Consider the following 72,089-nt stretch of genomic DNA (forward strand, 5'->3'; position numbering starts at 1 on the left):
AATAATAGGGCATGTAATCCACCTGGTGGTAAGTTACAACTGCCGACAGCAATCGTAGACATCTATTATGAATATATTATAATACTAGCAGAACCCGCGGCTTCGCCCGCGTAAAAAAATATGATATGACATACAAATTTGTAAATCGTAAATTTGTACCTTTAACAATTTTAACGATAAAGTAGCATTAATATTTAATTAATAAAAGCTTTCTTTTCGTTATTGTGTACCTAAATTGGTCAAGCTTTCTTCAGAAACATACACTAAAACTCTAATTAGTGGACTGTAATGAAACTTTCTTTAAAATATAAGTATCATGTAGGATACAATAATTATTATTTACACTATTCCATAGGAACCGTTCAAGTTATATGGGGCCTTACATACAGTGGTTCTTTCCAGGGTCTCTGGCTGGGCGGTTAGAGCTCCCATTCTTGCCGCCCGCAATTCCAGAAGTCCCCCTTTAGTCTCGTACGATAGGCAGGGGATACTGTAGCCCTGTTCTAGCCCAAAAATTAAATCTAAGGTCTATGTGTCTACCACATCACCATCACTAATCCACGCATAACCACAACCATACTCCACGGCAGGACAAAATGTTGGCACGCAGTGTGTCCAAAGTAGTTGCGATGTATACCAAAATGTAGGCCAATTTAAATAAACTTACGCATTATCATATATGAAATTTGCACCCGTCCACGTTGTCGTGTATTTGTCGTGTGTTTGAATAGACGTTATCTGAAATTTCACGTTTCTAACTTCGAACCTAAAATATTCCCGTATACATACATATAACACTTCTTTTACCTCCTTAGTAGAATTTCAAAAATATTCCTATGTACATATGCATCAATAAATACTTTATCAGCAAATTTCTGAAAGCTAATATTCAACACCAGCGGTCGGCAACCCGACACCCACGGGTGATGTGTGGCCCGCGACTTTCCCTTGTGGCCCGCGGGTCTGCGCGTTACTAATAATTGGCCAAGTGCAAGTCAAACCCGCACCTGGAGGGTTTCCGTACAACCAAAATTCTCATTTTTTTTTAATTTCTAGTATTTAATATTGCAGCAGCCATTAAAGTACACGCATTGTGAAAATTTGAACTGTCTACCTCTAACGGTTTAAAAGTTAGTTGGAAAAATATCGAATAGCAGTTTGTTGTATGGGGACCCCTTTTTGTTTTCAACTTTTTTTTTATTTTTAGTATTTGTTGTTATAGCGGCCATTGTTATGCATCATCTGTAAGAATTTCAAAAGTCTATCTATTACGGTTCCAGAGGTAGAGCCCTGTGACACACGGACATACGGACAGACAGCGAAGTCTTAGTAATAGGGTTCCATTTTTAACCGACTTCAAAAAGGAGGTGATTATCAATTCGGCCGGTATCTTTTTTTTTTTATTTTTGTATGTACAAGAATTACTCCGCCGTTAGTGGACCGATTTTATTAATTCTTTTTTTATTGTATAGAGACGAGCTGGAAGTTGGTCCCATTTAAATATGGTTAGGATCCATCGATGGGTTCTGGAGAAAATGAGGGGAACTCCTCCAGCCATGTAAATATAACAGCCATAACTTCGCCGTTTATGAACCTATTTTTATGCCTTTAATTTCGTGTGTGTACAATTGCTACAAGTTGGTCCCATTTAAATATGATGATGATCAGAGCGGGTTCTGGAGACAAAATATGTAACTCCTCAACCGATGGGAATAATTGAGTTGTGTTTGAAGATATTTGGTGTAGGTTCTAATGAAATTGCAAAGCTAATTCATCATTGACTATATAAGGGTTTGATAATGTGGCTCGGAGACAAAATATGTAACTCCTCAACCGATGGGAATAATTGAGTTGTGTTTGAAGATATTTGGTGTAGGTTCTAATGTAATTGACTTCAGAAATATGTACTAAACCAACATTTATTTCAATTATTTTTTACTTTGTAGTGACATAGAAGTCGGTTGTATTTTTTGTTAAAAAAAAATTTATCTTTTAGGTACGGAACCCTAAAAAACCCAGCGGTTTTTTAGGGTTTCTGCACTTCAGCACGCGCAATGCATTCCCATGTTAAAAATATATGTTACGACGGCCCGTGGATTTTCGCCCTACACTAAAGTTCTCTGCACTCTGTTATTTTTCCAGATACGCCAAAGGAAGTAACTTCAATAACGGTTTTTAAAGAAACTTTCTTGTCTTATAGTACCCTAATGGGGTTGATTGTTGAGTTGCTAAAAATGCTGAAACAGATGTGTAAACAGAAAGGCATAATGCATACACCCTTTTATAGCCGTCTTAAGGGTTGATCTAAAAAAAAACAGTGACTCAGATGCTTCATTGAGTCCAATGATAATTTTTCATAGTGATTGCTTCCAAATTAACGGTTTTTAAAATAAAGTTCCATCCCCTATTAAACGTCTTTAAGGATTAATTTTTCAAAAACGGTGAAATAGGTGTTCTAATATTTTCAATCAGAAAGCAGAATACTAAATTACATAGACTTTGCTCTAAAATCTGCGATATTCTAAACGAAGTTTCTACCTCTAATTTATCCTCTTAAGGGTAGATTTTCCATAAACGTAGTTAAAGAAGTTCTATTTTTTTGTACCAGAAAGCTAAATCCTATTTTTACAGTCCTTGTTTCCAAATAAACGGATTTTAAAATAAAATTCCATCCCCTATTAAACAACCTCAAGGGTTGATTTTCCAAAAACTGTGGAATAGGTGTCCTATTATTTTCAATCAGGAAGCCAAATAACAGTTTTCATATACTTTGCTTAAAAAGCTGCTGACTTCTAAACGAAGTTTCCACCCCTATTTTACCTTCTTAAGGGTAGATTTTCCATTAACGGTGTTAAAGAAGCTCTATTATTTCGAACCAGCTAAATGCTATTTTTACAATCCTTGTTTCCAAATTAACGGATTTTAAAATAAAGTTCTATTCCCTATTAATCGAACTTAAGGGTTGATTTTCCAAAAACGGTAAAATAGGTGTTCAATCAGAAAGCTCAATACCAATTTTCATAGACTTTGTTTCAAAATCTGAGGACTTCCCAATGAACTTTCAACCCCTATTTTACCCTCTTAACGGGAGATTTTCCATAAATGGTGTTAAAAAAGTTCTATTATTTCCAACAGGAAAGCCAAATGCAAATTTTTATAGTCCTTGCTTCCGAATTAACGGAGTTTGAAATAAAATTCCAACCCCCATTTAACGACCTTAAGGGATGATTTTCCAAAAACAATGAAATACATGATTAATTATTTTCTATCGAAAACCCAAAATACCGATTTTCATACTGTTTACATCAAAACTGGAGGACTTTCATACAAACTTACAACCCTTATTTAACCCACATAAGGGTTGATTTTCCATAAATAGTAGAATTAAAGTTCCACTATATCTAACCAGTAGAGCAATGGCTAACTTTCATAGTGCTGACTTTCAAATTGGCAAATTTTAAAATAAGCTCTCAACCCTTATTTTACCAACTTAAGGGTTGATTTTCCAAACATGGTGAAATAAGTATTTAATTATTTTTAATCGAAAACCCAAATACCGATTTTCATAGAGTTTACATCAAAACTCGGGGAATTCCATACAAACTTACAACCCTTATTTAACCCACATAGGGGTTGATTTTACAAAAACGGTAGAACTAAAGTTCTATTATATCTAACCAGTAAAGTAATGGCTAACTTTCATAGTGCTGGCTTTCAAAATGGCAAAATTTAAAATAAGCTTTCAACCCCTATTTAACCACCTTTAGGGTTGATTTTGGAAAAACCCTTAGATTTGATTTTTATTACTTTAAATCAGAAAGCTAAGTACCAATTTTAATCCAGTTTGCTTTAAAACTAACGGACTTTCATACTTACTTTTAACCCCCTTAACGGTGGAATATCAAAAAATCCGTTCTTAGTGCGCATCTGCATTATAAAATGAAGCTATATTTCAAATTTCATGATTGTAGCTTCAGTAGTTTAGTCAAAACCTTGATTAATACGTTTCGAACGCGAGTATCTTTTCGCTTTTATATATATAGATTAGCCTATTATCTCGGAATTGAGACATTTTAATATGTATCCGTGACCACGATCTTTGAAATTAGGTCGAAATATCGGCAATAAATAAATTAAAACACACATACACCTTACATAATAAAATATCTGTAATCAACTACAGTCACAGGTCTATGGCATCGCCTTCCTGTCGCAAGAGGCGACTAATGGGGGCTTCCGGGGTTGCGGGCGGCAAGAATGGGAGTTGGAGCCCCCCGGGCAGCGACCCCGGGAGGACGGCGGTTGAGTGGTCGTATACCGTCATACAAACGTCATGCACACCTGGGCGGATCCAAAAGGAACGACGCGCTAAGACGACTCCAGTTGCATTCCTTTAGACTAAGGATGCATCACTAAGGACGGTCACCAGGGTGGTTTGAATGCGGTTAAAATCCCACATATACCATGTGTCGCTCCCATGGTTATAATGTAATTAAAATTGTATACTAACATGTGGTACAGTGATTATAGAACCCTTTGTGGTTCGTCCACACCTATTTCTACCTAGAAACAGCAGTGTTTTATAGCGCTGCTGTTTTTTTAATTTGAATGATGTAGTTAACGGGACTTTCTTTTTACAGGCGTTCCAACTTATTACTAGGTAGCAACGCATCTGTGTTAGATCTCAGGTAGTATAGATCGAATTAAATCTTATCAAGTGTTAATATAGATATCAATGTGCAGCAGTAGTCCCTAACTCTCAGGTAGACTACACGCTCGTTGCCTATATCTTCATATTATAAATAATGTATAAGTTAATACGGTGTAATAATAGGTGAACTTACAGCTAGGCGCCCTACGTCTTGGCGCCTGCCTCCTTTGTAAACCGCCATGTATCAGGAATCCTATTAGGGGTGCCACAAGATATTCTGATCCACCTTAAATTTCTAGTTTTTTTATAGCGAAGTATAAGTGTGAAATGGTAGATCTTAAATGCCCTACGTTTTTAGGGTTCCGTACCCAAAGGGAAATACGGCACCCTATTACTAAGCTTTTGCTGTCTCCATCCAGAGCTTTATGAGCTTTTTAACCGTTATAAATAGACACTTAAAATTTTTACAGAGTGTGTATAACGGTTTTTGCTATAACAACAAGTGCATGAAATAAATTTCAAAATAATTGGGGGTCACCATCCCCATACATGAAACCGCCATTTATCTTTCATATATTGAACTGATCACCTACTAAGATAGACAATTCAAATTTTCACAATGCATTTACTTACGTGCCTGCTTCGAGACAATCACTAAAATTAAAAAATAAATCAAAACTTTGTGGTACTGAAACTCGGTGCGCGTTTTCGATTCATACTTGGCCCATTTTTTATACAACTCTCAGGCATGTACCTTTTCTCGCGAATGTTTTCCTTCGACGTTATTGTGAGGGATGATAAATTTCTAATAGTCTCGTAACTTCGAAAAAATATCAATAATCGTGGGTAGACAACCACGGGCGTGGGTTTCTCAACTCGTATTCGCGAATGAGTAGCAAAATTTTAAAGTAGGTACTAAACTATGACTGATTTATGCCCAGCAGTGGGACATAAAGCGGATCACAGCCACGTAAACCTCGTTTTTTATATAGGACTAGCAGACGAGCATGCAGTCCACCTGAAGGTAAATGGCTAATGCCGCCCATGAACATCAGTAATCAACCCCGGATAGGATTAGATATTCCTACCTGAGGTCGGCCACAGATGCGCCGCTGCCCCTGAGGACTAAGCTGGAACGCCTGGGAAAAGTATGTCTCCCATACCACACCCTTCAATCCAGAACACACCAGCGTTAACACTGCTGTTATTAGGCAGAAAATGGTGTGGCGGTGGTGCCGCCGGAGTCGAACCACAAAGGGTTCTTCCCAGTGGCGTAGCTACCTAGGGGCTAGGCGGGGCAGTGCCCCGGGGCCCTCAAACTCAGGGGGCCCTCGAACCCTTACCAGAAATCTCGATCGAACGGAACTTTTGGAAATTTCTCCCATTTTCAAAATAAATATGAAATGTTGCAACCCCAATTTAAACATGACAACTCAGTTGAAAGTAATTTAAAAGTTATGCCTAGGGAATTCCCCTTTCTTTCTGTACTAGTACTTAGTTTTACCTCAACCATGGACTGTTCACCAATCATGCAAGGAAATAATGAGCAAATATGGAGTGCTAGAATGCGACCTAACGGAAGTATTCCGCCGTGGGGCCCCGGCTTTGTAAAATAGGGCCTCCCCCTCTCTTTCCGTAGGTGCCGTAAGAACCGGCTAAGGGATACGGTGCAAACCACCTTTGCACAAATGTGAATAGTTTGCAGACATATGTTTTTTTGTGTTTATTTGTTAGTATATTGCGGTTTGGTAGACATATACGAGTATACAGGGTGAATTTTTCAAACGGGCCTTCAGGGCCAAATCCGAAACTATAAGGATTAGCGAAAAAATGCTGAAAGGAGTTACGAGGCCGATTTTGATAAAAACTAAAACTGCATCATTCGTTTTTAAAAATATCTTATTCCCTAGCCGGGAATCGAACGAGTTCATTTTGAAAAAATACATCCTCTATTTTATTCCATTATCTGAAAGTGTTGCTTATAAGGATCAAATTCTGGGAAGTAATGTTATGTGACAAATTAAAGGAAAACGAAAATTTTGAAGAAAATACATTTTTTTCATACATTGGCATACTAATCCTTAGGGGTTAAACATAACAAATGACTTATGTATAATTCTTTAGAAACATACATAAGTCATACCATTGAAGAACTCGTTGGTTAATCAACTAATTATTCGATGTTATGACCATGACATACGGCTTAGTATGAGAAAGTAATAGTTTGGCAAATAAGTTACCGCCGTTTTTAGGATTTATTTTTTAATAAAAATAGATAACTGATTAAATAGTAAATTCTTATTGTTTGTTGTTTACAACTTCGTTTCAACGTTGAATAATATTTTCTATATCTCTTTGTTTAGTAATCACTCGGATTTGACTCGAAAAAGTCATTTTCGCAAATTGTCAACTTTACATCTGTATTAAACAAATCTCCGCCCATAGCAAGTTAAATCTATTATAATGGTCCTAAAAATAACCTTAAAACTGAGTCGGACATAAAAATATAAATTCTTGGAGATGAAAACATCTGTTTCGAATGATTTGAAACATTGAGCAAAAAAAATTGTTAATACGCGAAATGTTTAAATTGATGAATGGCGGGAACTTAACTGCCAAATTAATACGAAAAAATATGTATTTTTTTTAAATTGAGGCTTTTCCTTTAGTTTGTCATCTATCATTACTTCCCAGATTTTGATCCTTATAAGCAACACTATCAGATAGTGGAATAATATAGAGGGTGTATTTTTTTTCAAAATGAACTCGTTCGATTCCCGGCTAGGAAAAAAGTTATTTTAAAAAAGTAATGATGCAGTTTTAGTTTTTACCAAAATCGGCCTCGTAACTCCTTTCAGCATTTTTCGCTAATCCTTATAGTTTCGGATTTGGCCCTGAAGGCCCGTTTGAAAAATTCACCCTGTATATATAATTCAATAAATGTATTGATCGGCATGTTAATGCGCATGGTCCGGTGCGCCGACACATGGACCCTTAATTTATTTAAGTAAGTAATGTTATGTGACAAATTAAAGGAAAAGGAAAATTTTAAAGAAAATACGTATTTTTTCATACATTTGCATACTAATCCTTAAGGATTATACATAAATACATATGTCATAACATGGAAGAATTTGTTGGTTAATCAACTAATTCTTCGATGTTATGACATATTTGTTTGTAACTTGCGAAAACGCGGACACATTAGCGTCATAGGATCGTATCCAATCGTGGTCCTATGACGCTTTGATCTGCCTATTTTAAGAACAAATGTCCCTACAGTGAAACATTTTTGATTTATGTGGAAACGTTATACTTTTGCGGAAACTAAAGCCAGGAATAATTGTAAATAAAATAGTTATTTAGTCAGTTAGGCCCGACCTTTATATGATAAATCCTTGACGATCCTATTTCGTTTTATTAGCCAAACCTACATCCAATATTAATTGTAATTTATGCTGTTACTGTTTAATATTTTTATTACCTGCCCTGCACTGCACAAAAAAGGGCTTAAATAGCTTAGCATTTATAAAGTATTTGTATATTTCATATTTTTGTTTGATAAAACCTAATCAGTTTCCATAGCAGTGGGGCCCCATTTTTTTATTTGCCCCAGGGCCCTTGGTTACCTAGCTACGCCACTGGTTCTTCCACCTCCAAACAGATTCAAACACCTTCGTTAACAGTTGTGGTAGCCCTATAGATCACGCGTGGTAATTCTATATCTGCTGCTAATAAAAGGGATGTAGCGGTAATATGATACGATAAAAGCAACCTTTGTGATATCACTCAGGTTTTCAATATATTGTTATTGTGGCTGACCTGTAAACATCGTACCACCTTGTATGTCTATAAAATTATGTGTGTACCTAACTATGTATATATGTACCGAACTATGTATGTACCTAACTTGTATGAAATATTATTTTTTAATGATCGATAAGCTGAAATATTTACTAAGCTTTTATTAGCTTGTATTTATTCGTATCGCTTTTATTAGCTTTGCAACACAATGTTTATCCATGACGTGACTTTTAAGTTTAGGTTTTAATTAAACTTACGGCTAGATTTAGATTTTTATAAGGTTAGTACTTGTTACTTTAATGCATTGGCTACAGTTTAGGTTAACGTATATGTTGTAGTTTTTTTTAACTCGTGAATTTACGTGAGTAGGACCCACGCGATTACAGAATCGCGCCACCACCACACCCTGTTCACTTGGTATGTTTTATTTTCTGTTCCCATATTACGAGTACCTAAAAGCAGTCCGAGGTTCAAATCCCAGGCATTTTTTTTCCACCTCTGATTTTAAAAGTTATGTGCGTATTACAAATTAATTATCACTTGCTTAAACGATGATGGAAAACATCGTGAGGAAACCTGCATACCTGAGGAATCTTTTAATAAAAAATGATTTTCAAAGGTATGTGAAAGCTACCAATTCGCACTTGGCCAGCGCGGTGGACTATGACCTAATCCTTCTTATTCTGAGAGGAGACTTGTGCCCAGCAGTGGGACTTTAATGAGTTGTTGATGATGTTGATGTTACCTAGCCGATGTAATAGTTTTTCGTACGTAATTGGTTAAAGCGCAGAAGCGTCCTGCGAGCGAGTGGACCCTATTGGTACAAATTCAGACCTTACCTTTATTCATGATGACTTTAATACAATCTTATATTGTATTGATACAAACATTAGTAAGTCATTACTAAAAAGGGGAAATTCTACAATTGACTCCAAAGTTAAAAATTTTGGTTATAAAGTTGGCGCTCATATTTCATACACTGTTTACGTCAATTTTTTTTTACTTTGTAGTGACATATAAATCAGTTGTATTTTTTGTTAAAAATGTTTTTGGATATCGATCTTATTTTTAAGGTAGATTAAGGTAATTTTTTCTTTCAAAACTATATGATGTGTTTATACATAATTATGTTCTACTTCAATTTACATACATGAAATTATATAGAATCTGTAATATATATTTTAGGATTTCAACCGCGAAACCTTAATAACTTGGTCATAATTGCCCTTAGATGAATAAGCTAGTATTCATCAGGCTGTTGAGATTTTATTCTCAATTAGAACATTTAAGGATACAACACAGGAGTATTACAATACAGGAGTAGCAGACGAGCTTGCAGGCCACCTGCTTGTAAGTGGTTACTGCCGCTCGTAGACATATGTACTGCCGTCGCAATTACAAAAAGCACAACTAACATTTTCAAATGTTGAGAAAATCGAGATTAAAATATTTTTTGAATTTTGTTAAAAAAACACGTTTAAAGTGTTTTTTTTTCTGAATTGTGTAAAAGTTAAAAGTTGCATTTGTTTAGTATGCATGCAACGAATGTTACATAATATTTTTTTTTATTTTAATGGATATACTTAATAATTCGCATATTTATTTTTAACTTAAATAAAAATTAACATTAAAAGAGCAATATCACGTTTAAAAGGCACATATAACCAAATATGCCATATGGGTAAAAATTTAAAATGTTACGATGAAAAGGCACTTTTACTTGATTGTGCCTATTCACTGTAAATTATTAGAATAAATACATAGAGTAAATATTAGAATTAGTTCTTAATATAAATATTTTATACTTTTTGATGTGTATTATGTCGCAATAATGTTGATGAAATGTTACATGAAATAGTCAACAAGTTAAAAAACGTGAAAAATAGAGATAATGCTTCTAAAAGTATGAGGCAAAGCGATTCAGAATGAAGTATAAAAAATGTATCTCAAGGGTTTTTCAGCGCATAAAAAAACATTTTTTTTAAACTAAATAACATGTTATAAAAATTAATTTAGTTATTCGTTAATAAATCAATTTTCTTAAGAGTTATGTAATTTTAAAGGGAAATTCAGAAAAAAGAGGAAATCTACAATAAAACTTTTCAATACCCAGAACTCTACCACTCCGCTCCTACCTACCGCCCTCCCTCCTACCGCTCAATATATATTTAGTTGGATAACGATGTGATGTAAACAGCGTGTCTAATATGAGCGCCGACTTCAGAAATATGTACTAAACCAACATTTACATAACCAACATATTTTGACTCCGAACCACATTATCAGACCCTTAAATAGTCAATGATATATGTGTATTAAACAGCGAGCTCGTGTTAATCGTTTCTTTCTATTAAGAAAGAATCGATTAACACGAGGTCTACAACCAGTAGTCCATTACTGCATCTTTTTAAAAAAACGGATCTGTATGTGCTACTGTGTTCTTTATTTTTAAGGTCCTAAGGCTCAAAAAATTTATAACCAACGTTGCTTATATCATTCTCAGTATCTATTCGGTCTATGTAAGAATGTATTAAATACAGCAGTCAACGTATTGTCAACGTCAAGTGACAATGTTGACACTTTGACCAGTGAAACTGTCAAACTTATTCAGAACAGGTATCAGTAACAGGTATTTTATGGTAAAAGGTACATAACATACGTACTAGTATCCATTTTGCTAATATTTCACATTGACATCGGTTGAATACATATTAACTTTTTGAAAGAACGTGGAGCCAGTATGGTATAAGCCATTTCTAGTGTGACTCCGTCTACCATTCGGCGGGAGACTCTGGATACCGGCTGACCGGGTGACTTTCAGTGAAGCAACCATCTTACGCCCCGTATTAATAATCACTCAATCCAATTGCGATCGACTTTTGTCAATTTCTCCTTGTATGCAAAGGTGGAAGGCAAAAATCTGATACATTCATCACGAATAAAGGGCTTTAGTCATCAGAAGAGTTGTAATTTTACTTACAAAAATATATTATAGTATTTCACTATGTGACGAGAGCGCTCGTATATGATATTTTTCTTTTAATTGTTATATAATAACAAGTTCGAGTTTATTTTCCACGGAGATAAATACTTCATTTCATTCTTCACACTAAGAACAGGTATTTTGACTAACTATATGGCAATAATAGTACTAGTTATTTATCGAATTCATCTATAATATGACATACGTCTACCCATAAACAATGCGGAGGAATATGGCAAGTAACAAGTAGTATCAATTAAAGTTAAATAAATATAAAATCAATTTGAGACAAAAAATTACTGCTAAAATGGTATTATATTTAAAAAAAAACACATGAACGTTAAAATAAAAACTGGGATCTTGGATATAATCTGTGGTTATTATCAACTTAGAATGACATTTTGTATGACACTGTCAAGTTTGACAAACGCGATGCGCGATTTAGCTGTTTGAATTGTCAAAATAAAGTTCAGTCAACGCGTTTTGACAAACTTACGTCACTTTGACAGACCATTGACAATCGATTTAAAAAGAAAACAGAATAAATAGTCGTTCTGCATGTGGTTTTCATTTTACAAAGAAATGTCTTAAGACCTTTTTTCTTGAGCAAGTTATGACGTCATGTTTTCTTAGTAAGCTTATAAAACCTAGAGCTATGACCACTTATCTCCAGATGAACTGACTTTTTGTTTGATTAAGTTCTTAGTATCTTCGTAATCTTAGTAATCTTAGAGTACCTTATAAAAAAGGAAAGGGGAAAAGGGTAAAAAACAACACCATATACAACATTCATTTTTTTAATTCTAATACATTCATATTTAAAATACATAGACATAATAAGCCTAGACATGGTGTCGATTAGCATTAGACCATAGTATACAAAAGAAAGACCCCAATCATAGTGTTAGCTTTAATGGCGTAAGAGGATCGCAAAAAGATATCACAATAAAATAATATTTTAAATAACATTCGATAAAATTAATTTCAAGGCAAGTTGTGAAGGGAATGATAATAATAATACGTAACTTGAGCAATAGTCATATTTAACCTTTCAAAAATCTCCTGAATGCTATCCATAAGTATACCGCGAATAATTTCAAAAACATGTAAAAATACAAAATCGAAAAGTTACAATTAGGGGTTGCCCATAAATAAGATCACAGGGTTTGAGGGATGGCGGAGAACAAAAAAACGTGATGTGGTTAAAAAATAAAAAACTTGTAAACGGGATAAAAAGTGAAATGCGACGTAGACATATTTAAGAGACGATATATTAAAGCTTCGCAATTACAAAAAAAAAATTGAACCTAGAACCTATTACGTGCTCAATAGGGACATAATAAGTACTTTCCAGTTATTCTAAGATTATACTATTTCTTAGATTGTTTCAGGAAAATTTGCTGAATCGATCAAATACCAATTAGTAGTGTACAACTGATTAAAAACCACTATTGTGTATAGTCTTACATTGTAACTTATGAACTATTCACGAATAAAGTGTTATAGACCTATTGACGATAAGTAAACGATACTGATTGTCACAACCTAGTGTTGCTTGCATAAAATACCATAGTACGCTGATAAGACAAATCTTCGTATAGACATATACTCAGACTTATATAAACTATGTAAGGCTGAGTAAGGGAATCCCTAAAATAGCATCCTAAACCAGCAACTAAACCTCCCTATGAAAGAAGTTCCAATAACCAATCTCTAATATCTGCGAGATGTTTCCACTCAAGAAGTGACCAAGACGAAAATGTTTATACGATAACATACGTCTTTAATATAATGGTCAGTCTCTCCCAAAAGTATTTAGTCCTTTATTATGTACAACCTTTCCTCCCAAAACGCTGCCAATCCCAAAAAATATCGTTTGATAGTCCAGTTAACATTCAAAGCTATCCTAAGTACTTTATCTAACCTTCGCTAGATCTTCCCATCCAGCCTTTAAGAAGTCACTCTTCGACAAAAATCACTACGATATACAAGAGTACTTCTTCCATAAATTCGTCCCAAAAATTACCGTTCGAAAATACTGTTAACATTCCTCTCAAACCTATTCCACATAACTCTAACCTCTGCTAGATCTCCTCACCCAGCCTTGCAGACGTCACTTAAATACACACAACATATATCGCGCCTTTCGCAACGATACATATTCCAATAACCATTTTCGTAGAACGACATAATTTTGAATACAACCCTTCTCTAACAACCGCGAAATCTCCCCTCCCCTTCAAAACTTCAGACACAATATCCTTCACCTTATTTTGAAATACCTTTCCATAAAAAATCGTTTATATACTTATCTTGCCCCATACCAGGCTTGAAGAGAACATAGTTCGTATTTGTATTATCAATGTGCAGAATACGCCATTACTTAAAGCTTACACTTAATTGACGAATACAAATACATTAGACACTTAATAAACACGTTACACATTTCAGGTACCAATACCCTACTACATTTATATAAATGCTTACGAACTATAGTAAGTAATGTAGACAAGATTAAAACACACAATTACAAAATATACTCTATCTAACATTAGTGTTTCAAGAAGTAAAAGAAATTTAATTCTGGGTGTAGATGTGGGACGCGTCAAAATAATATCACAGTGAAGTTTTACAGTATATAGGTGCCATCACAGCATCCAATTCATTGGACCTATGTGATGAAAGTGCTGCACGATATAAAATTCCACATATTCCTATTTCTTCAAATATGCCGTTTTATAATACATGCACAAGAAACTACAGCTCAAAAAGAATTAATTAAATAGTAAAATAAAGATTCAATCCTAAGCTCTAACAACATTTATTGTCTACTTTATAATGCGTCCCGCTTTCTAATATCCAAAGGCCTGACACAATAAATTTATGAAACACTAGATAGATAGGAAAGTATTAATAGTTTATTAATGTACAATTTTCGAAATATTTTTCGAAAATTATGTACACACATGTATTCTACAAACCGCTTACATTCTAAACGTGACATTAAACATCCATAAAGATACAATAAACACTTAAATAATTTCTCATATTCGTGGCCAAATGTCTTGTAATTACATTGTCACAATTGTCAGTGAAACCTGGTTAAGTGAGACATCAAGGGACCTGCAATGTCGTTTCACTTATAGAGGTATTCCACTTACCCAGTGTCTCAGATATACAGGTATAAATAAATATCTGTCTCATTTACAGAGGGTTCCATTAATAGAGGTGAGAATACAGGTTATTTCAGTTATACAGGTGCGATCATTAAATAAAATAACGTGTTATGTATGTAAATGAGTTTTAATTAAAAAAAAAGAAGGTAATTGAAGCTCAAAATTTGTACTTACGTACTTGGAATTACGTGTGGAATTTGTGGGTAGAATAAGAATGAGTAAACAAACAATGTTATCTCAGTTACAAAGGTTTATGCATATAAAATTTACTCGCTGTCTCAGTTATAGAGGTAACTATGATGATAAATCGAAAGAACAATTCCCAGATATAGAGGTTTACCTCGTCCCACTAACAGAGGTAATTCAGTGCCAAAGTGTTGGGACCTCAGCATGAGTTCCAGTTATGGAGGTTTCTCACTTATCCAGGTCCCACTTAACCAAGTTTCACTGTATATTAAACGCTATTTTTCTTATGTGCTAAAGTAGGAACATAAAATCATAGGTTGAATAACGAACACCGTGTGTAAGAACTGTTATTACGTAATATTAGTTACATTCGTGTATAGTATGCCACTGAACAAACTGTACAAAAGTAAAACATAGTAATATGCTTACGCATTAAAATACTGTGATTAATCATTGTTTTTTTTTTTCAAAATCACACGAATAAAAGTTACAACATCAAAATTTCGATATATATACGATTCGTCGTTGTGTGCATTATGTGCCTAGACGAGAATCTAATTCGGGCCCCAGTGAATGGCAGCCAGAATGCGCTCCATTGCGCCACTCGGATCACCAGTGTCGTCTTGGGTATGCAATTATAAATTGATAGATGATGTCATTCGAAAATAATGAAATCTAATAAAACACAAGACGAAATGTGCTCCGAATCGCCCAAAAGAATTCTTCGTTCAAAAATTTATGACAATGATGAGAAATATTTTTCGTGCGATTGTTTTTCAAAATAATATAATTTGTTTATTCCAAAAATAACATAATTTGTAAGGAAAGATCAAATATAAAATATTTCTAGTCAGTCATATTTAGATTATAGGTATAACTTAACGTTCAAACTAGTTAGTCCCGAAGAAAGGGTTCCCTAAAAGACGGACACTGGTCCCAAAATGTATTCATAAATTCGTAGTTCCAAAAATCTTTCACGCCAGGTCAAAAGTTTGGATAAATAAATGATACCGAATCGCTAAAACAAATAAGTACTTATTAGATTCGTTTTAAATACAAATGGACAGATTGATATGGACTCATTATTATCATTACATGGACTTCCGGACTTAAAACATATATCTAATTCATAAGTTGTGGCTTTATCATTCACCAGGTCTTAATTTGATTGTTTCATTTACAAAATTGAAGTAGCGAACCCATAGGTGGTTCTAGTGATTACTGATGCTATGCCACTTCTGAGGACTAAGATATTCGCCTCATAATTATACGAGTAGGTACGTCAGCCACAATGTGAATAGATTGTATGGAACATTATATTGCCATTAGATAGGCTTAGTGATTCTAGATATACGGTCCAGATACACATAACAACAATATATTCGAAAATATAAAAAAAATATTTCTTATAAAGATATGTTAATTTGGTTGCAAACTTTTGAGCTGGCATATAAACGTATTAATTATAAATAAACATCTAGTAGTTGTTCACGCTCTTCTTCGTCTTCACGCTCTACCAGGTAAACTCGCGCAGAAAACTGAAAGAACAATAATAATAATTGTAGTCTTACATGAAATTATCAAAAACTTTGGCTCTGTAATTATTTGTCGTAAAATCAAAATTAAAAGTTAATAACGAATACATATCAAAATTTGGGAATAATTTTCTCATTTACCGACAGAAAATTAACAGAAAAATTACACCATAGAGTAGATTTTTTTCATAAACTTTTATGAAAAATTATTTACCGAATAATTCCAAATATTTATTATCGATTTGCTTTAAGGATATAAAAAAGTTTTGTTTTTTCTAAACGACCAACGTGATCACGATTTGCACCCCTTTGCCTACGTGGCGGTTATGACCTTCAAACTTGGATTTATCTTAACACAAACATCCTTTCACGTCCATAAAGTTAAAATACCTCCTCTGTCTTTCGCACGCAAATTTATTTTAATGGACTAGAAAGAAATACATTATTTACATTCGAATTTTTTTTTTGTTCAACGAGAATTTTTAACGTTATGTATATATAATAATTGTTTTTTAAATGCGAAAAGAGTACAGCTTTACAGTTTGAGCTTCACAGTGTGTCCTAGGTGTCATGGACACATATAGTTTAACAGAAATAACAGCACAAACCCAGAATAAGTATCCAAATTCATCATTCAGATACCTGTCTGGCCGGAGATGGAACCCGGAACCCTTTGCGAATGGAGCGGTATGGTGACCGCCAATCCACGCGGGTCGTCTTATACTTTAGGGCTTGATATAGGGCTTTACAATCTAGTAGGAAATTAAGTACAATAAGCTTTAAACTTTAAAATAAGTAAAATAAAAAGTTATCACTAATGCAAATAAAAATAGTAAAGCGTAAGTACATTTGAAATTGAAACTTAAATGCATCTTGTACGCTTCTTAATATTAGCCTACGTTAACTGAAACAACTTCAACTACACACAGATAATGATTACATGATTGATGAATAATTACAAATATTATGTATTAAAATCTAAAGTTAGTTGTGTGCCAATATGTGCGCCACAATACAATTTGGCATAGATTTAATAGCCTAAATACGAACAGATCACGTGTGCTCCACATGTGAGTATCAAGAGAGAGTAGCACAAAATTACAATCTCCAATATGTATGTGGATTAACGCTACGAACAAGTGTAGCATTACAAGTAAAGTTTTTTACTTGCGACAAATAAGCTCGTCTCCTATTCCTTAATAACTCACTTTCCATCCTCCTCCTTCTCCTCCTCCTCCTTCTCCTCCTCATCCTCCTCCTCCTCCTTCTCCTCCTCCTCCTCCTTCTCATCCTCCTCCTCATCCTCCTCCTCATCTTCCTTCTCCTCCTCTGTAGTGTCCTCCTTCTCGCCTTCCTCTTTCTCGTCCCCTCTCCTCATCCTCTCCTCATCCTCGTTGATCTATTAAAACAGAGAATCATCTTATATATTAAATTCTCGTGTCACAATGTTAATTAACGTACTCCTCCGAAACGGCTTTACCGATTTTCACCTAATTTTATATGTATATTTAGTAGGTCTGAGAATCGGCTACTATCTATTTTTCATACCCCTAAGTAATAAGGGTTGTTCACCCTTAACATTTTTTTTATTTATATGGCAACACAATGTTTGCCGGGTCAGCTAGTTTTATTAAAAAAAATTATCTACACTACCACTATAGTCTGATACATAATTAGGTGTCCAAAATGTAAACAAACACATGTCACTGTCAAAATTAACAAGAAACTAAAACTTTAACAAACTCAACAAAAAACTAAAACTTTACAATTATTCACAATTTAACAAACGCGCTATGAAAACGATAATACATTTAAGTTCGATTACAATCACGAAAATTAATAACATCAGCTACGTAACTCAAATATGACGGCACAAGAAGTGTCTTGGGTTCCGATTGTGTTACAATTATCACATTTTAATTTTCTACCATAAACCTTGTTTTTATTATTATTACTGTATGGAACGAAATTGAGGTAATATTCTTATTAGAAAATGTGAATTGTTCTTAATTTATTTAGATTATTATTTTATTATTGTTGTATTAATTTAATATTGTCAAAAATAAGAAATTACCATTTGTAACGTATTTTCTTGATAGGTCAACACCTTTGTTTACATTTTGGACACCTAATTATGAATCAGACTATAGTTGCTGGGGCCAAATACACAAACACCCGTAACACAATTTAAAATAATAGAAAATCTTTATATATGTATATATTTCTTATGTGCACGTGTATGTCACTGAACTCCTCCTAAACGACTGGACTGATTTTGATGAAATTTGCTGTGTGTGTTCAAGGGGACTTAAGAATGGTTTAGATTCACAATTTAGTCCGTGGGAAAAGGGTTTTTTAATTATTTTTTAATTCGTAAGTAGTTATAGAATCGAAAACTATGCATTTGATCAAGTGATGATCTTTAGCAAAGTTGTTGTCCAAGAGCCCACGAGGGTTTGGGAGTTGGTAAGACCAATTTTCGACAGATGGCACCACTGTCATTCCAATGCAGGTACAAATTTTCCGTTTTATGTATGTCATATTATTTGTTTAAAATACGGGCGAAGCCGCGGGCACCACTAGTATTAATATAAGATTCATTTACATCCACACTATCGGGATCGTTCAGCCAATTAATTCAGTAAGTTTCTGTCATCAGTATATACGCATATACACGTATATATGTTTCTACACAGCGCTTTACGAAAATGTCATCAAACAACTCTTTTCTTCAACATTGCCCCACTGTTGATCCTTATTAGGTACTCTTTCTGAATCACAGCTTAGTCCTACGTGATGAGAATTTAAATTATAGTAGTTTTTATAGTATTAGTTATAAAATACGAGTACATTAGTTGTGAGCGAGATTTCGAATTCAGTAGCAAAAACTTTCATTATTAAAATTAGACAACATTAGACTTCAATAGGTTACTCATAGTACCATTAAAATAATATAAAGCCACTGTAAAACTACTTACTTCAACACAATTTTTGGCGTTGCCTTCATAGACTATAAGAGCCAGGTCAGTCACTTTGACCCAGAGAAGTAACAGGTCAATATACAGACTGCAGCCGCTAACCAAGTGAGTCACCGCGGTGCCAAAGTAGGGATGAATTATCAATTGTAAAGTCGTTAAAAATCCTTAGATTCCTTTTCTCTTCTAAGGATTAAGATGGACGACTTATGTGTAAGTACGTAAATGACTAATTGTCAGAAACAGATATAGCAGCGGTTCAGTAAACACAGCTTTAAGCAAGTTAATAAAAAAAGAATACTAAGTAGTTCCACACGCTTTTATTATTACCGCTTTAGAAATTAAGTGGACACTAATTTACTCGTATTAGTATATTATATAATACTCAAGTGATACTAACGCATATATCTGCGACCCTCTTAGCGATAGCATCTATACTTTTATATATGTCACGCAGACGTTGTAATTTTTCCGCTGTCAATTTTTTCATTTTTTCAATATCAAATTTCGGCAACTTAATCTGAAAATATAATTCATATACGTTATATAAATCCAAACTTTAGAAATAAAACCAAATTATATTGAAATATGTTTATAAATATTTCAATATAATATGGTTTCATGGTTTCATATCAAAGCGGACGGCGGGTAACCGCTGGATGCAGACGGCCCAAGACCGGTCGGAGTGGCGCAGACTAGGGGAGGCCTATGTCCAGCAGTGGACTAGTAAAGGCTGATGGATGGATGGATGTTTATACAAGTTTATATGTATACGTGTGTCAATAGGATCAATACATTTGATATTTAAAAGCTTATTTAATATGTTATTTAAATAAACGGGTTTGCAGTTACAGTAAGTTAAAATCCACGTATTTCACGGAAAGTCATTTCGTTTATTTTCGTGGTTTTACTGTCCAAAAAATATTGCATTGATCGGAAAAAATAATAATCTGAAGGCGCCAGATCTGGAGAATATGGAATAGGTGTGGTAGAGTAACTTATTCGCTTCAAAAATGGATCATTTTCGTGACGTTTCGGGAGCAGATCATAGAGGTCAACGCGACGACGCAAATTTTTCATCGTGAGAAATCGGGGGACTCATATATCGAACTTCAAGCTTAAATCCAAGCCTTTCAAGTGATCATAAACGGTTTATTTTTATAAATTGAAACTCTGGCCGATCTCACGTATTGTTAATGGCCGGTTTGCATAATATAATGCCTTTATCAGCCTTAATCGGCCTACCAGAACGTGGTGCATCTTCGACTTCAAAATTGCCGGATCTAAATTTTGTAAACCAGTTCTGCCACTGGCGTACTGACAACACATCTTCTCCATACCCATTAGTTATTTTTTTCTGATTTGAACAGTATTTTTACCTTTTCTATAGTAAAAAAGTAAAATATGACAAAAGTGCTGCTTATTGCTCTCCATATTTAAAAGGTCACCCACCAAAAACGATTGCATAAAATCAATTGAACTTATTCACACACAAGCTTTGCTATATCAGCTGTAAAAACATATATGGGAAACTGGGGATACTTGATCTCCCCTGTTGTTTTTTGACCACTATTTGTTAAATATTGATCCGATTTTAGATATATTGGTACTGAAATACGTGGAATTTCATTGGCTATACTAAGTATAAAAGCTAATAATATCGGTTTATAAATTTTGTAACCAGCCCACGAAAACTTCGTATAGGGAATGATATCATGTGTCCCATATATATGTCTGACTTGACCCCCCCCCCCCCTCTGGAACACTTGATCCTAAGGGAAATAAGTCTCCTATATTTTCATATGATACCAAAATGAAAAAAAAATTGGTTTAAATTGATTTATTTGCTTAGTAGGTAAAGTAGAAACAACAACAACAACATATCCACTGTTTTAATAAATCATATGTACGAGTATCTATGTTTTCAGCTAACATTACTTAATGTTCCTATTATCACAGAATCTTATGGTAGATATTTTTTTTCTTGCACCTTCTATTGTTTTATATACTCTAGGCATATTGAATCCTAAAATTATTAAAAAATAAACATTAGTAGACGCCGGTGGGATCATATCTCCCATAAGAAAGTGTACCATGTGTACCCTAGCTATACTGTGGTTATAAAAATATATTGTAAAAAAATCTACTACTATTAACACTATTCTATGAAACAGACGTTAAAAACATAGATAATGAATAGTTTAATAGTGATACCCACAATAAGTTTACTAACCAATTATTTAATCAAAATGAAAACTTACGAAAAAGATTTTATTGCTACATGAAACACACAATCATCCGCCATCTGCTTGAATATCAAATTGGACAAGAGTACCGACTTTAGAAAGTTATAACGTATCATAAACAACCAATGTTGCCACACTAACCACATATAGTATTCACAGAAGCACTGTAAATCCAGTGTACCTAGTCTCCCGTAAGGATCAAGTGTCCCCAGTTTCCCCTAATGAATATGCGACTTAAGTGTGAAGTTAGCTGTGAAAAAATAAAATTAAATCCTCTATGGGGAAAAAACTAAATTACTTTCCGAATAACCTAATAGTATACCCGTTACATATTAAAATATCAAAATTATACAATGGTAACTGTCGTACATGGCCATATTGGCCATGTGTAATCAATCCGAAACAGAGCTGGGATTTTACCTAACTTGGGTCACAACAGGGCAAATCTTATGCTTTAGATGAAACTTGATTCCTGCTTTCAGTTGGTTTAGAGTTACTGTTTTGAGACGAGTGGCACGAGATGTATATTTAGTAAGAAGATAAGCACTTACAGTCGCCCACATATACAGTCTAATCAAAGTGGCCTCTATCTCCGGCTCAAAGTTTGGGCCAATAAATTTGGGCTTTTCTTCTGGAGCCGGCTGAAAATACATCATGAAATACATCATGAATGAACCTTTCCTACTATTAACAGTACTCTACTCTTTCCTACTATTAATAAAAAATATTCAGGAATTACGGAGAACTACGGAGAGTTTAATAGATGTAGCGCGGCAACAGGTCGATGGTAATCATCTAGCAAAATGAGTCTGCCGCCACATTTAAAGGTATTTTTTATATTCCGTGAAGTCTGATGCGATTTTTTGTAACATGAACCTTTATTTTCGACAAGCTGCTAAAGATAACGAAGACATTCCGCAAGAATGAGAAAACAATGATAGTGGTTAGAAATTTGACCTACCAATCAGAACTCGAAGTTAGAATCCCAAATACCACTGACATTTCAATTCATCGTGAAACCCTCGCGCCTGAGAGTTATACACACAGACATAACAAATACAGGTCTGCAGTTATACGTATATAAATGTTTTAAAGGACGTATGAGATAAACCAATCCGCACTTACGCTGTTTGTCCACCGACCACCGATACCGAGCCGATACCGATAATTAATGACGGCGCCGAAGCAGCGTAGGTACATACATTTACTATAGCAGTTTATCCAACGAACGAGCGTCACCCGAACACCGTCATCCCGGCCGCCGATATTCAGAGTAGATCGTCGTGACCGCTAGATCGACACCGAGTTTTTGACGGGCCGATGTGCCGGTAATGTAAAACACATTGGGACTTGTCCATACAGACCGTCGTCACACGAGTGACAGCTAGAACGAAATAAACCGCCGATATCGGTAGCAGTGACAAACTATCGCCGTCACGACATAACGGTATCGGCTCGGTGACGTTGCAGTGGACAAACAGCCTTAGCCAGCGCGGACTGTAGCTTAAGCGTCCCTCACTCTGAGAACACTCTAGAGCCAAGCAGTGCGACAGTAATGGGTTCACGACGAGATCATTTTTACCTAGTACAAAAACATCGCATCAGGGCTTTCATGGATAATTATAGTAAATCTGCAGTTGTTACGTACCTCTGGTTCAGGTTCTGGTTTGGGTTCTGCTTTTTTGGAAGCGGCAGCTTGGCGAGCCAGCAAGCCTGAGGCCTTTGGCAGTTGAGAGCGCTCGCGTTTTGTGATAGCCAATAGCTGTTAAATTATAAGATTATAATTATAATCATTACAATATTAGATGTTTAGATTTTGGGAACAACGCTTACTGTACCAAATATTGGCGTACAAATGATAACAAATATCTTATATTATAACTCTAGCGCCAGCCCATGCTGATGGTAGAATTTATTTTAGCGACTTCTAAGCTACTCCTGATTTTGAGTGTGGCGACCGGAATTTTTCGGAATGAATAGCACTGGGGGGTTACTCTTCTAGGGCCATCTCTTAAAACAATATTATTTTAATCATACATTTTTAATTTGTACCACGACCTCGTTAAAGTAAGATTGTTTCTACAATATTACAATATGCAGTTTTGTATCATGTCGGTCGAAATTATTATTATTTTTTGCAGGAAAACTATTTTTTAAGCAAACATATTTTGCTTACTAAATAGATTTATAATACCAGTTGGTTTTATAAAATGGATAAGCGAAAAATTAATAATGGTTTAAGTTTGTTCAACTGCGTATGACGGAACACAATCAAGACCGTGGTGCGAAAGAGATGATACTAGTTTCGATGTCTCGTTTTCTCTTGGATAAGGAACAAACAAATTACTCATTATTTTACATCACTCGGCGGGAACAAAACAATACTAATTTAACGAGATCGTGGTACGAAACAAAATAATGTTGATGCAATATTGAAATAAATATATACAACCGAAGCTAATAAAAGCTGGATAAAAGATGAGAGGGACACCAGGATGGAACGAATTTCCTTTCGATTTTTTAGTGAAGGAATTGTATTAAAATTTCATTTCTTTTAAGTTATAAAAATATGTTTTTTTACTATTAACAAATATAATGTAATATAAACTTAATCAGTAGGCTCAATTTTAGTAATTGTTATTATTTTTTATTATTTATTATATACAAAAAACCTGTATACAACCAACATAAATAACTGGCTTGTTTTATGAGAGAGAGAGACAAACAGAGAAACACGCGCACGCCGCACAGCTTACAACTATTACAAAAATTGTCGTTAAAACTTTTGGTCTTAATTTTTTCCGTCTACCCCCTTTCGCAACGCGCGATAACGAACTTCGTCCCAATTTCCTGAACTATGATGGTTTTCAAAAGATGGTGGTAGGGCCCCTGATCCTTACCTTCGCAGGCGTCAAGGGACGCGGGCGACGCACATGAGTGTGCAGGCCGCTGTGCGCCGCGCAGCGTTCCTCGTTGAACGGAGTCACCTGTCAAACATAGCACTGTTAACAATCCTGTACCCTTAGGGGGGGTTACATCGAAAGTCCGTTTAAAGTTAGCGTTAAAGTTTAATAAACAGTAACTTTAACGGTAGCGGTGGAATGTAAAAATTCTGTGTTGCACCATTACACCGTGTTGCACCAATTATCTAAAAGTTACCTAAGGTGTTTTATATCTACTTATTCGCATTTGACCCAAAAGAAAAAAATATTTTTTACCTTTTCTTGGTCCGCGCTATTGGACCTGGGACCTGGAAGAGGATTGGGAACTGAGATGGTCAAGTAACCATCAGGTTCGTTCTGGAAACACAAATCAATTACTATAGTGGAGACCCAAATACATTTTCAAAGCGATATCTTAAAAGCAGCATGAGGAAGTATGCTCCAGGCCTCCGTCAATTGTGGCGAAAAAGGTTCTGAAGTTGCCAAAGCTTAAATCCTATCAAACAAAGATTTTGAAGCTCACATTAGTATGGTAATTCCGAATGGGGAAGTTCTGCGATGATGACATCCTTGGGTATTCATCCTTATTGCCCTGAAAATTTAGTATTAAACGTACACATTGTTCATTATCGAAATGTATGAGTGCTAGTGTACGTGTATTGGGGGTTCCACAGTGCCTATTGTGTTGGTTTATACTCGTAAGAGTACTTTGTGCTCCCAATATGTTTGGCTGTGTGTATGGAAAGCTTACTTACCGATCTGTATGCTCCAATCGGATATTCAGCCTCGGAATCTGAATCACCTTCCTCGATTGGCGCACAGAACCTGCACCGGGGCGTCCACTAGAAATAAACATCTATTATATATATAAAAGCGAAAAGATACTCACGTTCAAAACGTATTAATCAAGGTTTTGACTAAACTACTGAAGCTACAATCATGAAATTTGGAATAAAGCTTCATTTTATGATGTAGATGCGGACTAAGAACGGATTTTTTGATATTCCACCGTTAAGGGGGTTAAATGGGGTTTGAAAGTTAATATGTAAGTCCGTCAGTTTTAAAGCAAACTGGATGAAAATTGGTATTTAGCTTTCTGATTTAAAGTTATAAAAATATAATCTAAGGGTTTTTCCAAAATCAACCCTAAAGGTGGATAAATAGGGGTTGACAGCTTATTTTAGATTTTGCCATTTTGAAAGCCAGCACTATGAAAGTTAGCCATTGCTTTACTGATTAGATATAATAGAACTTTAGTTCTACCGTTTTTGGAAAATCAACCCCTATGTGGGTTAAATAAGGGTTGTAAGTTTGTATGAAAGCCCCCTAGTTTTGAAGTAAACTCTATGAAATTCGGTATTTGGGTTTTCGATTGAAAATAATTAAATACCTATTTCACCATTTTTGGAAAATCAACCCTTAAGTTGGTAAAATAAGGGTTGACAGCTTATTTTAAAATTTGCCAATTTAAAAGCCAGCACTATGAAAGTTAGCCATTGCTCTACTGATTAAATATAGTGGAACTTTAATTCTACTGTTTATGGAAAATCAACCCTTATATGGGTTAAATAAGGGTTGTAAGTTTGTATGGAAACCCCTCAGTTTTGATCTAATCTCTATGAAAATCTGTATTTAGCTTTTTAGTAGAAAATAATTAAATACCTATTTCATTGTTTTTGGAAAATCAACCCTTAAGTTGGTAAAATAGGGGTTGACGGCTTATTATAAAATTTGCCAATTTAAAAGCCAGCACTATAAGAGTTAGTCATTGCCTTACTGATTAGATATAGTGAAACTTTTATTCTAGCGTTTTTGTAAAATCAACCCTTATGTGGGTTAATTAAGGGTTGTAATTTTGTATGAAAGTCCTCAAGTTTTGATGTAAACTGTATGAAAATCGGTATTTGGGTTTTCGATAGAAAACCCAAATACCAGTTGGAATTTTATTTCTAACTCCGTTAATTCGGAAGCAAGGACTATAAAAATTTGCATGTGGCAAATAATAGAGCTTCTTTAACACAGTTTATGGAAAATCTACCCTTAAGAAGGTAAAATAGGGGTAGAAACTTCGCTTAGAAGTTCGCAGATTTTAGAGCAGAGTCTATGTAATTTAGTCTTCTGCTTTCTGATTGAAAATAATAGAACACCTATTTCACCGTTTTTGAAAAATTATCCCTTAAGGACGTGTAATAGGGGATGGAACTTTATTTTAAAAACCGTTAATTTGGCAGCAAGAACTGTAAAAAATGGTAATTGGCTTTCTGGTTGGGAATGTGAGAAGTTTTTTAACACCATTCATGGAAAATCTACCCTTAAGAGGGTATAATAGGGGTAGAAACTTCGTTTAGAAGTCCGCAGATTTAGAAGCAAAGTCTATGAAAATTGGTGTTTTACTTTCTGGTTGTAAATAATACATCACTTATTTTTCCATTTTTTGAAGATCAGCCCTTAAGGTCGTTAAATAGGGGTTGGAATTTTATTTTATAATCCGTTAATTTGGAAGCAACCACTATGAAAAATTATAATTGTTCTCAATGAAGCATCTAAGTCACTGTTTTTTTTTTAGATGAAGCCTTAAGACAGCTATAAAAGGGTGTATGCATTATGCCTTTCTGTTTACACATCTGTTTCAGCATTTTTAGCAACTCAACAATCAACCCCATTAGGGTACTATAAGTAAAGAAAGATTCTTTAAAAACCGTTATTGAAGTTCTTCCTTTGGCGTGTCTGGAAAAAGGATAGAGTGCAGAGAAGTTTAGTGTAGGGCAAAATTCCACGGGCCTTCGTAACATATATTTTTAACATGGGAATGTATTGCGCGTGCTAAAGTGCAGAACAGCGGTTTTTTAGAGATCCGTACCTAAAGAATAAAAACGGAACCCTATTACTAAGACTTCGCTGTCTGTCCGTCTGTCCGTGTGTCACAGGGCTCTTATCTCTGGAACCGTAATAGATAGACATTTGAAATTCTTACAGAGGATGCATAACGGTGGCCGCTATAACAACAAACACTAAAAATAAAAAAAAGTTGAAAACAAAAAGGGGTCCCCATTCAAGAAACTGCTATTCGATATTTTTCCAACCAACTTTTGAACCGTTAGAGGTTCAAAAAGGGGTCCCCATTCAAGAAACTGCTATTCGATATTTTTCCAACCAACTTTTGAACCGTTAGAGGTTTTGACAGTTAAAATTTTCACAATGTGTGTTAAAGTACACACATTGTGAAAATGGCTGCTGCAATATTATATACTAGAAATTAAAAAAAAATGAAAATGTTGGTTGTACGGAACCCTCCAGGGCGGGTTTGACTTGCACTTGGCCAATTATTAGTAACGCGCAGACCCGCGGGCCACAAGGGAAAGTTGCGGGCCACACACCACCCGTGGGTGTCTGGTTGCCGACCGCTGGTGTTGAATATTAGCTTTCAGAAATTTGCTGGTAAAGTATTTATTGATGCATATATACATAGGAATGTTTTTGAAATTCTACTTAGGAGGTAATAGATATGTGTACGGGAATCTTTAGGTTCGCGGTTAGAAACGTGAAATTTCAGATAACGTCTATTAAGACAAATACACGACAACGTGGACGGGTGCAAATTTCATATATGATAATGCGTAAGTTTATTCAAATTGGCCTACATTTTGGTATACTGATTAGGTACATCGCAACTACTTTGGACACAGTGCGTGGCAACATTTTGTCCTGCTGTGGGGTATGGTTGTGGTTATGCATGGATTTGTGATGGTGATGTGGTAGACACATAGACCTTGGATTAAAATTTTGGGCTAGAACAGGGCTACATATCCCCTGCCTGTCGTACAAGATTAAAGGGGAACTTCTGGAGTTGCGGGCGACAAGAATGGGAGCTCTAACCGCCCAGCCAGAGACCCTAGAAAGAACCACTGTATGTTAGGCCCCATATAACATGGACGGTTCCTATGGAATAGTGTAAATAATAATTATTGTATCCTACATCAAACTTATATTTTAAAGAAAGTTTCATTACAGTCCACTTATTAGAGTTTTAGTGTATGTTTCAGAAGAAAGCTTGACCAATTTAGGAACACAGTGACGAAAAAAAAACTTTTTTTAATTAAATATTAATGCTACTTTAACGTTAAAATTGTTAAAGGTACAAATTTACGATTACAGTTATTTGTATGTCATATCATATTTTTTACGCGGGCGAATCCGCGGGTTCTGCTAGTAAACATATAAAAGTAGAAATAGGTAGAAAGGTAGGATATACATATTCAGTAGGCAAACATTGAATAGATTAAATAACCAAAAATATTTTATAAAAATAGAAAAAATAGTTATCATCACTCATGAGTGAAGTACCTTGTTGTGTAATAAATTAGATACCGACCAAAACTAAAAGCTGCTCGTGGTCAAGATTGAAAATAGAAAACACTACTAATCTATTATGGATAACGGTATTCATGTTCGTGTGCGGTACTCCTGTATTCATAGTTCCCAATTTTTGCATACGCATGTATGAATACTGAACTACGGGTATAGGTGATCCTAAAGTACCTACCGTATCGGATTATATGACTAGTCTTTGTGCTCCTAATACCCCAGCGGCTGCGTGTATTACTAACCTTCTTGTAGGGACGGATCGGATAAGCAGCGGCTTCATCCTGGCGCCCTTCCTCGATTCTGGCACAAAAGCTGCAAGCAGCCGAGCACTAGAAATAAATAATCTTACTGTATTATTCTAGCATTATCACTGTGGTTATGTTTAGTAGTTCTGCTAAAGTAGTCATTAAGACAGCTTAGTGATAGAAACGAGGTCTCAAAATACTCGTAAGTGTGTATCAAAAATAAACGATTACTTTTTGTAACCGTGAAGGAATCCTCTAACGAAAGGTTTTAAAAAAAAAAAGTGTGTGTGTGTGTCAGCTACGACGCACGATTGGAGTTTACTCCTTACGAACGATAATTATGATATATATCGAATAGAAAAAAAGGGTAAATGAACGCATCTGCTAAACTGATAAGAGAAACAAACATATATCTGTAATTATTCGGATTATTTATATTACTTCAATAATGCGTATTACATAAAGTATGTTACAAAATAATATAAATAATAATAATAATAAAAACATTAAAACTTGATGGTTAGGTTGCTGTTTATGTACGTTGTATATAGATGTATACAATAGATGCTACTATATGCATTTATTATACAGCATGCATACCCTGTACTCGGCAGCAGTATACAAGTTGTGGCAGAACTTCGTAATACGCAGGCGCGCAACACACACGTACAAACATACGCACACATTCAACTCTCAGACTGGAGGTAGTGAACTATACAGTGAGACTACGAAGTATCGCGCAAAGAGGAGACCCCGAGAATGAGATACGCTGTGTAATGTATTCCATCTCATTCTTTTACACGTTCAATCCTACAGATATATATGTTTGTCTCTTTCTACGTTACGCCTCAACTTTTCGTGTTACACTTGATTTTACTCCTCATAAAATTTCCGTACCGGGCCTTATAACTCAAATCGTTTCTTAAGGAGTAAACTCCAAAAACCTTAAAAGTTTCTACCAAATAGCTCTTGGCCAGCACGGTAGACTATGGCCTAAACCCATCCCACACTGACCCGTGCCCAGCAATGGGATAGAAATGGGTTGACGTAGATTCAAGTCAAAAGGTGAAATTGCAACAGCTACTCAATAACATTTAAGTAGCCTCAATAAGTCGATAGGCCATAGAAAGTGACAACTAAGGAAAGCAGATGATACCAACTTATGTGTAAGTCCGTATACTATATCCTTTATATCTTAATTAAGAATCAATTATGATGTAATTTGAACCGCGGGCATTTTTACCACTCACCACAAAACATCCGCAATGTTCCACAGTAGCATTTCCGCTAGATCCACTGCAGTGGAGCTGTAATTAAATACAACCACTAATGTTTTCTATATCACGCACATATTTTTTAAACTTAACTAAATTATTGAGACCATAACTAAGCGAACATTAGTTACTTTATGTATTCAAGGCTTAAAAATAAAATATTGTGTATTATAAAAGATAATACTTTGTAAATTACAGTATATTAATAAAATCGCTGCTGTTTTAACAATTCTATCCGATTAAGAAGTGAAAATAAAATGTAAACGCCAAGTCATTGCAATGCATACATCAAGTCACCTCTAAATGAGAAATTCCTTTGATAAATTGACAATTCGCGTAAAATAGTCACCAAGGTACTGGATATTCAATCGGTAGTAGTAATAGCGATCTCGGTGTAGCAGATATACATGATGAATTTAGATTGCTGTGTGAATTTTCAGGAACATTTTAAACGCATTGAAACTCACATCATCAAATTCTGGCGGCGGAGGAGGCGCCGAGGGCACAGCAGGTGTTGGTTGGACCGTGGCTGGCTTAGATTGCTTGCCTACTCCTTTTCCACGGCCAGTTGGAGCGGGCTGTAATAAAAGTTATACATGTAGATATCGCACTGTGCGATACAGTGGGGTACCCACGCTACGTTCAAAGTATGATATTTTTCCACTACGACAGTACCATTCATATTTTTTGCCCGATTATAGAGATTATTGTTTTTCACCCAAACGACTTGACAAATTTTAACATATTAGATGCGAATGTGTGTGTGTGTGTGTTGCCGCGAGAGGAAGCTTGTAAAAATATCGTCACTCACATTATCAAATCGTGGCGGAGGCGTCAGTGGAATAAGTTCTGGTTCGGTAGTCTGTCCAGGGGCCTTAGTGTGTGTTAAGAACCACTGGACTTCTGTGGCGTTCTGTAATCAAAAGTAACAGTTAAGTGCACAGAAACAGGTCTGTGGGTAAGTGTTTTGATGTCGGCAGAGACTGGGGAGTGATACTATCATATGAAGTGGCTGAGTTGTGTCGGGCTACTTCTTTTGCTCTCTAATTAATGTCCTATTTATTTTTTATTTTTTCATTATTATATTGCTAACCTTTATTTTTCTAACATAATTCACTGATCATTTTTTTTGTTTATTTTGTGTAGGAGCAATATAGTATGTTATTATTACACCATACATTCATAATATCTACATAAAACTTTGTGGTTTAATGGCCAGGGTACCATAGAATTTCCATTTTTATTAGTAGCGTTCACGTTCCTGTATTTCTATTAAAACGGGTATATAAAAGAAAAGCTTACATTAACATGAAATGTTGCAGCTTAGTTATTAAACAAGCAATGTATCGGCGATCGTTCTAATTCTTAATTTAGACTGAGCAATGCCGGACTAACTCAAAATCAAGTTAAGCAATTCCTTACTGACCTGGGGGCACCAGAAACAGCAGAAAAAATTGCTAGTACACAATGTGAAACTTCGCGTGTTATATATGATTTATTCATAGATTAGAAAAGATACTTCGCCGCCTTGAAATTGAATGAAGCCACAAACGGCTTATTTGTAAGTTCTTTTTTTGAATTCTAGACAAATAAAAACATTATTAGTGAAAAATTACGAATAAATAACTAATACTGCGTAATTAATATAATAAGTAAATAATTATTTCAAATATTATAGGGACATTTTAGCACGGAGACGTGGCAAAACTTTTTTACGCAACTATTTCAATTGTCAAAACTGGTTACGTTTTCTTGTTAGGGGTAAGTAATCATTAGTGACTTATCGTTTGGATTTATTTAAAAAACCGTTACTTGTTTACTTATGGATAGAGGTCCCACAGACGTGAATTGCTAAGGGCGTCAAGTAGTCTTAATCTTAATATTCATGAATGGGACAAAATTATTAAAATCGTGTATTGTCATCGGTTTTTGATAAGTGTTCAAAATTTTAAATTAATTGAACGGTTCAAACTGTTTCAGTTACATACATATAGGTCAAGCTAAGTGTGGTAATAAAAGAGGGTAGTAGGAGACGCTGAAACCAAAGACATTGAGATAGAAAATATTATCGTACAGAAACTTACTTTTGAAGCCTTTGGTGGTGAAGGGGGCGGGGCGGCAGCGCGGGAGGCCGCGGGCTGCTCCGCCGGTTGCGCCGCCGGCTTCAGTTTGTTGAGTGCTGCTTTCTTTTTAGCGGCACGGCGACCACGTTTGGCATTCGTTTTCTGTAACAAAACATTATGCTATAAATCCAGATAACTGTTTTACCATACATTCTAGAAGGGAATAAGTACAACAAAAGAAGGTTCTTCCAATTAGGTCACTAAAAGAGGCTTCAAGAAAATTCGACATCAAGATTCTACATTCGAGTTGAAAAATCTTATTAAAACGATACTATCGTTAGGCAAATCTTGTAGAAAAAGATAATGCACTCAAATGAAATAAAACAATAGTAATAGTAGTGTATTGTGTGATGGTAATTCGACTTCTCACGCTGGGGTCCTGATCCAAATCCCAAGGAAGCACCTTTGATATTTCGAAATTATGTATGTAGGTATTTGAAAAACATTATTTTAACGTTGAAAACATCGTTAGGAAATCTACGCCACGGCCTAAAGCCTCACACAGAAGCGAGATCCCTGTCTCACTAGAAAGCAAAGGTTGATGATGATGATTCTTACCCTCTCCGGTTCTGACGAAGGCGGTGGTGGGGGAATGGGAAACGCAAGGCCAGGCTGGCTAAAATCCAGTATACCGTGGTTGCAGGATTCAAAACGCTGTAATCAAAAAACGACATGACGCATCTGTTGACATCTAGTAGCATACACGCGAAATATAGAACTAAACGTATTAATAATCGACTTCAAATGGGACTCATGTTTGCATTTAATAACAACTGTCATAATCAAGTATATATTTACTATAATATATGTTTTTCGCAACTTTGATTACCCTACATAACATAAGATAAATATTTTCAAACATTTCCTTTTTTATTTGATATTCGCATGCGCGGCATATAGTTAGGAACAAAGGAAATACTGCATGGCAATATAATAACAACAATACCGAAATAGTTGTACATGTATAGGTCCGCTATAGCATACAATTAGTAAAGACTTTAATATATGTATATGCCACATTAACTGATTCAATTATTAAACCGTTTTACGGACTTACAAAACATAATATCAACATAGGTTTTTATAAAAACGCAATTATCAACAAATATTGTAAAGATAAAATGATGATAAAGATTATAAATAAACCTAAATAAAAATGTATGTAAATAATAAAAATAAATCATAAGATTTTGTTTTAGTTATGCATATGATTATGATAGGTTTAGTGGTCAGTGGTTACGAGGTAATCTGGTTTAGATGGACAGTATTTTTATGACTGGCCAATGAATTGGCCTCAAATTTAAACAAATGTTTTAATTTTGAATTGTCAATTCCCATGGTCCATAATAATGTACTGAGCATCATCATATTATTTAGACCGAAGATCTTCCCAGAAATATTTTTTCCTGCAAACTTCATTATTTATTCGAAATATGATGAAAAAGTGTCTGATTTACAGCTTAAATAATAATTTGAGCTGGCAGTACTCAAGGAATTTTGAGCATTCCATTAGTTATGTACTCGGCAACAGCAAGGCTAAAGACTTCTTCAGGAAGAATCTCAAGTTAGCAATCCTATTATTTACTTTAAAACTGTAAGGCCTCAACTCACATGGATTGGACTGCCCGTACTTCTGCACCATTTTGATTTTTTAAGTCAACATCACGTCATATTGTCGCATACAGTCAATAATTTTTCAAACTTTCTTAAAATTCCAATCAACGAAAGTTGTAGCCAAGTGGAAACAAAACTTCAATAATAAAATCTCTTATTTAATTAGAGATTTTATTTCCAAATTCCAAATTGGCAAGTCCCTCAGGCTCATGTTTAAGCTGGCAGTAACCGCGCAACTATCAAGTTTGAAAATATGGAATCGAAAGGTATCAAAAATATTGTAACGTAAGCATTACATTATTTACTTAAAATCACTTGCTCCCATTTTTTCGCAGTACCTTTACAACATCAGGACCCATGAGCTGGAACCCAAGATATTGCAAGACAGTATCTGCTTAAACCGCTATTCAATCTGGCATTTCAAAAGTAATCAATGTGTCAATGTGTTCAAAATAGTTCACGTTTGGAAAGTTATACCATTTTACAAAAGTAGTCAGTTGATGTTCAAATATACCTGATAGATACCAAACATTAAAATAAATTGTTACTATCTAAATAATAAGACTTAAAGATAATGATATTACATCTAAGTATATTAGGTAGATGAGAAAACAGGTAAATAAAAATTAATGTCGCCTTTACAAATAAAAACCAGAAGAAATCAAACATAACTGTTAGCAATCATATTTTAAAATTTCACTTTCCAGAAACAAGCGATAATATTAATGATCAATAAGCAAAATTTGCAACAATCCTCGAACAAAGGTAAGATAAACTGACAAGATTTCCAAAAATTAAAATCCTGTTCAAAAACCGATTACTACATCGAGTTTTAAAAAAGTCAATTTTTGTAGTACAAAATACACCAAATCCATATTTTCCGTAGGTAGATAAAATAGATAATTTTGAAGAAAAGAAATGTTATCCTAGCCTTACATATATAAATACACACGCGCACCAACACCAATGTTGCAACGAGCCTAGAATAGAATTGCACTAAACTGCCATAAAAATACACCAATCATTGACTTTGTCGTGAATTGTTGCAGTTCCTAACTTTCAAACCAAGGTTCACTGAGTCAACCAGAAACCAACAATAACTTACATTACTTGGCTCATAGCCATTGAAGGCCGCAGCCAGGTCTAAATCCGGATAATCATCCGAATCGCTATCTTGTCCAAGATTGTCATCTGCACGCTGTTATTAAATATAAATATATTACATATATTATTACGTTATAATAATACTTCATGCTACAGTGGACATCACATTCCTGGTGACAATAGTTACATGTTTGATCCTTGGTGAGGGTATAAACTTGTTTTTCATTATTCATGGTGCTTACAGGACATGGATTCATAATGATTATGACTGTGACAAGTGATGATATGCTCTGGTTGCAATGTTACAATTGCGTTAATAAACTTAGGAGATGATATAGAAGCTTCTAGAAGAATTTAAAAAAATCTTGAAAATGATCTAAGTCAGTAGTATGAGTGAATCTTTAAGTGAAAGTACCGTTCAATTCTTGTTTGTCAATTTTGTGTCATCTGATTCCAAAATCGAAGACGAAGCATCAGGGAATACACATTACAAATTTAAGACAAACTGAATCTACAGTCTTGAAATGAAGCCGGAAAATACTACCACAACTCCATGACTACACTTGAAGACGAATTTCAAAACAAACGGTAACCTATGTTCGATTGAAGACCACAACTCGATAGTTGGATTTTTGTTAGTACTCTAAGTATATCATCAAAATAGTGCTGAGATTTTTTTTTCAAATAATAGATCCCTAAAACTCATAGCCTTAATGATCCCAAAATTCAGTAAAGAGCTATAATACTCTCAGATTATATTATTTTAATAATACATACAGGCTGCAGAATAACAATAAATGAATTGACGTCCAAAATTAACTGAGAAAATATCTTCAAACTCAATCCAGATTGACAGCTCATAAGGATTTATAGATTAAGCAGACAGTAAAACGTCTTATCGAAATTAAAGAAATATTATCACGGAAACCAAATACTAAGAAAGGAGAAGGGTATAAGTACTTCACCAAATTTATTGCCAAAGGCCCTCATCGATAAAGGAAGATATGGACTAGTGCTAGCTTCTGTCATATATTCAGGGTATCTTAAGGAGTGCCGGGGCCTGGGCACACTTGGATTCGGGGGCCATTGGAAATAATCTAACGAAAACATAAATCCGACCAGTGAATAATAGATTTAAATTTAGAAATGTTCATATTGATAGTGCGTCGTGTAAGTGAATATCAGTATATTTACTTACTCTGGTATTCACTTATTCAAAATTCAGTTATTTTCGGAGGCCCTCTTATATCGGGGACTTTGGGCACGGGCCCCCTGTAGCCTTAGGGTAAAGACGGAATAGCATATATTTTTAAACCGCCCAGATTTCCATTAAGTCTTAACGAATGTTATCCAGAAATAACAACTGAGATCAATAATTTAATGCATCGTCCGAAATATGAAAGCGCGCATGAATTTAAGGCGATAACATTCGGCTACACATATCTACCTACACATATCAAATATTACTGACTTACAAATTGCTTGTGACTGCCTAGAATAATATAGGTCAAGTTCCCTGAATGTGACAGGATGTGCTTAAAATCCGGAAATAACATAAAATCTATCGGGACCAATATATCGTCTGCTTATTTCACCTAATTACAGAAACAGCTGAACCAATATTACAACTAAGACGTCGGGTCCGTGGGCGGCTTATCCTTGTTTGGGGTGACCAGAGGGCTGGCAGTTTTTTGCCCCAAAAATTAGCCTCGCTATACAGCGAGGTGACGCTGCCAATGTTCTAGGCACTATGCCACAAGTGGGGATTTTGGACTTTCAATTTACTTAGTATGATAATTTTATTATTATTGTAGTCAGTGATGTCAAATTAAGAACATTAAATATATTTAACATATATTGACGGTACTTTCATACAAATGTGCAATTATGGAATGACAAAAAATATATAAACCCTCTACTCATCTATACACATAAAATGATGAAAGCAGCTTGTCGGACTAAGCACAGTAAAGGGTTCCGTAGTCGGATAAAAATAGAATTAATGTGCAACAAAAACATATTTATATTTCTAAGTATTTCTGAAGAGAATTGAAAATTAATTTACTTTCGCAATCTCTAAGGCCATAATGTAGTATAATGGAAAATATACATAGTTACTCAAGTACACATTACAATATGTACCTGTATATAATTCTAATTTACAATTATGTTATTTTTTTGGGTTATGGGTTGTAAAATTGAGTTGATAGTTTCCATTATCTACTTCTTTTTTTAACAATTTCACATATCATATAATAATTATAAGCTCGTATTTATTTTTTATTTGTCAGGAGACACTCCAATTAATTAATTAAGTACGTTCGAATTTAATTATTTACATCCTAGTACATTTGATTCGTGCCATCATTTTTTACTATTTAAATTTCACAGCAATTAATACAAGATATCAACTTAATTCAATCTATATATGTCAATTTATCTCTATCTATATATGTAAGTAAAAATTTGTGACATGCTGTCAAATTGTTCGACCTGACGCACGCGATTCCAGCTTTTGCTGCTTGGGTACGGTACCCTAAAATGCAGTTCATAAGATGTCACAGCAGACAAAGAAACCACATGAGGTAAACTATGTATGTATCTTGTTCTAGTACATAAGATGTTACCTTCGTAACTAACCACTTGATTTAAATAATACGAGTAAGTTACCTATTTAATGAAAGTATTAAATGTCAATTGTACGTACATACAGTAATATAATAAATAGTTAAACTATAGGCACAAATAATTTACATTATAAGAATATTAGTACGTGTATACATTTTTTTTTATATTAATAAAATATAAGTATGAAAAAAGTGTACCTACATGATGTATGATTTGATGATTTGATTTTGCTTGAGAAGTGTTGTACTTACCTCAAAACGGCATGGACGCCAGGCCGCGGATACATTGTGACGAATTGGGCGTCCGGGCACATCATCATCCGCATTCTGTACATATAATACATATACATTACATACCAAAGTTATTTTAGTACAACATAACAAACTGGTTTCGTCTGTTGGTAAGTAAAAGTGTTGTATTCCGGTATAGCCCCCAGTAGCGGCGCATCTGTGGCCGATCTCTAGATGAAATCTAATATTTTCTGGGGTTCATTACAGACGTTAATGGGCGGCAGTAGCCACTTACCACCAGGTGGATTGCATGTTCGCTTGCTACACCTATATCAACACTAATCTGTATTTAATCACAGACATGAAGTCCTAATTCAACCAAAATACAGCAGTGCACTTATAACTTATAACATTTAAATTCTGAAAAGTGTAACTTATTTAGTTTGCAGTTTGCAGATGCAATCTTTGCCAAAGTAAGATCGGGAGATCACGATGGATCCTATGACAAAGCAAATGTGAATACCTGTGCGGAATGCAGGTACAATTGATTCCTTCGGGCGTCCTTAAAGTAGGTGGGGGAAATAGCGTGCGCCGATACCTCCGGGATCAGGGCAGCATTCTGCTGCTCGTTGTGGCAGTGGCCATCACACTGCAATTATATTATAACATTAAAACGTTGAAGACACCCATATTCATAAAAAAAATCATTCTTAAAAATATGTATCTGATATTATGTGATATGTCGCAACAGACCATAATGCGCCTATCTTTATATATATATATTTCTTATGTGCGTGTGTATGTCACTGAACTCCTCCTAAACGACTGGACTGATTTTGATGAAATTTGTTGTGTGTGTTCAAGGGGATTTGAAAATGGTTTAGATTCACAATTTAGTCCGTGGGAAAAGGTTTTTTTAATTAATTTTTAATTCGTAAGTAGTTGTTGATTTTGGAATGTTTCACATTGGATTCGACAGACTTCGCTACCATCGCAGTTTCAAATATTAAATTATAATCTATTTTAATGATAGTTTTTCCCAACAGTTGGCGCTGCGATCGAATTGAAAAAAAAATTGTTATCATTGAGTTATTTTCGAACACGTGCTGAATCAATAGCCATATATATAAAAGAAAGTCGTGTTAGTTACATTATTTATAACTCAAGAACGGCTGAACCAATTTGACTGAAAATTGGTGGAGAGGTAGTTTAATTAGGTTAAATAGGGGTTGGAATTTTATTTTAAAATCCGTTAATTTGGAAGCAAAGACTGTAAAAATTTGCATTTGGCTTTAGAAGGCACTTCGTTTAGAAGTCGGCAGATTTTGAAGCAAAGTCTATGAAAATTGAAATTTAGCTTTTTGATTGAAAATAATAGAACACATATTTCACCGTTTTCAGAAAATCAATCCTTAGGGTCGTTTAATCGGGTATGGAACTTTAATTTAAAATCCGTTAATTTGGAGCACTATGAAAATTATCATAAGATATAATGAAACATCTGAGTCACTGTTTGTATTTTTTTATCAACCCTTAAGACTGTTATAAACGGCCTTTCTATTTACACACGTGTTTCAGCATCTTTAGCTATTCAACAATCAACCCCAATAGAGTATTATAAGTAAAGAAAGTTTCTTAAAAAAAACCGTTATTGAAGTTAAAGGTACTTCTTTTCGCGTGTTTGTAAAAATAACAGAGTGCAGAGAGGTAGAGTGAATTTTATTTAATTGTATTTTATATTTTCCTGTTCTCCTGTGGCCATTTCCTAACATTTACCAGTAGTTTATGGACATAATACATAAATTACACGAGTGAAACCACGGGGCACAGATAGTCACTCATAATTAGGTGGTACGAAGTTCACCGGGTCATCTAGTACTTATATATTTTTACCGCAGTAACTAATAAAAATCACATTTCTCACCTTAAACTGTCTGAAAGCATTTCTAGGTTCGGCGGTCCTGATGGTAAAGCGTTCGAAACAGTTGCAGTATATAATCTCTGTCTGTAAATAAATTACAATTAATGTTTACCTTTATCTTATCCCTTATAGATCCTTTATAATATATCTTATCTTATATATCCTTTACAACTACCCAAACATTAACCCAAGAACTGTGAATGATACTCGATAAAGTAAGTAATAATTTAAGAAACCGAAATATTTTAAAAACCTGTATTCTTCAAAGTTTTTAATAAGGGATATTAGGTATATTTGTTCCTTTTAATCATATGTTACTTTCTCAGATTTCTTTTTCTATTTAAATTGTTTTTTGCTTAACCATTTGATAAGTTTTTCTGCTAAGTAGCAATATTATAGGTGAATAAATTAATGATTTTAAACCTACTTTGCCATCGTTTGTCGCCGGTCCCGCGGTCGCTTCTTCCTGTGCCTGATGCCTCTGATTTTGATTTTCCTGTTCCTGTCTTACTTGAGCCTCAGAGGTAGCCTGAGTTTTCTGTTGTAAGAAAAACATGAATCAAAAACCATTTACAACCAACCAAAAATACAACAAAATACGTATTTTGAAAACAAGCAAAGGTAAAAAGTGATGAAGGTAGGAGCCCTTATAGTTAGACTCCGGTGGCGCCACCACCACAAGGTTTTTAAGGTTGTGATAAGGGACACATGCTATTCCGAGGCGTGGTTACCAACGATCGAAATTTCATAATTGCTAGTATACAGTAATTGTATAATTGTCAATTGTAGACCTTTGGTAGGTAAACCATTACATATTACATATGAAGAACAAACAATAAGCTCAATTATTCAATAATTACCTTATGTACAGCATTAGATTTTCCTTTAGAACGCTTCTTGCCGCCTCGCTTCTTATTCTTGCGACGTTTTGAGCCAGACGGCTGATCACCGTTATCCATCTCCTTCATAAAATCAGAAAAAAGTTATTAGAATACATTAAAACATATAAATATGCACGTTATGTCACAAGTTTTTTAAAATATCTGATATTGTTTAACAATAAAATAGCATGCAAATATAATTATATATTTTTGTTCAGTTTTGTATATTTTAACACACAGGCTATGTTTTAAGAATATCGTAGATTTTAATGTCACAATCACAAATACATTAAGGGTGGGCTGCACCATGCAACTTTAAAGGTTTTCATAACCCTAAGTAATCGTCATATCTACAATTAAAAAAATAATTAATTGCACTATTTTAGTTACTATTGAAAAATAGTCATAACTAACGCTTAACATTTACCGCTTGATTTCAGTCGGTTAAAGGCGTTTAGTGACAAATAATTTGCTGCAACACAGAATAATTACATCCAATTGTTATAGTTAACTTTAACAAAATTTAAACAAGCTTACGGTGCAACCCACCCTTAACTTTTGAAATTTGCGACATACATTTTCATGCGCGCCACATATAACTGAAACAGACTCCTTGACCATAGCCATACCCACATACAGGTCTATATGGACAATCGCAGATTGTGTTGGCATGAATACATCATATTGAAACTTCTTCAATTTTTAGCACACATTGCCAATGTCATTTGTTCGATCTATGTTTTATATAATGTCATATATTTAAAAAAAATGTTATTTAATTTTTTGGTTTTATAAATACTTCACTTTTAATTATAATTTGTGTTATGTTTTTTAAAATGATTCTCATTTTTAAATTTATTGTTAGTTGGACCTGGGATAGTAATAATGATGTTGTCATTTTTATTAAGATGCTGAATTTTAATAATAAATTGTAAACTATACTGTTTCAACTCCTGTGGCACTTATTCGTTTTATTTCGGCGTTTCGTATGTTTTGCAAGTAATGGAAGTACTACAACCTAATCTGGTGGCTTTTACATCAATAACTACGATTTAGTAATGCAAATTCCAAGTCTTAAATTCTGATAATGCAGTAATTCATAAACAATATTTTAAAAATTGTTGCTTTTAAATTAAGTATTCTTTTAGATTTTGTGCAGTCACCATTTCATAAATGTAGAATATGTTTATGAAATTGTGACAGCACAATATTCTTACTCTTTAGTATAATCCAATAGTGAGGCAGGATTTTCCTTCTTTTAATTTATTATTCTATTTACTTATTACATAATAATCAATAGCATTTCCAATTTTTTTCGTAACACCTTAGCTTTTTTGTCATCTATTCTTAATTTTACTTTTCTTAGCTTTTGTTATTTATTGTATTGAAATATTCTGCATTGAGGCAATTTGTTTCCTCAATTATATTCTATTCTGAAAGTTTCATGAGAATATATTTAAGTCAATTATTTTATAAAAACTATATCTTTACTCTTGAGTCAAACCTAGTTTTAGCTTTAAGATATTTTTCCTTGCATATGAAAACTTATTGGATATGTGAGATATAAAATAAACTCTTAAATTTATCTGACAAAACTGTAGTGGTTATTTCGCCAAAAGCCCTAAGCATGGCACTGTTGTAAAATCGCATGGCAGCTATGCACGCACCAGCTAGATAGAATTCAATGCACATTCTAAGAAAAAAACATGTTCACACGGGAGGGAGTGAAGGAAACAGAGAAACATTCTCATTTAGAAAAGTGTGTTTAGTATTTCAGAGCATAGCACAGCTTATATATATTATAACTTAGAAAAGTAGTTATAATGTTGCTTACATTTTGTAAAAATCAACGCGCGCCCCACAAAGTCGCTAGGCTAATTTTTGCAGCCGCCTATGAGAAATTCATGTATACTATACCCATAGTCCTGCCTTTCTGGATTCAGGATATGACCACCAGCTTATTATTTCTCACTGAAACATTTTTACTTCCCCTAATTAAACCAATATCTAATATTTATGAACACCTTAAGTGAGTAGTCTAGTCAGCAAGTTCTAATACGTGAAAAAAGAGATAAAGCTTCTTAAAATATGAGAGTAGTTCATTCGACTCAGAATGAGGTATAGAAAAATGTATGTCAAGGATTATATTGCACATAAAATGCATTTTAAAACAAAATAAGATGGCAAAATGACTAGATTTTCGTTAATAAATCTAGAACTAAAGTTAAGTGATGTAAAGTTCTTTTAAGAAGATAAATTTAGATTTTTTTTATTCTTGGAACTCTACTACGATTATTTATTACTTAAATTTAACTCCAAAAATACGTTTCGGCGCGGCCGTTACGCCGAAAACAATATACTAAATATAAATAATTCATATGTAATTATATTAAATATAAATTAAAAACTTTGAAAAAGATATCCTATCATATAAACACTTGAAAGAATTAAATCTCATTAGAAGTTTTTAATGTTGAATTTTCAAAATGTAATACGATTGTTACCTAAATTGTTTTTCCAAATATCTGATTGCTTATGTGGCGATACTAAACTTTTACTAACTGATTTACTATTACTATTTAATAAATGTTTGTTATTTTGTTTATAACAATAGTTTTAAGTCAACAACATGAAGTAACTATAATAATGACCTTATTTTTTCTCCAGTAAATGTATTATAATTGGCATTTTTACAAAGTGCAGTTGTTCAGTGCTTTAGTCAAAAACGTCAGTTATATTAAATTACTTAGAGAAAAAAACATAACGTATATTCAACATCTTAGTTGAATGCAGTTTACTGGTTTAAAATTCAGCTGCAATAATCTACACATCCTTACGAAGTAAGAGGGCAAATTAAAAACTTTTAAAATACTCTTTTGACACGATTAGATAGAAATTAATAAATAAAAATATTACAATTGCCATATTTGTAAATTGCAAATATCGGTTGTTTTATTAGATTTTTAAAAAATATTCCCTGTCATCTCCTTTTGTTAAGTTCATGTATAAATAAGGTGAACCATTGCTTATTTTTTCCGTAAAAATCTACATATAGTTGGTTTACCATATGCAAATGTAAATTAGTTAAAATATATTAAGAAATCAAGAAAAAATAGGACTATTTAGAGATTGAAAGCTTTCTTATATTTTCGCCCCAACTTTGGCTATTCGCAGTGAAAAAATATATTGAACTATAACTGCACATTGCAATAAAACCTTGTCTAGTAAATAGAGATTTTGGAAAGGTATATATGGGCGCAAATCAGTATCTTATGTTTATATTATAACATTTAATGTTTAAAATAATTATTTATGGGTGTAAATCTGTATCTTACGTTTATATTATAATATTTAATGTTTAAAATAATTATTCGTAATTACAATACTGTTATTGATCTAACCTCAATGTCTCTTAGACATTGCACTGATTCTTTCGACTGATTTTAAAACATTGATTTTGTAATTTATTTTTAATAATTCATATTGTTGCAAACCTTCAAAGTAAAAATCAATTAGATTATTATGACTCCAATTTTATTGTTTTATAAACAAAACTTAGCTTAATTTGCATCCTACTAGTAGCACCCTCTTTTGGCGATTTATGAAAACTTGTAAGGAATGTTTGCGTGTTGTAACGCGCTTGTTTATTAAAACAAATATAATTTGTGTAAGATAAATTATTTGGAGTAACATAAAATTCATTATTAATTATTAATGTTTAGATTAAAATATGGACGATTTCCGGTAGTACTTCAAAACACTTTGTTAGTCATACCAAATAAATTATGTAAATTATAATAATATTAAAATACTTATTCTCGTATTTTTAAAACAATATTTTCAATATAATGTTATTTTATTAACAGTTAAATTTATTGTGAATCACGTCACTTGTTATAACAAAACAAGTGATGTGAGGTAGTTCTTATGCTGTTTGTCACTCGAGTAGTATTTAAGTCCACGCGCTGGTAGAGCGTGGTACATTCGCATTTAATCAGTCGTGTAAGCCGTTACTCTGCTCGAATTGTAAATAAAAGTGAATAAAAGTGATTCTCATATTAAAGTCGTTTCGTTCAGTTTATTAATAAAGTGCGGTATTGGGATATCGTCGACATATACGTACTATTTAGAATTGAAGAAAAAAGTTATGCCATTTTTTGCAAGTAACGAACTGAGACATAGTAAGAAGTGATGATCAGGTTTCTATTTAAATTACGCTTGTTACCGACCTTAAACGTGCAATACAGTACAATATCACGTTATTACCTCAAAGTCACCTACAAAGTTTAATTTCGATGTCGAATTTCGATTTCGACGAAACTTAGAAGTAGGTTAAATTTGACTTCCAAAACTAGCAAAAAGCGCAGCTTTATAAGGGCTCGCGTATCGTGCATGGTATATTCAGTTTAAGATCCTATATCAGCAAAGATGTGGTCACTTATTAATTAACAATAAATTATTAAATCTACCTTTCGTCAGAAGACCTATGAAGAGCAAAGCTACCTTTGATCCAGAACCAGAACCAGTTTAAATGCTTGTGGTTGATAACTTACGTTAGATTCATTTTTTTTGGAATTGTAATTTTTTTTTTTGCGAATTATCCTAGGCATATTTTTACTCTTAAATTTAATCTCCGCTATACTTATAAAATAATTGCATCTGATTTGTAAAAAAATATTTTTTAACTATATATAGGTATAAGCTATTGTGGATGTCTGATAATCTACACGTACAACAGTACATTTTAAGAAAATCTGGAGTCTGTTACCAATCACCAAGATAGTAAATAACTTTTATTATTCTCTTCTTGTCGATTTTGGTCATTTATCAGTAAACGTTGAATTCACCATAACTACTTCTTTAATTTACTAAATTACGTACTCCCGGAAAACGCAATGTGTTAGTCGCTAAATTATAAATTTGTCGCTGGCCTTTTCGCCACAAAGTATTTTTGACGATGGAAATGAAATTTGCGGATATATTCTAAACAAAAACTTAGATTAATCGGACATGTGGAGTTTTTGAAACTACACCGCGTCAAAACCTTTATAATATCCAACGAATATTATAAAGGCGAAAGTTTGTGAGTATGTATGGATGTTTGTGCCTTATATTAATCGGATTAGAATGATTACAGCCTATAAGTACATCAGATTAATCTGGAGAATACAATTCATAAAGATATGTGTTTTGGCTATGCTATACTTAGCTGTCAGAACTATCTTGATGTACGATACGATGATACGTAAATTCTATATGGAAGCCACATAGCCAAAATAATCATGCATAAATAACTATTAATTAAGATACATTTTCGCTACGCATATTGTAAGTAGATTAACTTTTTTTGTCATTAAATAAATCGGACGGATAGTTTAAATTAAGGTGGTAGAACCCTGTATGGTTCGACTCCGGCACCACCGTCACACCTATTTCTGCTTCATAACAGCAGCATTAAGCGCGGCTGTGTTCTGGTTTGAAGGCTGTGTGTAGGAAAGGAAGGATAGGAATATGTAATCCTATCTGGGTTTGATTGCAGATGTCCATGGGTGGCAATAGCCACTTACCATCAGGTGGACTGCACGTTTGTCTGAAAAAAAAAAGAAACTTATCCGAGACGTTCCAGCTTAGTCCTCCGGGAAGCGGCGCATCTGTGGCCGACCTCAGCTGATTACAGATGTGTTATAAAAAGTTTATTTGACTTTACAAAATTACAAATGTGTCATACATTTATTCGCCCAAATATACATATGATTCCGGTGACCGGTATTGTTTTGGTTCTGACGACTTTTTTATCAACTGTGTTTGGGGCCCTCAAGGATAATGGCCTGGAGTGGACCGCCTCTTCCCCCCCTCTTTAATGATTCCACCACTAGTTTTTATCCCTCTCTTCACACACCTACAGGATAACTCTAGAATTCATCAAATCCATAGTATTATGTGTATTAAAGTAATATTAAGGCTGAAAACATACACAGACAGTTTGTGACCATTAATCGCTATACGATACATCAAGGCTTTTTATTATGCCGCTGTCATTTAACCGACCGTGTGTACATAGCTTAAATGTCGCAGAATTTTCACGCATACAAATTTAATGAATAAATCCGTATGGGATCCATAAAGCTTTTCTCTACCCACCGATTAAAACGTGGCATCATCATATCTTTAATGACACCACATTAAAAAGTGGGAGTATTCTAGCCTATGTATTAATAGGTACGTATTTTAATTAAAAAAATGAAAACATAATAAACATCTAATAAAACAAAAGTATAGTTACACATCTTACAAGAAACTCCGTTGGAAAAACGGACAGCATGACGATAAATATAACCAGTGGCGGACTAAGGTCGTCACGACGTTATCGGACGAATCGTGTCCGATAAACAAGATGGCGCCATCCCAAGATGGCGGACCAATTATTATTTTACGTTTTAGATTTTTATGTATCTCCGTAATATGTATGAAATTAAAGGTTTTTAGAAAAATGCTTGCTTTTCGAAACCGCTTTTTCATATAAATAAGAGTATCAAATGTTTGATCTACAAGGTTGCTCTGGTACGTTACCACCTGTTACATTTTAGTGCAGGTTTAATGATATGCTTTAACTTCATGCTGACCTTTATATTAAATAGATATTTGTTTGCCTTGTTACTTCGTTAGTATTTGCAGATCAAATACTGCAGCTTAATTTGTAACCAGTAAACTGCATTGAACTTGGTGTTGAATATACGTTTTGTTTGTTCAATTTTTTGCATAATCACGTTGTTGAGATTCCTACATAACACGCACGGGAGGAGACGCGCGGGCGGAATAGGCGGGCAACGTCATCGGCGCGGGCGGTGCGGTGGCGGTACGAGCCGAACACACGCTTGCGACCTCCGTCGACCACGTCCAATTTAAATTAAAAATATTGTTTTGACCGGGATAACCCTGTAATTAAGCGGCCTTATTAAACCAGTCTTATAGTTATACAGTCCACACTTTTATTTGAGTCCCACGACCCTAACAGACGTCATTTAAATTCAGACTGGTGCCGTTTCAAAACGGCGGACGCATTTTTTATGCACCCCCGTGGCATGAGTATTAGTTTTTTTGTAATAATATAAAAACTTTGTTTTTAAAAAGTTATTTTTAATATCTTTATTTTTAGTAATCAATTCTTTGATATCATTCTAAGTCCAATGATGAACAAAATGGCGGACGTGCTAAGATGGCGGATGCTCCAAATATGGCGGGCCAATTATTTTTATTTACGTATCTTCATGATAGGGTATAAAATAAAAAGGTTTTCTACGAATAATACAAAAAAGCTCTTTTATAGGTAGGTACATGTTTTATTTTTAAAAACAGTTAAACATTTATACACATATTCTTATTAAACCTGTACAATTCTATTATTAATAATATATAAGTACACATTTTTAAATGGGAATTTATATAATTACTTAACTTATATAAGCAAGGCAATTTGTATCAAGCAAGCAGCCTTTCAATATGTGAAGCGCCCACACACAAGTACTTACCGTTATTGATTTATCTTATTATTGGAATGCTCACACCCGTACCAGTCTTCTTCAAATAACAATAATTTAAATCAATATATACTTAGTAAAAGCTCTTCGATAGGCCAACTGTAGCTACGCACCGGAGCTCTGTAGGCGTTCGGTCAATCTGGATCGATAAGTTTCCAAGAAATCCTTTGTTGTCCTCAATGGGTGGACTAGACTCTTCTCTTGTCTTCAGCCACTTACAAGTATCCACAACGCTATTTATTTATTTAAATTTTATAGTCTGAATACTTCAAATAATGATATTCTAAAGTCACTTCACCACTAATTAGGTATTCACGCGATGTTACCAAAAGTGTACTATGATCGATCGATATCACAATGACTTTTAGTATTTTAATAAAACATCACAATTGATACACCGTTCTACATTAACACTAATGCAACATTGACACTCATCTTTATTCGCTTTCAAGAGTCCTAAACTGAATTTCAATTAGCACTTATATCAAATACGCACATCGGAGCACTAAGATGGCCAATCGATAATGGTTGCCCAAAATGGCTCTGGGGTTGTACTATGATTAATGAAGTATAACATGACTTACCTCAAAATTCGAAGCGCAGCAAAGTCACGAGACGAAAGATGTGCTCCTCAGAGGTCGCTACACGTCTTCACGATGCTCTTCCTTACTTGTTGCTGAAAAATGGAATTTTCAGTTTAAGATAGGGGAACGTGTCGAAGGTACGCGGCGCGGAATCGCTCTGATGGCTGCAGAGGCATCGCGCTGCGCTTGTGCAGCTTATGCACATGCGCGCCTCAGCGCCTCATACCTAGGTCTCCCGGGCCCTAGCTAAAGGTCAAAGTATATTTATGTAGGTCATCCGGCACTAGAATATTCTTAATGCCTATTATGATCAATACCTAATATAATAATTATAATTTGAATTTTTAAGAAGTGTAATAATGATTCTATGATTATTTTAAGGCGCTGGAACATAACAAAAATGATATTTTAATATACCGAAAATATTTTTTGCACACTTTAAATTTGATAAACTTTGATAAAGTTTTTTTTTTAATTTTTATATATTAGATACCCGCAACATAACATAACAAAAATTATATTTTAATATAACGAAAATAGTTATTGCACACTTTAAATAATTTTACATCTTGTTGATAAAGATTTTTTTTTATATATCAGATAACACTTAATTTATTCATATTAAAATATATATTCTAATATATTTTAATGTTAATATAGGGGATAGCGAAGCGAGGGATAATATGAATATTATGTTATAAATAAAAGATATACTTTAATAAAAGGCTTATTTATTTATATTATTTCCAATAGTACCATTTTATTTTATGCATTAATCTTAGTAAACTTCACCTCCAATGAAATCTACATATTCCTGTTCGCTAAAATATGTTGGTAAAAATATAATCAAAATTAATTCGCGGTTTACGAACTGTTTATGAAGACGCGCATAACATTTTATTAGGATTTTATAATTTAATTTGAAAATAGTTTATCGACATACATTTTGATTTTTATTTTTATGGCACGTATTAACAATACGAAGATCTAAAAGTGCATCAGCGAAAAAAAATTGCAAAAATATCAGTTCATATAGAAACTGGCACAAGAAAATAAAATAATGAAGTAAGTACTTAATACATATAAAATACAATAAATATCAGATCGCATATAAATAAATATTTTAAATAAACACCATTATCCAAGCAAACAATATGAAAACACGATAAAATATGTATTTTACATTTCTTTATCTGTTCTGTATCTATCTCGACGAAAGAACCGACTTTGAAAAGACAAACAATAAAAACACTTCAAGAGAACGCCACGAAAATCCAATAAATCACGCGAGCAAAGCCGCGTACAGCGCCTCGTATCAACTAAAATGTCCGACAGCCGACGAAGTGGCTCACTAATTTGCGATACACTAGACAAATAAATAATGTAAAAAGGGCATAATGTTGAACATAAAACGAATAAGAAAGCATATTAAGTATGAATAAAGATGTTATCTCACCTAAAAGATCCCGTCAGCAATCAAGCAGAAACCACCGGATTCAAAAATCTGTCGACCAGCCTCCAGCCGAGTCCCGCATCGACAGAGAGATGTGAGCTCCAACCACCCTGTCTAGCCCTCCCCGTGCCACCCACTGCCTTTTATAGCTGCCTAATAATGTTTTCCAACCTGAGTTATTTTCGATCACTTGTATATAATTTACATAACTGATTTATGTTTCAAATGCCTCCGAAAAACGTGATTTGATTGCGGCCGCAACAACATACCTACTAGTTTGAAAGAAATTAACAAAAATATGTTTAAAGTACAAATAATCAGTATTTTTAAAAATAATGTACAATCGACAATTAGATAACCTTACCTATAATATTAATAAGTTATAATATTTGTATTTATTTACTAATAGATATATGTTGTATTTAGATACATTTTATGATGAATAGTGTTAATTTTATTTATTAGTAAATTACATTTCTAAATGGATTCTATAACTCGAGATTAACCGAAAAACGCCATTAAGAAATCGTCTACACTAATATTATAAAGAGGAAAACTTTGTTTGTTTGGTTGTAATGAATAGGCTCAAAAACTACTGGACCGATTTTAAAAATTCTTTCACCAATCGAAAGCTACATTATCCTCGAGTAACATAGACTATATTTTATATTAAATATATTTGATAAATAGATTTTGAGGCGGTACAAAGTTTGCCGGGTCATCTAGTTCCTTATATACAGACTCCCCTTTATTTGTGACAATTTTTTTTCAATTTAGCTATTTTTATATACAAATTCAAATGTTACGGTTTATGACACAGATCTCTGTGATTGACGGGTAGCAGAGGCTCAGTATTAACTAATGAAGTTCCCTTTTTACCCTTTACGTACCGAACCTTTACTTGTACATTATTATTTTTTATATGAGTACAGCAGCCATATTAATACTCACTCTGTAAAAACCAAATGTTTATCTATTACGGTTTATGATATAAAGCTCTGAGGCGGAGAGTCAGTGGCGGTTTAGTAATAGAGTTCGGTTTTTACTCTTTACGTACCGAACCCTAACAATGGCTACGTCGCACAATGAGAACCATGCGCAATGAGGTAGTGTAGGGGACGTTATACACATATCTATGTTATAAGATAAGTAGATATTAAGCACCAATAGATTTGTTTCAAACAGAGTTTAATTTTAACATATAAGAAAGTTGTAACAGGCTGATATATGTACATGAGAGATATTAAAGAAAACTATATGTGGGTCTTTATTAGAGCAATAGAAGAAGCCAAAACAATAGTTTTTAGAGTTTTTGTCTGTCTGTCTGTCCGCGTTATTTTTAAATATTTGTACGAGCATCTATCAAAAAGTACTGAATTTAAAGATTTAAAGATTTTTATTGAACAAAACACGTATATTCGTAAACATCTGCAATAATAAGAAACTGTGTCGCAAGTGTTTACGCCGATCCCCGGCAATGACATGTTCAATACACATTAATTTACTTATTTTATATGTACGTACATTCTTAATATTTATAATAATATATGCAAAGTAAGCTACTTCGTAAATATATACATTATAATTGAAGATTGGTGTAAGTTATAAGTTAAATAGAGTAAATTGTATATGCGAGCGAGTGTGTGTGTGTATGTGTGTGTGTGTGTGTGTGTGTGTGTGTGTAGATTTAATGTTGCTAGTATATTAGTTTTTTAGAAGTGCTTCAGTCTCATCGTATGTTCGATTTAATAAGTAGTTCATTATTATTTCTCGCATTCCCAATCCCATCCATACGTGACTGGATTAATTTTTAATATTTTATTTAGTCTAATGTAAATTAAGGAAGCTAAGTACTCATAGTTCTGTTTTCCGAGTGCAGTACGACTGCGTGTAAGTTCGCAGATTTTATCAGCCCGACGACGACTGGTAAGGTTTTTGTTAACGTAGGGTAGATTTGAGTGTTTGCGTAATATTAATTTGCGGATGAACAACTGTCTGACGGTTAGGACTTTAGCGACTTTAAAGAGTTCCGAGGTAGGAAAAAGGATAGGCTTGTAAAGCATTACTTTAAGAACTGCCCTTTGAGCTCGCTCTAGACAAAGAAATCTCGTTATAACTGAACCGCCCCAGACTGTAATACAGTAGGATAACACTGATTGTACAAGTGAGAAATAAACTAATTTTAGGGTTTGGTAATCTACGACAGCTCTTAAGGTTTTAAAGATGTATATAAGTTTCCTTACTCTAGTAACTAAGGCTTCAATTTGGTCTTTCCATGTTAATAGGCAGTCTATGTGGACTCCTAAATATTTTATATTATATGAATGTGTTAATATTGAATATGAACAAGAGGTCTCATCTGCATTACAATTATGCGCAGTAATAGAAAATGGCAGTCGGGGCATGGTACTTATATTTAAAGCAAAAGCGGTGTAGACAGTTTTGTCGAGGTTTAATGTACGCATAGCAGTTTCTGCGCAAGTACGAGCTTCCGCCCATGTGGGAGCCTGAAGCAGGAGAGCCGTGTCATCAGCGTAGGTTATTATTTTACAGTTAGTAATGTTTAGATTGCAGAGTTCATTTACATAAACAAGAAATAGGGTAGGCCCGAGTACACTACCTTGCGGAAGACCGCATGTTAAAGTTTGGGAGAGACTAAGGTAACCACCAATTTTCACACGTTGTGTACGATTACTAAGGTAGCTTTTAAATAAATCTTGAACAACTCCTCGTACACCAATATGCTCCAATTTGTCTAAAAGAATGGGGATAGAGACGGTGTCAAAAGCTTTGGAAAGATCTAAAAAGATACCAATCGTTTTTAATTTGCTATTAAAATTTCTCACGACAGTATTAGTCAGTTCTAGTACGGCATCTTCACGACGGGAAGTACACACTTTCCGTTTCGAAAGCCAATCTGTCGATCGGAGAGGATATTGTACTTATTAAGATAATTGATTAGTCTATTGTTTAGTATTTTTTTCTATTATTTTAGATAAATTCGAGAGAATAGAAATGGGCCGGTAATTGTTGACACTGCCTCTATCTCCACTCTTGTAAACTGGAAGCACTAATGCTTCTTTAAACACAGTAGGAAAAATGCCAGATATGAAACAGAGGTTGAAAATATGGGTCATTACAGGGGTTAATACGTGACGGGCAGCTCTTAGCAATGATACCGATATATTATCCCAGCCTGTCGCGCTTACCTTAAGGGTCATTAGTATTGACCCAACTTCTTGGTTATCAGTTAATATTAGGGCCATAGAATGTGATTGTGGAGTACTTGTGAAAGAGCTGTAGTCACCAGAATTGCGTAGTTTGTTAAATTTGGAAGCTAACTCGTGTCCAATATTGCTAAAGTACTTATTGAATAAATTAAATTGTTCAGGAGTGGGAGATATTTGTAATAAGTCTGAATTCATATCCGACTTATTGTTTAAGTTTGCTATATTTTTGATAAATTTCCAAGTCGTCCTGGGGTTATTTTTAGCCTTCATGAATTCCATCCGTTCATAAGCTAGTTTGATCTTTTTTAAGAGATTCCTGCAGTAGTTCCTTTATCGCGTATATGTTAACCTAGCAATATTATTGTCAGGATCTCTTTTAGATAATTTATGTAAGTGATCGCGATTACGTATGCAACGCAAGAGCCCGGGGGTCATCCATGGTTTTAATATATGTTTTTTGCTAGGTATGATAATGGAGCGTGAGTGCATGCTCATTATAGTTATTATTATGTTTACAAACGCGCCAGCTGCAACCTCGGCATCCGTCATAGTCGTTATAGACGAGAAAGTTTCATCAATGATTAGTTTTGTACGTTCCGCTCTACAAATTTTTGGTTTTTTACTACAGCAAAAAAATACAGGAGCATAGTCAGTTATATAGGTATCAAGGACAAGAGTGACGGAGGGTACTTTGGTCTTTACTATAACATGGTCCAAGCAGCTGTTATTCCTTGTTGGAAGGACATGAGCGGGTAGCATAGCATGTACGGCAAGTAAGGTTAAATACGGATCAGCATGTGGGTCGCCACTCCCAGGCAGTATATTGATGTTGATATCGCCTATTAAAGAAATAGTTTGAAATTGCCTTAACGATTTAAGTATACTATCTAGACATGTTAAGAAATTTGTAACATCTCTAACTGAGGGAGAGCGATAAACTGCGACTATTGCTAGTTCATTGGAGAAGTTTAGAACAAGGCAATTGGCGTCATCTAAGGTTGGTTTGTGTACTGTGCATGCAAGACCAGCGCGGACAGATGCCACCACTCCATCATTTTGGTTAGTAAAAGTGCTTTTAAAAGCAGTATACCCAGGTATGGTGGGAAAGTAGTGACATTTGCTCAGCCAACATTCGCTTAATATTAGAACATCGAATACAGTGTTTATCCGATTTAGGAGAACTTGGAACTCGTGGAAGTTGCAACCAATACTTCTAATATTAAGATGAATAATAGTTAGTAAATCATTGATGCTTGTAATGACTTCCGAGCAACATTCCGGAGAGCAGCTGACTGAGCGGGATACGTTAATATTCTCAATATCATTTGTGATTTGAAGTGTACTATCCATATTGGAAGGAAAGATAAACTATTTGCAAGATAGAATTTGTTGACTGGTCTAGCAACGTTATTAAAAGGACATGAATATTAGAATGAGATGGCAGATAGCACTTAATGTTCTTTGTGTAAGTGTACAAAGGAATTGTGAAACAAATGTGAGTTTGTAGATGATGAGTATGTCTATGTGTGAATGTGTATAGAATTTTTGTGTAAAAAATATATATATTTGAGAACAAAAGGATAAAAACATATGAACTTAAAATTATGTAGCCATTATACATCAGTCCTATTAGTCACAAGGCACTTAATTTACTAAGATCTGACTCACATCTAATAGGGATAGCAGCTAAACCTTCGTTTTTCCGAAGAAATATTCTTCCATGAGACACCCAGCAGTGGTCGTTTGAGTTGGATCTAGAATATTCTTTGGTTAAGTAGAGCAATCTTTTCATTTTGGGTGATAAATTTTCTGATATAAATAAATGGTTTCGCTGCCCGCTTACATGAAGAGTTTCTAGTTTTTTAATTTGCTAGTTTTATTCATTTTATTGTATTCTTTATACTTTCGTATCAATAATTATTTTGTCAACACACTTGAAAAATCTAAAATAATAGTTTTATCGTGTGAGTCTCTCTTATTAATTCTAAAAACATCTCTCACAGAGCGCTAGTCAATTTCGGGGCATTTAAGGGTATTCACGAAATTGCATTTAATGTTTAACGTATTGCCAGACGTATAATTTAAATCTGGCTACAGTTTACCGCAATTATCAACCCTCAAGAACTAAAATAAGGGATGAAAGTTTATTTGAAACTCCGCCAATTTTAAAGTAAACTCTATAAAGCTTAGTATTTAGGTTACTGGTTAGACATCATATTAAATCTGTCCCATTTAGTACATCATTTAATACTAACTTTAACATTTTTTGATAAGCTAACTCTTAAGATTGTAAAATAAGTGTTGAAAGTTTTTTTTAATTTCACCAAAATTAAATCAAACTCTATTAAAGTTTGTTTAGCTTCCTGACTAGAAATAATAAATAACCTATTTCACCGTTTGTGGATCAACCGCTAAGTGCAAAATAGGGACAGAAATTTAATTTCACAGTCCGCCGAATTTGAAGTAAGTTCTATAAAACATATAAATTTCCTTTAAGATTAGCAATAGCGCAACACCTATTTCACCGCTTTCGGAAAACGGTCGTACCTCAAAGACGTAACACAAACAGCAACATTATAAATAAAAGGACATGCTATTTTTTTATATAATGTAGGAGTAGTAGACGAGCATACAATCCACCTGATGGTAAGTGGATACTGCCGCCCATGGATATCCGTAATCAACGCCAGATAAGATTAGATATTCCTACCTGAGGTCGGCCACAGATGCGCCGCTACCCCTGAGGACTAAGTTGGTACGCCTCGAAAAAGTATGTCTTCCTTACCACACCCTTCAAACCAGAACACAGCAGCGCTTAATACTGCTGTTACGAGTATTAGTCAGAAATAAGTGTGGCGATGGTGCCGCTGGAGTCGAACCACTCTAGGGTTCTACCACCTTCAATTTATTTCCTTTTTTGACGGAAAACTGTAACAGAGGACGGCGGACGAATTGAACTTCTACCCCGGGTGGCACAAACCGGCGCTACGCCGCTGTCGTAGCTGTGCCCTCTACATTCGTAGACTATGCAAAGCATCGCTGTAGCTAGAGTAGGCAGTAGTGGTTATTCAATTGCTCGAAGAAATACTTGATTCAGTTAAGTCGCCTATAACCTGCTGTTGTATTATTATTATGCTTCGCTGCTCAATTCTCGCGACTAATATTAACATATGTGGTACTGTTTCAGTTCTACGGCCATCTGCACGATAAGTTTAAAAGAAAATAACGAAAATATAAATCTGAAGACAGATAAAACAACATGAACAAATTGGTTTCAATTTGATATCCATTAATTTCTTCTTTAATGACAGGTTATCATATATAACTTTATATTCTGGTTTCGTGTCACGGTCTCAACAAGTAAAATTGTACTTTAAACATGGGAAAGAAACGAAGACACCGGGATAAAATTTACTTAAAAAGATTCACAAACTGGAAAAAGTTAGGTAGGTGTTTAAGAATCTCATAATAAAATAATGTAAATTCCTTGTTGAAGCAAATGCGAAATGGAAACTCAATTTTTTTTAAAAGTGTTGTGAACAATACATTGGGATTGTTACCTTCACGAATTGCGATGCTTGTACCGACTATTTATGGTGCGAGTAGTACAATGGGGATTGCTACCTCCATAGCCAAACCTCATATGGTTTTATTTCTTTTCAATCGATGTACATATGTGTGATGCGAATGATTTCTTGGGATCATTACCTTCACAATTAAAATTTCTTTTTTTTTTTCAGGATTGGAAGACGAACAAAATGATACGTCTAAACATTCAAAGCGATTCGTCGCCCGATCAAGAGATCTTGCATCTTGCACCTGACTCTCGTGTACCTAGTACCAGTGCCATTCAACTTTCAGTCGTAGAGGCATCCACTCTTGATGGTGACATATTGGTTATATTAGGCGAGGCGCCTACTGAAGATGCTCCAATTGGAAAAGAGATTCATAGTGACTTAGCTAAATACATAGTGACTTAAATACATTTTACTGTATGAATTAAAAAGCAGACATAAAATACAAAATTAAAGAGAAATATTGCACTTTCTTTAAGGCTCTACCTAATACCGAAATAAAAGCTGCAGTCACTGATATCCTTAAAACAAAAGGACACCTCACTTAACCCACGTCAGTCTCAGATAGGCGTTGCCTTAACAGCAGCACCTAAGTAATGCCATGCAGATTTTAGTTTCAGATAAATCTGATACCATTGTGTGATTCACATTTATTTGATACCAAAATGCGGCGTAATTTTCTTATTTCTTCTCTAAATAATAAGTTAAAGGAAACTTTACAGGAGACTAAGAAGGATAGTTACCAATTTTTGGGAAGATCTGTCTGAAAAATTAAAAGCATCTAAGGTAATTGCACGTTCCGTCCAGGACTTGAAGGCGATATTTGAACCGATACAAAATCCTGCCAAAGCCATTCAACAACAACCAGCGCCTAATAATTTAAACTGGAAACACCCGCAGTTCACTTCTCACAGGTCGGAAACTAGTACCGGCGGTTCAGCGGGCTGCGGGGATGACTTCAACATCTCAACATCGAAACGCAAGCAGACTTCAATGCATGCCATTCACAACAATGACCCTTACAAGAAGCAGAGACAATTTTAGATCCACATGTGACTAGTTCAGATTACAATATTTTATGGCGTCTGGAAAAGACTTACTAATGATTCTATAGTATTATTTATTTATTTTTTATTTTATTTTATCCATTTTTCGTCAATTCCAGTTCAATCTCACGAGCCGAAAAATACTCCTAGTAGCTTTTGTGAACTTAATAATTTTAAAATCGAAATTAAAAAAATATTGGATAAAGGTATATCTCCATGTAGCAGAGTAGATGAGGATTTTGTTTCACATATATTTTTAATTCGTTTATGAATTCTAATGGCGACTTCATGTTTATTTTAAACTTGAGAAATCTCAATATATTTATTTAAACTTCGCAATTCAAAATGAAAGATATAAGAACGGTTAGAAACCTAATTAGTACAAATTGTTATTTGGCATCTGTCGATTTAAAGGACGCATACTTTCTCACTCCGATTCATTCGGACTATAAAAAATATTTGAGGTTTGAGCTTCAAGGCGTACGGTATGAACTCAATTGCTTACCGTCAGTGTAGGGCATAGTTAATTACAATTTGTAATCTGGTTACTAACTACGATTAAAAGTAGTTAACTACATGTAGTTATGATTATATAGTAGTTGACTACTTGTAATCGTAACATAACTTACAGTAATCAAACTGCATGATGTAGTTATTAATTTGATTGCTGCAATCTAGTTGTTATAAATACTGATTATTTGAATTCTATGGACTTATATTTTGCAATGAAATAAAACGTGGAATAAGAGTACAATCTGTACAGCCACCCGAGTTAAAACCCGAAGGTGTGGGTTCGATTCCCGCCTGTGGTCTGTTCAGTGGTAGGACTTAGCGCTGCACTCTCGCTCTAACAGGCTCTTAACTAACTATCTAGCAAACGACAGGTAGGTATATGAACGACTCGCGCTCGTGTATGCGATTTTAAAGGCCCAACGTCATTTTAAATTTGTAGTTATGAAAAGTAATCATGTAATCGTGATTGCAACTACAATTAGTAGTTAGTAATCAAGATGTTTAACTACTTTTTACGATTACTTTTTGTAATCTGATTACTATATGAAATCGTAGTCAGTAATCAGTAGTTAGATTTCCTTATGCCCAACACTGCTTACCGTTTGGCTTAAATATAGCACCACTAGTGTTCACGAAATTAATGAAACCTGTTATTGAACACTTGCTTTTACGTCCTTTTATTTTAAATGTATATTTGGATGACATTTAATAATTGATAGATCTTACAATGAATGTAAAACAAATGTAATAAATACTATTAAATTACTAAATAATCTAGGATTCATTATAAATTATGAAAAAAGTTGTTTAAATCCGCAATCCAAGTAAATATTTAGGTTTCATTTTTGATTCTAAAACATTTTGCGTAGGGCTTCCACTAGACAAGAGAACAAAGGTTAAATCGAAAATTGAAAAATTTAGATCTTTGGCAAGATGTACTGTAAGGGAGTTCGCTAGATTTATAGGAATCTTAATATCTGTTTGTTAAGCTGTAGAGTATGGATGGCTACATACTACGAAAAATTTAGAAAGACATCTTTTTTTTAATTTCGACTGTAAAAATTATGAAACTATTTTAAAAATAGATAAAAATTTATTAAATGTAGATCTACAGTGGTGGTATAATAATATAGATACTTCTGTTAGCCGTATTCGCAATACGATCTATGAAATAGAGATATTTTCTGATGCTTCCGAGACGGGGTGGGGTGCCACCTGTAATAGTAAAAAAGCTCATGGTTTTTGGACTAATGATGAGTCTTGTCATCATATTAATGTTTTAGAATTATTAGCAGCATCATTCGCCTTAAATATATTTGATAAAGATATCTTTACTTGTCAAATGTTATTGAGAATTGATAACGTAACGGCTATATCATTTTATTCTTTTTATAATATAAGAGTAGCAGACGAGCATGCAGTCCACCTGATGATAAGTGGCTACTGCCGCCCATGGACATCTGTAATCCACCCCAGATAGGATTAGATATTCGTACCTGAGGTCGGCCACAGATGCGCCGCTACCTCTGAGGAATAAGCTGGAACGCCTCGGAAAAGTATCTCTCCATATCAAAGTATTTCGGAAAAGTATCATGCATAAAACGTATGGGTACAAGTGGCATATTTGGTGTTACAAGTGTGGTACAAGTGTACAATTTCATACCATTCATTTTTATATTATAGATTTGTAAATACCTAACCAGGCACATATTTCATAAGTCGGTACACGGTACCTAAATCTAAATCGCTATCCAACCAACTTACATTTATATTATATTTCACTTTATAGTAATATTGAGGTCGTTCTATTTTTGTTATTTTTTATAAGTAGATTTTTTAACCGTTCAACTTTAAAATCAGAGTGGACGGCCAAATCTGAAATTATGTATGAGGTTATACCTAAAATAATAAAGGCAATGAGTTAAATAAAAGCCAATTTGTTTTTTAATATTTTCTTGACCGGTAACAGTTTATTTTTGAAAAAAAGACGCTGCTGTATTATTGAAATAATACTAAAAAATTAAGAAAATAATGAAAATGAAAAACTAACAGAAAGTTGCAGCCACAACCCCCAGAAAGCTTACCTTCAATAAATATATAATATGTTACAGCCAAAGTGATAAATTCTGATATAATATCTAGCCATTATATATACAGGGTGAATTTTTCAAACGGGCCTTCAGGGCCAAATCCGAGACTATATGGATTAGCGAAAAATGCTGAAAGGAGTTACGAGGCCGATTTTGATAAAAACTAAAACTGCATCATTACTTTTTTAAAATAACTTTATCTCTAGCCGGGAATCGAACGAGTTAATTTTGAAAAAAAAATACACCTCTATATTATCCCACTATCATGGTCATAACATGGAATAATTACTTGATTAACCAACAAATTCTTCATTTGTATGACTTATGTATGTTTCTAAAAAAATATACATAAATCATTTGTTACGTATAATCCTTAAGAATTAGTATGCCAATGTATGGAAAAATATAGTATTTTCTTAAAAATTTTCCCTTTCCTTTAATTTGTCACATAACATTACTTCCCAGAATTTGATCCTTATAAGCGACACTATCAGATAGTGGAATAATATAGAGACTGTATTTTTTTTTCAAAATGAACTCGTTCGATTCCCGGCTAAGGAAAAAGATATTTTAAGAAACGAATGATGCAGTTTTAGTTTTTATCAAAATCGGCCTCGTAACTCCTTTCAGCATTTTTAGCTAATCCTTATAGTTTCGGATTTGGCCCTGAAGGCCCGTTTGAAAAATTCACCCTATATATAAAGTAGATATTATAATATCTACTCAATTTGGTCAAAGTGATTAATAACACGAAATTAATGACATTAACCAGCCATTATATATAATATTTTCAAAGACTTGGATGAAGTAATGAAACAAGTAATAGGTAAAAATGAGTTGTTTCTATTTCAACTTTCTTTAAGCATAAATTAGTTATGTAATTTTATAATTATCCACATATTGAATAAGAGACATTTTGAGATGTTTTATTCCCAGTCTCTGTACACGATGTACGTAAATCAGCTGGATGAAGCTGGGGTGGAAAAATAAAATACATGTCTTAATATTATCTCTGATCGCTTATTTGTATGTTTTCTTTTATGTTCCAACCTAACCTAACCAATCCTAAATAATGTCATACAAACTTGGTATTGGTTAGGTTAGGTTGGAACATAAAAGAACATAGAATCTAAGCGAGAAGGGCGCGGCAGCGCCCTGCGAACGAGTGTGTCCGATTTACGATAATTCGGACCTAAACTATATGATTTATAGTTACTGTAGATAATACAAAAACCAAGATGACGTTGATACAACAGAATTCATCATTAATAATTAGAAATTAAACGAACTTACCTAAGTGAAGTTCCATTTCAATTGTACGAACTGCATAGTCTCGAAATGATAATGTTGACATGTAGTACACCGCCAGTCGCCAGCCTTGTGTCACGTATATTCAGAGCTAAAAACCTCGAATTCAAATAATTTAAAACAATATCCAACCTACTTATAGCGCCCCCTACCGGTAAATGTCATTAAGTTTAGAGATCCTGGGGTCAAGATGTAAGTTCATTAGCTCGATTATTTTACAACATAGATGATATTATGGGTAATACTTATCGTATATAAGTATGGGTGGGTGGGTTATAATATCATTTCGAGACTATGCAGTTCGTACAATTGAAATGGAACTTCACTTAGGTAAGTTCGTTTAATTTCTAATTGTACTTCACTGCATAGTCTCTTCAATGATAATGTTGACATGTAGATGTTTAGAGATTTGTAAAATAACGAGCCTATTAAACAAAATACAAAAACATTTAAATCCTACTATTTTTAAAATTCCTAATTTAATATATTATCTATTTAAATATTAATTACAGTTATCAAGTATACGTTTGATGTAACGTCTCTACTACAAAATTGAACTTAGATCTGATCCATTCAGCTATCCTTCTAAGAGGGTCTTAACTGACACTCATATGTTTAGACGTCAGCGTAGCAGCGTGGTAATGCGTGCTCTCTAATGGTATGTATTGTAAAAAATGATATATCAATGCCATCATCTTCCGTGGTTGATAAAATCTAGAAACTGTCGTCTGGAAGGTCACTGTATTATAAGATTACATAAAAGAAATAAGCTTATTCTTGCAACTCTCAAGTGTTACTAGGCCTATCTAGGTAATTTTATTAAGGATGTGCTGGACAAATACTATGATTACTATGAAATAATGGTAATACTAGATTGTTTGAACACTGGTTATAGTAAGGTTTAAATTCATGTGGCAATTTAATATACAATATCTTCCGACAAGCAATTTGGTTAATATACAATAATGTTATTATTATGTTTATGTATACTTTTTAGAAGTCTCGACTCAGATGTAGGCGAATCGGTAGTAATAATGGCATTCACGGGCTTACACCAAGTGAACGTCATAATATATACGATATCTATTGTTTTTATATATTACTTATATATATATATATATATATATATATATATATATTACTTATATATTATTATTGTTTTTTTTTTTTTTTTTTACTATATGAGTAATTACAATAACCAAAAAAAGTAAATAGTATTTTTTCATCATCTCCACTAAATAATATATAATATTTTACACTTAACTCGCTAAAAATATTTATACATCAGATGTAACTATCCCAAGTAATAGCATACTTGGGATATGGAGGATAGAAAACCTAAATATGCATTTTAAGAACAAAAATAATTCTAGATATATATATATATATATATATATATATATATATATATATATATATATATATATATATATATATATATATCAAAATGAAAAGAATATTGTAACCAGTCTACAGATAGATCTAGTTATTTACACTGTTTAGGCCAAAATATTATAAGCACCAGCATCACGTTTTCATTATTGCGTCTAACATTGCTTGTAGAGCAACAAAATCTTGAGATTCGTGTATAGAAACGAAACGCTCCTCGAGGAAGCGAGTAACATACAGGGTAAAGCGTTGACGAAAAACAATTGGATTTAGATCTTCTTTTTTTTTTTTTTTTTTTTAAATTCATATGAGACCCAAAATGCAACCCTTCCAAAATGAAAGGTTTATTATTATTATTATTTTATTGATTTTTTTTCTCCCAAAAGGGGTATATTTTAAACTTATTATTATTATTTTTTAATACTATTTTTTAGGACTGTCTGGACCAGTCTGGTACTACCACAAACTCCCCAACCGTTCAGAGATAATCTTTAACAACAATTATTTTATTAGAAATAAAATGAATATTTCCATTTAAATAGTATAACCTTAGTCATGACATGTAAGTCATACTTCTTGTAGGTTTCCTAGTAAATAAATCTATTTAAAAACCTTCAAAGTGTTAATTCGCAATGTATAATCTTGATTTAGTGGTAGCAAATTCATTCTGAAATTATTAAATGTATTAGGGAAATAAAAACATTTTTTGGGTATTCAATAAATCCAATATGTGCCTTGATATTACGGTTAAATGTGGGTATTAAACACCATGCTGTATCTATATGAAATAACTGTGGAGTTGCCTACACGTATTAAGGTTTCACCATGTTGAAGATGATTATTGAAAAAATATCTTTAAGCACAAGTAACGCTGCATTTAACTTTAAATAGTTGATCGGATTTGTTATTAAAATCAAATAACAAAAATACCGAGAATAATGACCATATGTTACATAACTGATTGTGTCCCGATAATAAAAATAATATGACAACTACCACCTGTAATTATATCTATGTGTAAGAGGGATAGTATTTTGATAAACATTATTAAAATTGTTATATATATATACATATCTTTGCATTTATTATAATTTTTATTTTTTAATATTATTATTATATATATATTTTTTTTTTATTTTTTTTCTTTTTATTTCACCCTTGTGTTGATTTTTAATCTTTAATCTAATGGTAAAGCAATTTGATCTTTTATTTATTTCTTGCTTGTATAATACAACCTTAACAGTTGTATTATTTCCAATTATCAAACTATCTTTTAAGTAACCAATAAATCCTAAAGAATGATATAGCTTATTATGTCTATGATCCTAAATTACTAAGTGTCGTTATTGTTCCTTGTCCATTATTATGACATTTCAAATAGGAACTATGTTATATAAATATATAACTGACACAATGTCCCTAGATCTTAATCAGTTATGTATGGTCTTGTATCTTTTAAAAGGTTAGTAAAAACATAAATATAGTGTTCTGCTCAAACCAAAGGAAATAACTTGAAATGCATAGAATTTCCATTTAACCATAGACATTAGACATGTAAACACTGTTTAAGGTAATCATGAATTAGTATCCAAATATGCATTCTTGAAAACAATAGTAAGTAGTGAGTGGAATGCCAGGCTTTATTTAAAGCTCAAGATTAAGACCAAGATATTCAATACAAACCAACATCACCATCATCAGGTGTTGGTAAAGTAAAAATATTGTAAAAAATTGGTTAAGAGTAAACAATATGTTACCACTGATGTGAGAAGTCTTTCTACACACATACCGAGTATATTTTGAAAAAATCTTCATTCCTTGAGAATAATGAGTTTAAGTGTTTATACAATTAGACTCTTAAAGCTAACCACTTGCAAAGCTTGGGTCAATAGTTATTTGTTACAACTGGTCTTTAAAATTATAATTATAATCGACCACATTATTAACCACTCACCTAAAAATCTGTTGTGATTGAAGATTTATTCCAAAGGAAACTTCGATCAAGCCTTTCTGTGACACAGGTATTTGTGCATGAGGCTTGTTGTAAGTCAGATAATGACCCTATTTGGTATGAGTATCTCAAACTTTTGGATGAAGTTTATCATAGGATGAAGTGTAAATATCTTCGTTATATTTGTTATTATAAAATATTGTACTATATATATATGAATTGAACAATCATTGTTTCTTAAACCATTTTTCCGATCATTTCTTCCAGTACTTGTACTATGAAATTTCTTCTTATTATTAATTATACATAATAAATGACCAGCACCAGTAATAAGATAATTGATAGCAAATTATCTTTATAAAGGCAAATAATTTAAAATTATTAAGAAACAATCATGTCAAATGCTCGAGAGCAGTAAGCATTCGCCTGATGTGGCATGGCTTTTGACTCTTTACAGCTACAATAGTAACTGCGACTTGTACAACTTTTAATGTCTAATCATGTGTTATCTGTCCCACAGTTTCCTAGAGGCTAGTGTTCTTCCTTTAAACTATTTTTTCCTTTAGTCTATCTATCACCATCTAGATAGATAGATAGTTCCTTTAGTAAATTACTCTTTAATATGCTGATCTACCTAGATACCAAATTCTTATGAATGGTTAAACCAAATTTAGGTTCTTCTAGAGTATTACAAAAGGATATAAATTGTCATCTCTATATCCTGTATCATGTACATTATTAATCTGAATGATTCTTCAATAAAATGTTCATTCATTAAAATCATTACATCCACTCGATGGTAATAGTTGTGTCTATCTACTGATTATTACTATTTTGTTATATGGGTTATTTACCCAATGTAAAGGACATAATACCCTATTAGAATGGGTGAATATCCGTTGTATCCGTCTACTTAATAGTAGTATCTTGTTATAGTTGTTACATAGGTAAATATCCAATATGTAAGGGTCCCTTATTTGAACGGATGAATATCCATTAGGTATATTCTACTCAATAGTAGATTATTTTATGTGAGTAAATACTCAATATAAACAGGTTAGTACCCACGAACGGGGCTAAATAGCACCCTATTTCTTGTAATGTAGGTAAATATCCAATATGTAAGGGTCATAACCTTATTTGAACGGGTGAATACCCATTAGGTATATTCTACTCAATAGTAGATTCTTTTATGTGAGTAAATACTCAGTATTAACGGGTTAGTACCCATGCACGGGGCTAAATAGCACCCTATTTCTATGTTCATAGCTTTATATAAGCGAGATTTATATAAGGATTTAAATAAGCGAGATCACCTAAATAGGTGACAAGCTTAGTTAATGAACATAAGACGTCAAATTCCTTGCTACAGAACAATATGGTAATCTAAAAATCCTTTGCTTGGAAAAATATATATGTAAAAATTTACCTTGTCATTCCTCATTAATATATAAGATTATCATCTTATCTTTAATAAATGAAAATAATACATTTTCAATTTGCGACGGCATTCGTAATGGCCGCCTAGTACAAGTCTTCAGAATAATTTCGTCAAAATTCTTTACTTTCCATTGTAACTTTTCTGCACAATATATCACACCTACGTCTTTTATAAATTATTAATTGAAATATTTGTTATAAATTAACAATTTTTACTATAAATTACTTATTTTATTTCTTATTTTGAAAAAATCATAAATGTACACAGGCTGCACGAAAAACGATAATGACATTTACCGGTAGGGGGCGCTATAAGTAGGTTGGATATTGTTTTAAATTATTTGAATTCGAGGTTTTTAGCTCTGAATATACGTGACACAAGGCTGGCGACTGGCGGTGTACTACATGTCAACATTATCATTGAAGAGACTATGCAGTGAAGTACAATTTCAGTTAATGTTAACATTTATATTACTTCGGGCTTTAACAATAACATATTTGTTACTTTGACTAACTTTAACATGCTATTATATATAACAGCTGGATAAAGTGATTAATTTATCACATTGTCTGGCCAAATTAGTTATTAAACACAATGTATAATACCAGTCATTATGTATTCTTTGACCACTTTGACTGTAACATATATTATCTTCCGGTTTATAATATGAGTTTGTTTGCGCTAATTTCTGGAAGTACTTACTGGTTTGATTTCAATGTATCTTCTTATATTATATCTTCTCTATTATATAGTATCTTCTTATATTGGGTATAAATTATTAAAGGCTGTAGGATATAAATTATTTTAAAAAGTTTTTCGAAACAAGACATAAAAGCCACCAATACAAGAATAGGGGTAGCGCCTCGACTGCTGTGGCACCACCGCCACACCTATATCTGCCTCATAACAGCAGTGTTGAGCGCTATTGTGTTCTAATTTGAAGGGTATGGTAAGGGGGACATACGATTCTGAGAGGTTCCAACATAGTTTTTTTATAATGAGGGGTAGCGGCGGATCTGTGGCCGACCTCATAGGCCTCATAGGAATTTAATCTTTTCTGGGGTTGTTACAAACATCCATGGGCAGCAGTAGCCACTTACCATCAAATCAAATCATTTTTTTTTTATTCAAAATAGGTTCTTTACAGACCACTTTTTGAATGTCAGTAAAACTACCACCAACCACTTCACAAGGAGTTTTGTTATGGATACGCATTATTATGCATCAAGTGGACTGCAAGCTCGTCTGCTACTTCTATATTATAAAAAATAATAATGAATTATAGCCATACTAGCTGTTCCCGCGGTTGCACCCGCGTTAAAAACAAATCTAACAACAAAAAATTGTGTGTGTCAGCTCCGACGCACGACTGGAGTTTACTCTTTAAGTACGATTGTCAAAACAGACGCAAAAAAGCTTATTTAACTGAAATAAACTGAAATAAGCAAGCTCAATAACATATAGATATAGTCGCTTTGCAGCATACTCTATACACGACTTAATACACTCACAACCAGTGCAGCCAGATCGTGCGTAGAGCGTACCCCCACTTGCCATCGTGCGTGATGTTTTGCCATCAGTAAGAGTGAGAGAAAGCATTATAAAGTATAGGCAAAGTAAGGGTACACACTACCCACCATAGATATAGAATGTCAAAGATACACAATGTCAGTTTAAACGCAATACCAAAATGGATATGTGTATGTGTGCGTAATAGTGTTGTTACCTTCATACTTTTTATCGATTGACATCCAGTATTAATTTGATGAGCCTGCCGTGGCAACGTAGCTTTAGTATCCAAATTATTACACAAATTAATAAAGTACCATATTTTCATAGATGATTATTTATTAATATTATAAAACAAGTCTTATGATATACAAATTAATACGACGACTTCCTTGGTATCAACTATTTTTCCTCAAAATGTTTGTTACATATTACCGATGATTTAATAGGAGTCCATTCTGGCCGATTTATTATTGTTATCCACTTTTAACGTACCTCACTTGATCGACTTGGTATCCTTGAAAAGATATAGGTGATGCAAATATTATTCGAGTTATAACATAAAAATTCTGAATATGTAAATTCCGGTTACAATACGTCAACAAAGTTTACTTATACTACTTTTGTGATGCATGAAATGATCTTTATTATATTATCGACACATTGCCGATATAAAATGACGTCACCATTTTGTCAAGCCCTAGCGTAAATAAATAATTTAATTCTCGTATAAATTTTGGTAACTATCAGCTATTCATTTATCTTGCTATAAATACATATATTTCAATGTATTTATAGCAAGATAAATGAATAAAAATGAAATTGTAACAAGTATGTATGAAACCAATTAATATGAAATTTGACCAAATATTGCTTAAAAACCTGGGATCGAAAAATCGCATTTACCTGTGAAACGTCAATTAACTTCCGTGGATTATTTTTCCTTGTAAAGTGTACCGCACTTGACAATTGAGCAAGACACCCTTGTAACAAAAACTCAGCAATATATTAATACTAGTAATTTTGGTAAAATAATAAAACGCGCCGTAGTGGGGAGAGCTTAAAGCCGCTTATTCGAAGAGAAATTGACACGCCGTCACTTTTCTTGGCATCTCTTTCTCTCTAGTACATTGTCTATATGAGTTGACATATGTCTTTCACATGCCTTGTTGGTCTTTAGCGTAGCGAAAAAATTCTAAGTCTATGCTACCCACGATCTAGCTGCACTGCTCACACCAAATTAGAAAGTTGCGCACGATAAGTTGCGCACCAAAAACGTAACGAGGTCATTCGTTCTGTAAATTTTACTCCTCACATTTTCCTCATACCGGGCGCCTTATATCAAAAACCGATTCTTAAGGAGTAAACTGCAAAAAAACCTGTCATATCTAAATGGTCTTTGAAAAGCGCCTCTCGGGGCCATAATTTAATGTCAAGGTCTTCCTTTAGGATATATACGTTAAATAAAACAAAAATGCTATTTTTGCCCCCTAAATGTGTTGCCTTTGGCGAAGCGTCCCCTTCGTTCTCGAAAAGCTACACCTCTGTTATGTGGCTAAATTACAAACCTAGAATGTAACATCATTAATAATTCCCTATTATATTGTAGGTCGGAGACTATGTATATTTTAGACAATTCAAAAACAGTCACGCAAATGGGAGCCTTTTTTTTCTTTTTTTAACGCGGAGAAATCCTCATGGATCCTCTTCTGCCCGGGGGAGCAAAAGGGGTATGTCGGACTCTTACCGACTAAAACTCCGCGGCGTCCTCTGGACGCTCGGTGCCGGGTCACGAGGAGCGTGAGCATTACATTCGCGGCCAGGCAACGTCGGCTGGCGCTGGTGTTAACGCCAGCCACGTCCCAAGAGGGAGGGGCCCCTCTCATTGGTGTCCCTCATAAGATGAGCACACAGAACGCACACACGAAATCTCGAGCCCTTGACGCTGGAGTTGGATTCCCCGGAATCCACTTCCGTAGGCTCATGGGACGGGGAAAGGGTGGCCTTGAGAAAAAGCCGTCCTACGGCGTCCCGTGCGTCTGCGACGAGGTGCCTGGCAAAACAAATCGTTCTCTCTGGCTCTCTCCGCCGCCTACTTCGCAAGCATCACAGCTTCACAGAAGGAGCGCACCGCCTGCCACGACCTGTCACTTCCGACCATGGTGCGAACTACGATCGGTAGGGAGAGGTCGGCCCCAATACAGAGATGAGCGCGCTGCGCTCCGCACTCCACGCAGGGCATACCTCCAGCGTATGCTGTGCTGTCTTATCAAGGCAATCGTCGCAGTGATGGCACCTGGCCGTCGGCTCCCGCCCGATCCGACACAGATAACTCCCGAAACAACCATGTCCCGAGAGTACCTGAGTCAAACGGACAGAAAGGACGCCGAACCGCCTACCTAACCACTGCTGGAAGACCGGACGGATTGCCTCAATAGTCCGATGGCCGGCGGTAGGATCCGCCAGCCTGGACGCCCACGTTTCGGTAGCCCTTTCGCGCAGCTCAACTCTGTGTCCCTCCAATTCATGCCGTGCGGGCGAGCGGCCCCAGGATCGGTGCGCCTCCTCACGCCACTGTCGTAGTGACGCGAGGGCTCTCGCTTCCAAATCACAGGGCAGAGATCCCGCCAGCACGTAGCAGATCGTGCGATAGCCCCGTATAACCCTGATCGCCATCACACGAAGCGAAAGACGATCGCGAAGTTCCGGCGATTCAGGGCGTCACAAAGCCATCGATCTCACGATGCCCGTGTCTCTACTGTCGACACGACGTTCTATTTCTATCTGTTTACCTATTCTATGCTTTTCCATGCTCTATTTTACTTTTTCTTTAACTTATTTCGTTACTTTCTTAAAAATAAAACACACATTGTTTCTTTATTCTATTCTATCTTAATTATTCTACATATTTCCTATATACTACTTATTTGCTAATTACCTTTTATTTTCTTCTTATTCCTAATGCTGGCCATATGTATTCCATAATACTTATGCCATACATTTTTATTACAAAATCTATTGTTGCTTTATTTTACTTTATTTCTGCTTATTACAATGTTTGCTATTTCTATACAGTATCTAATGAAGATTTCCCTGTGTTTGTGTGCGATTATTGTGTGAATTGTATTTATGTCCACCTGTGTGTTTATTTCCTGCTCAATGTTGTATCTGTAGAATGCAAAACCAGGGCACTCCGTTAGTATGTGTGAGACTGTTTCCTCCCCGGTGCCACAGGGGCACGACGGGTCCTCCCTACACTTAAATCGCGCCAAGTATTAAGAGAAGCCGCCATGCCCCGTCATCACCTGTGTCATCACACTACACAGCTCCATCCCCCTTACGATCCTGTACGCGTCCGTTATGTTTGGTAGGAAGAGCTTGGTCACGGAGGCCGTCTCACCGTCCCTGTATCGCCGGTCCCATTCGGCAAGCGACCCTAATCGGATCAGTCGCTTGACGTATGAGACCGGAACAAGATCGTAAGCCGGCCTCCTCTTCCCATCTCTGGCTGCCTCTTTGGCCAGTTGGTCGGCACGCTCATTTCCCTTCAATCCCTCGTGGGCCTTTACCCAAAACAGG

General features: G+C 34.2%; 2 protein-coding genes across 3 annotated transcripts; both read right to left on the minus strand.

Annotated features, from left to right (window-relative positions):
- Window positions 1–15,040: 15,040 nt before the first annotated feature.
- Window positions 15,041–22,145, minus strand: LOC140743324 (uncharacterized). The gene is made up of 4 exons (XM_073074493.1): window positions 22,108–22,145; window positions 19,711–19,830; window positions 17,544–17,734; window positions 15,041–16,338 (listed from the first exon to the last, which is right to left on the minus strand). The coding sequence occupies exons 1-4, from the start codon at window positions 22,117–22,119 to the stop codon at window positions 16,314–16,316; spliced, it is 348 nt and encodes a 115-aa protein (XP_072930594.1). The 5' UTR covers window positions 22,120–22,145; the 3' UTR covers window positions 15,041–16,313.
- Window positions 22,146–23,261: 1,116 nt separating this feature from the next.
- On the minus strand, window positions 23,262–50,562 carry LOC140743322 (uncharacterized). Of its 2 annotated transcripts, XM_073074491.1 has the most exons (16): window positions 50,462–50,562; window positions 49,006–49,097; window positions 40,863–40,964; window positions 40,430–40,540; window positions 40,006–40,086; window positions 38,605–38,730; window positions 38,103–38,177; window positions 35,225–35,317; window positions 33,064–33,159; window positions 32,467–32,607; window positions 31,194–31,295; window positions 30,850–30,960; window positions 30,359–30,415; window positions 29,106–29,192; window positions 24,457–25,340; window positions 23,262–23,318 (listed from the first exon to the last, which is right to left on the minus strand). In XM_073074491.1, the coding sequence occupies exons 3-15, from the start codon at window positions 40,959–40,961 to the stop codon at window positions 25,176–25,178; spliced, it is 1,344 nt and encodes a 447-aa protein (XP_072930592.1). In that variant the 5' UTR covers window positions 40,962–40,964; window positions 49,006–49,097; window positions 50,462–50,562; the 3' UTR covers window positions 23,262–23,318; window positions 24,457–25,175. The 2 variants fall into 2 exon arrangements, with proteins under 2 accessions (XP_072930592.1, XP_072930593.1); XM_073074492.1 differs by lacking the exons at window positions 35,225–35,317; window positions 50,462–50,562 and having other exon boundaries at window positions 49,006–49,143.
- Window positions 50,563–72,089: the final 21,527 nt, after the last annotated feature.

Source organism: Epargyreus clarus, unplaced genomic scaffold (assembly GCF_041222505.1).
Source record: "Epargyreus clarus isolate Ecla_fem2 unplaced genomic scaffold, WU_Ecla_fem_2.2 ptg000007l, whole genome shotgun sequence".
In the NCBI taxonomy this organism is placed as follows: Eukaryota; Metazoa; Arthropoda; class Insecta; order Lepidoptera; family Hesperiidae; genus Epargyreus; species Epargyreus clarus.

Bases quoted from the DNA above. Each gene is read 5' to 3' on its own strand.
- LOC140743324 (XM_073074493.1), bottom strand. The intron at 17,735-19,710 runs GTTAGTATCACT...CTGTTTTAATAG, and splicing joins AGAGGGTCGCAGATATATGC to ATCAACGAGGATGAGGAGAG. The intron at 16,339-17,543 runs GTGAGTTATTAA...TTGTTCTTTCAG, and splicing joins GAGAAGGAGGAGGATGGAAA to TTTTCTGCGCGAGTTTACCT.
- LOC140743322 (XM_073074491.1), bottom strand. From the start codon at position 40,961: ATGGATAACGGTGATCAGCCGTCTGGCTCAAAACGTCGCAAGAATAAG. The intron at 38,731-40,005 runs GTGAGAAATGTG...ATATAATTGCAG, and splicing joins ATGCTTTCAGACAGTTTAAG to TGTGATGGCCACTGCCACAA. The intron at 25,341-29,105 runs GTTAGTAATACA...GTTTATTTCTAG, and splicing joins CGATCCGTCCCTACAAGAAG to TGGACGCCCCGGTGCAGGTT.